Source organism: Sprattus sprattus (genome assembly GCF_963457725.1).
Source record: "Sprattus sprattus genome assembly, chromosome: 12".
NCBI classification, from domain to species: domain Eukaryota; kingdom Metazoa; phylum Chordata; class Actinopteri; order Clupeiformes; family Clupeidae; genus Sprattus; species Sprattus sprattus.
Genome location: NC_137910.1, coordinates 26,641,220 through 26,713,308, shown reverse-complemented (window position 1 = coordinate 26,713,308; position 72,089 = coordinate 26,641,220). Strand labels below are relative to the sequence as shown.

At 41.6% G+C, this 72,089-nt stretch overlaps 2 protein-coding genes across 2 annotated transcripts in view; both read right to left on the bottom strand.

The window, feature by feature from the left end:
- wdr11 (WD repeat domain 11) overlaps positions 1–8,585 on the bottom strand; it is a gene marked incomplete at its 5' end in the record, with an annotated part of 100,181 nt that extends 91,596 nt beyond the window's left edge. The window contains 2 exons of the mRNA XM_080849166.1: positions 8,115–8,227; positions 8,499–8,585. Coding sequence (XP_080705292.1) covers positions 8,115–8,227; positions 8,499–8,585 — 200 coding nt within the window. The remainder of the gene's footprint in view (positions 1–8,114; positions 8,228–8,498) is intronic.
- Positions 8,586–19,119: 10,534 nt separating this feature from the next.
- Positions 19,120–71,450, bottom strand: plpp4 (phospholipid phosphatase 4; the record flags this gene model as incomplete). Its single annotated transcript, XM_080848918.1, has 7 exons — positions 19,120–19,325; positions 21,492–21,662; positions 33,005–33,129; positions 33,212–33,275; positions 35,097–35,187; positions 43,531–43,639; positions 71,362–71,450. 7 exons carry the CDS (start codon positions 71,448–71,450, stop codon positions 19,120–19,122), a joined length of 855 nt encoding a protein of 284 aa, XP_080705044.1.
- Positions 71,451–72,089: the final 639 nt, after the last annotated feature.

Here is a 72,089-nt window from a genome sequence, read left to right as displayed (position 1 = left end):
TATAAATCAACGGCATAGTGAACTTTCCCCAAGTCTTTCAGTGTAAATGCATGTTTTTGTGCTATATGTCAAGTTAAAAGTAATGCAGTCTTGTGTTTTATTATTCTATGGCTATATCATGATAGTCCTGAAATAATTCAGTGATAATTCATTTACGGATCCCGGATACAGCATACTGGCGCATTGCGCCTGTCACCAGCCAATTGGGCACTGTTGTGTACCCTGCCACCCATACAAAGCTAATGACTAAAACTCCACATGTACCAAGCCAGCCAACATAGCTAAACATAACTCATCACAACAAAACACATACAAAATCCCCATAATCAATAAAACTGGGCTACAGACAGCATATGTTGTATCGTGAAGGAGGGCCTTTGCGGATCCCGGCTACAGTATGCGACGTGTGTTGCGGCTGTCTCCAGCCAGTTAGGTTGTGTATCCTGCCTATACTGTTGTGTATCCTGCCATCCTAACTAGACCATGTCAGCCAACCACAACTAAACATAACTAAACTAAATGCTAAATAATATTCCCAAACACCTACCCAGGAAGCCTCTCTCTCTCCCACTCCTTTTATATCACAATGCTAATGCCTTTATTAATACTGGTAAAATGGCCATATAGCCTACTGTTAATAGACTACCTAAAAAAGTATATCCTTATCTGTTTCCCAAATTGTGTCTACTAAATGTTCTCTCTCCCTTATAGCATGATCCAATTGCTGATGGAAGTGGGAACATTGCTCCTCACCACCACTACTCCTCATCTACGCATATGGACAGCCAAACTCTAACCACTCACTCTGTCTTTACTTCCTCTCCTAGTCTAGACCATCTTCACTTTGGGCCATTCTGATGCTGTAGTCTCTCCACCCAATCTACCTGTAGAAACCCCAGCCCACATGCACCCATCGCCACCGTACTGCCGTACACTTACTCTACCCCATACCCTATCCTAGCATTTATATGCAATATATATTATTGCCACCACCGACATGTTTTTATGTTCCTACTCTCCTTCTCCCTGTAACAGTAACCCTATGAGCACAGTGTATACCCACTAAGCTGTTTTTGTATGTATCATGTATATACCACCTGATGTTTGTATATATATTATGTACATCTACTAAATGCATGCTGTGTACAACAGTCGTTTCCCTTCCCCTTCTGCCACACAACCCTACCCCATCCCCCCTTCCTATCTCCTCCCGGCCGACCTCAAGCAGATGGGTCCCCCCTTATGTGCCGTGGTTCTGCTTAAGGTTCCTTTCAGATTAACAGGGAGTTTGTCCTTGCCCTGTTGCAATTGTACTTGCACTAAAAGGGTCAAGGCTCTGTAAAGCGCCTTAAGACAATTTTATTGTTCTGGCGCTATATAAATAAAATAAAATGTAATTGAAATAAATGTAGCCTCGCTTTTCCAGTGCACTGATAGTCCCTCCTTCATGCCTTTAATATTCATACAATATATATTTAGATGTTTAGATTGAGATAAATGTTATTTCATGTGATGGAACTGGAAATACTGCTATCCTGTTCACTTTGGATGTGTTCTTTGTCTGTCTCTCACTAAGGTCCAAATGCTAATGACATGTGACCCCCTTCTCACACCTCCCCCTGTAACTGTCCCCCCCCCCCCCCCCCCCAACAACTGAACTCTTGGACTATACCTACTTCCCCCCCCCCCCCCCCCCCCCCACCCTGGCTGACTGCCACTCACCCTCCTCTAGCCATTGAACATTTGCACTATACTTAACTTCACCCCTCCCCCCACCCTGGCTTGACTGCCACACACCCTCCTCCAGCCACTGATCATTTGCACTACACCTCATTCCTTCCCCCCTATACCTGGCTTGACTGCCACACACCCTCCTCCAGCCACTGAACATTTGCACCTTAATGTCTTTTTAAAACTGTATCCACTTCTGCTCCCCCCCCTCCTTCTGTTCTGTGACCTGACTGAATGTATAAAATGCCATTGCGCTCTGATATCAGGTAGGCCTTTCTTGAAGCAACAGCTGAGAGGGGTCTCCACGCTGAATTAAACCTCCAGAAACCTGACTTCGTCCTCCGGTCCATTCTTCAACTTTAGTGTGCTTATTAATATTCTATTACATGTATGAGTTTACTTATACTGATACTTTAATCTATTTTCTGTGTGTTTGTTGCATACATCAGCATTTAAAGTGTCATTATTAGTGTGGACATTATTACTGGAGGTAGGCTGGGAACTTGTGGCTAATTGCAGGGCATTCTGATTTCTCAGCAGATCTGCTGGATAGTGAGGTGAGTGGCTGTCACCTCACACCATCTGTCGGTGCCAACATTACTATACCAGTGGAATTCCACCCGTTATTAACCGCCAGCTCTAACTTTTAATTGATAACACAATTGCTATTGTGCAAATATTCTCAGACTACACACTCAACGACCAATGAAACAATAAATGCCATATGAGTCATGCTTATTTACGTTCCATTGTGTCCTGCTAATTGCTTTCAGGAGGAAAAGGACTCACTTACAAATTAATCACATATGTATTCTACCACTACATTAGAAAAGTTTATCAGTATACGAGAAAATATTTTGTATTGAGGTGACGCATAGTGTTAGGGTATGATTGCATACAAATGATGATTTTTATCAAGTTGCTTAATACATAGAGGTAAACCAAAATTTCAGTGTGCATAACAGTAGATTTCTAGGTAGTATGCTCAACTGTAACAGCGCTTATAATACATGCATGGCCTTGTCAATCATGATAGTAAGAGGGAGGATATAGCGAAGATTGCTTTCCAGATTCAATATTCTGTTTTGATGTTTAATGTACAACTATGCCACCTGTATAGAACAATTGAATAGACATTACCTGTTCATGGGAAGAACATATTTTGAGATGAAAACAATTATGAACAGAATCAGCTGCATATGATGTGACAGTTGGTCAGAGGTCATGAAAGAAAGACAGAAAAGAATATGTCTTTAGAATCTGTTTTATAGCAACAGCGGTTGAAGATATATATGTACCACCATAGAGGTCAAAACATGTCTCTGTGGAGAAACTCCTACCCATGGACAGATACATGTACAGTTACAGTTACATGTACATACAGGACCTATCACATTGTTGTACATGCTGTATATCTATTTATGTGAGAAACTACATATGGCATTTAGACTGAAAATAAGAAGAGATAACAGGTGAACATGACTCTAAGGGTATTAACTGATCTGACAGTTATGTCATGGACAGAGGTTCCCCCTCGAATCGTAGATGTCAGATTATTCTGATGGGCTTCGATTGGACTGTTCACAATGTGATATTTATCCTCCTGAAAGGGCATTTTCTGCTCTCTCTCTTTCTGTCATTCCTACCATATCTAACTCTCTTTCTCCTCTACCTCATCTCACTTTTGCCTCTATTTTCATTGACACCTAGACAAAAAAAACATGATAAGACCAGGGAGAGCTATGGCTATCTCTCAAACCATATGCAGACACAACTCATAGCGTATCTCAGAAGCTGGGGTGGTTGCACACAATTTTATACAGATGGATTTGGACAAGTTGGATGGATTCATTGCATATAGATTTGGTGTGCTGGGACAGGATTAGTACTCCCCACATAATGAGAAAAATGCTCTTTTGTAACACTCAAGCTCCTGGATCTGCTGCCTGCTGATGGCATAGTGAAGCATAAACTATTTCATTTATCAGATAGATCTGCTCCTGCTACTAACACTGTTGTCTGTGTTTCTACACTGACTGCCCTCGCATCCACTCAGGGCATGTTTACAGTAAAAGATCAGCAGCTGGCTTGCCGCTATCACAACACCATTGCAGTGACCATAATGTACTTTTTTCCCCATTATCAGGCTTTCTGTCAGGGAGAAAACAACACACTCTTTTCCTGAAGTGCCAAGAGGACATTTGTCCTGACAGCGAGTAATTACTTTTCTCCACTCAAGAGAAACTGTGTGCACGGGCAGAGCAGAACTCCATGAGGTAGGAATGCAAATTAACAGAACCCTGTAAATAAATCATAAACCATTTTCTTGCTGTTTGCAGAGACGGTTGCTTATATGAGCTTGTTTTATGATAAGGGGTTACATTATAGTTCAAGCACAATATATTGTGTTTGAAATATCTTTAAAGTCACTGAAAGAAAGCCGTTAGCATGCACCTTTCCTTGTAATGATGTGTGCACACAACATTTGAAATTACCATTTAAATAAACATTAATGTAATATGCTTGGCATGCATTAGTGCAAACATGTCAGCTGCAGATTTACTTGGAGCAACACACAAGCAGTACCTTAAATGTGTTTTTTTTTTGAGCGATTGAAGATGCAACAGTAGTAATACAGAGTATCATGCCTCAGCACCTTTTAAGGCAAGCTGGGGCTAGTTTCGGGTCTGAGTGTATTGTAGGTCTGCTAATGATTCTCTGCTACTGATAGACAGTGGCAGTTCATGGTGAGAGACGGTCCTTGTTTCAGTATGATCAGGAAAATGTGGTCAGTGGCGGATTTCCATGGTTCCCATGGTGTGCCTGTTGAACGTTATTTTTCTAATACCATATTTAAATAAAGACTTGGTAAAGAGACAGTGCTCAGTTAGGAATATGGTTTCATGCACATCAAGGGAGAGAGGAAGGTTTCACATAAAGGTTCACATACAGGTCTCTAATTAGACATGGAATCAGACCAAGTTTAAGTATCCTACCAGGCTGACAGGAAGGGCTGTTAATCATTAGTCTCAACCCAATGTAATGGTAGCCAGTGAGTATAGTGCTGTGCAGTGAGTAAAGCTCACGACAGACTCTAGCACCCATGGAATTTAGCCTCCTTACTAGTGTCGCGTCTGAACACACACCCATGTGGTCTCAGCAATCAGGAGTTGAAAGATGAAATGTGAAGTTCTCCAAGACCGATTTATTGCAGAGTTTAAACAGCAATAGAGCTAGTATCCGAAGATGATCTAACAAATAATATCCACGCCACTGTATTTAAAAGTTCACCTAACACTCTCACAACAACCCTGGTTGGCTGACCTCTTCAGCTAATAAACCCTTCGACCTCTCATCTGACCGTAACCATACAGAAGGCTCTACTGTATCTAATAACACACCCCTTAATAAGGGGCCCTTATTTCCCCTTGGATCTACTGGGGTCATTCCCCTTTTTTCAAATAATAACATTTGTCTTTTGTCTCCAAACCTAAAATCGAAACTAATTCACCTAGTACCACATAGTTTTACCTATTCACATAATAGCATTCCCACACTAGCATGCCTGCCTCCTGTGCCCGAGGTTGCGAGTTTGGTGCGGTACTGTGCTTGTCTGCACAATGCAGTTTACGCCTACATGAATATGTATGAGACGACTACTCTCAAACAGAAACTGCCACAATGTCCACACAGAAGGCAAAAAAAAATCACAGAATAATAGTGTTATTCTGACCTTGCTGCTGTCCAAACTTTAGGAAAACAAATTCCACTACCCCTATCAGCTAGACACAGACCAAACTTTTCTGTTTGAGCCTAATTATAATTATAAGACAAACGTGAATACAAGATCTATAAGAATAGTGAATAATGTCAGAATAATGGTGAATAATGAGAAACAATGCTTCTGATTCACAACTCTTTCACTGTTGAATACCTCATCTGTGTAAAGACTTTAATTTCAGTGATAACAAAACTCAGGAAATACTTAAAATGACATCTTATTGTTTCACAACCAGGGGGTTGTAAAAGGGTTAATGAAAACAGTGTGGAAAGTGAGTAACCTTCTGACCTACTCAGGTAAACACAAACATTTCTTACCCTTCAAAGGACTGATTTGCCTGGGATCTCTTTGATGTCCTTATACGGTCTCAAAAAAATAACTCAATGCATGACAGAAGACAAAAATTATTTAAATTTCTAGGACTTTCTAGGTTTGTCATTGCCTTTGGTGGATCTGTCACTACCAAACATGCGCCTACTATGAGATCACAGGATTTTTTTTTCAAACATTTTAAAATGATCAAGGACAATGTCAATGTCTCCAGCATTTATCCTTAAAAGAATAGTTCATATACCTTTCTTTTTTGATAGTTCAACTTGTTTTCAACCATGTGTATTTTTCAACATGTATCACTCTGATAGAGTTAGAATGCATAGTGCACCTAAAAATATGAGTATTTTACTGTACCTGGGGGCGTCTGCTGCTGCTGCTGCTGCAGAAGGGGGATCTATCAAGAGAGTGTGTTTTATTTTACTCAGTCATGAATGTCCAGTCACATCAGCTCCTAGAAAATGAAGATGAGCCCTGACACTTTCCTCTACACTGCAAAATCAGCAGAATTTACAGTATAATCCAGATTCAAACTTGGCAATCCACCCATGCTTTTGGAGTGCTCGCGCCCACAAGTATCTACCATTGATCAACCATGCACACACAGGACTGTGTGGAATTTCAGATGTAGATGTATATGCAAAAAAAATTCAGCAGAAATATATTTCATTTTTGTACAGGCTTTACGTCTGTAAAAAATCCTTATCATTTTGCAGATAATGCTTTACATGTCAGGAAAAATGGGTGTGTTTCTGTGTGTGTCATACTTTGAGGCACCTTTGTGACTATGTAAAGTACAACTAACATTAATTTAGCGGTGTGGTGAAACCAAATACCTAATGCCTTATGGGGTCGTCACACCATAACGTTCTGGTCAATGTTCTCTAAAGTTCTAATCATTCAATTTTCGAGCGTTCTGGGGTGTGAGCGTGTTGAGCATGTGACTAACGTGTGAATAACGACAGAATAGCGTTTTGCTGGCGTGTGGGTTTTATGGTCAAACGGGTTTAAAACGCTGGAAAATGTTAGTAAAAGGTTCGATGCACGTTCTTCAGCGTTCTCCAGCATTTAAAATTAAACGTTGAAGAACACTCGGATCAGCGTTCTCCACAGATCACCGCCGATCACAGCCAATCACAGCCGATCCTCGCCGATCACCGACGATTACCAGCGTTCACCAGCGTTCACACAACGCTCTTCTGACACTTTACCAGTGACCGTGGACGATTACCAACGTTTCCTCAAACGTCATTGTTTAGAAGATCCCTGTTTTCCCTCACACTCACAGCCACGCCTCTTTCCCAGCCTGTTTATTTCCCCACCTGGTTCAATTAGCCCAATCAGCCATGATTACCTGCCACCCCGCCTCCACCTTCAAAAGCTACACCGGTGTTCACAGCCCTTCCTTTTCACCCAGTAACTTTGAATGCTTTCACATGTGCTCCTTTGAGTTGCCATTTTTGTGTGCGTTGCTGAACCACGTAAGTTGTTTGATTATGTATTGCCTGTGTAGGCTGAGACCTTGTTTATATGTTATGATTTTTGATGCGGCACATATGCGAAACAGGAATTAGCCTCGTGACAATGAAAGCGCTACAATTTAAACACTCGCTGGAATATAATCACGGAGACAAGATCAAGCTGATAACGTTAAACATTAGACCCCAAACAATGTTTGTCAGCGTGACTAAAGCAAGTCAACAAGCATATACGAACAGTGCACATACACAGCGGCAACGCAAACAAACAAATTTAACCCACAGCTTAATGAATGGAACCAGCAGCTTACTGGTGGCGTATCTCTCCTAACAAGACGACATGCCAAAACTTAGCCCGTGCTCGTTCAACAGTGGATTCTAACATGCATTTGGGATTTTATTGGTCGACATTTCAATCCGGGTAAATCAGGTAAGTGAACCTCCCACTTATCCACCTGCATTTAATTGCTACAGCGCACCCGTGATGTAGTGAACGCAACAGTATTTGTATCTGATTTGTATATACTTCCCTTCCTCCTAGAAACCACACACCTTCCTTCCTGACATACACCTTCCGTCCTGACCACACACATCATCCTTCCACTCACCTTCCCTCCACACACCTTCCTTCACCTGCCTCCCACACACACCCACCCATCCTGCAGTCCTAAAAAAACCTTGAACTGTTACACCTTGACTGGGCTGTGTGTCTCATCCACCACCTCCTTCGGTCTCAAGCCAGCCACCCTGCACCTCCTCCACTCCTCCTTTTCATGGTCCTTCGAGCCGGAGACCTGATGACCGATGGTGTCCAGTCCTCCACCGCCTGCACCTCAACCGGAGCACCCACGCCGGCAAACTCGGCCTTCTGCTCGCTCTGTTGACCTCGTCCTACTCCATCGCGACTCTGAGGATAGATAGATAGATTATTTATTTGTCTTTGCAGAAACTTGTTCTGTGCCATTGACAGTGCATCTGATAGTTACAAAAACAGAAAAGACACAAGGACAAATACAGACAGAACACAACATGACATAGGACAGGACAATACCCTCTCATATTACAATACACAACCCCCTCAAAATACAATACAATGGAAAAGTGTGGTGATGAGTGTAGTTACATTACAGTTGGATTCTTATTTAACAGGGATGTACTGGTGTGCATAAAAGACTTACGGGCTCTATTTGTCTGTAATGAAGCCAGCCTGAACCTCCTGCCTGAAGGCAACAACTCATACGCCTGATGTAAAGGGTGTGACACATCATTACAAATACTATGTGCCTTTCTTATCACCCTTGCTTCAACAGTCATGGCCAAGCTATTTAATGAGGAGCAGCCAGAGGATGCCGAACTCCCTGTGCAGAGCAGGAGTCGGCCTTCCTCGCCTCTCCCTTCTGGGGGGGCCACGGAGCCCCCTCATGACTCTCTGGCAGCCTCAGTTCCCAATCCTCAAACTGCGCTCCTAATGCAGATATTTGAAGAAGTCAAGAATCAGGGCAGACTACTCCAGCAGTACCTAACTTAAGAGAGTACCCACTCCCCGCCTTGGTCATTTCCATTCCCTTTCAGTTATAGGCCCTCACCACACCCACCACGGCCTCATCTTCCTTCCCCTCCTGTAAGCCGGGCTCCCCCTGTCCTGAGTGGCCCTGTCCTGAGTGGCCCTGTCCTGAGTGGCCCTGTCCTGAGTGGCCCTGTCCTGAGTGGCCCTGTCCTGAGTGGCCCTGTCCTGAGCGCCCCTGTCCTGAGTGCCCCATGCGCCCCTGTCCTCGCCCTGAGCGCCCCGGTCCTCGCCCTGAGCACCCCAGTCCTCGCCCTGAGCACCCCAGTCCTCGCCCTGAGCGCCCCTGCCCAGAGCGCCCCTGCCCTGAGCGCCCCTGCCCTGAGCGCCCCAGTCCCAGACGCCTGTGCCCCTGTCTCCTTCATCCCAGGACTTCCCATAACGGTTGCTCCTGTCCCGGGTGCCACAGTCCCGGTCCCTGTCGCCGGCAGCCCCAGTGAATCTGGCAGTCCAGGCGCCGAAGCAACACCAGCCACTGACCCCGGAGCCCTAGCCACCTATTGTGATGCACCGCCGGCCTCTCCCCCTGACGACGTCTTCCGGGCCCTGGATCAAGAGCCGCGTCGGGGTCTCCTTGCCACGAACAAGGTTCCCAGTCACCCGCCAGACCATTTGCCTCACTCCGGTCGCCCATGGGGCGGCACGACGACCCAAACCCGGTGACCCCCAATCTTCTGCACATGGGGCTGCACGATGCCTCCCTACCCCAATGCAAATTTGCTCTGCAAATTTGGGGGCGGCTGTTTAGAAGATTCTCACCCTCTCCCTGTTTTCCCTCACACTCACAGCCACGCCCCTTTCCCAGCCTGTTAATTTCCCCACCTGGTTCAATTAGCCCAATCAGCCATGATTACCTGCCACCCCGCCACCACCTTCAAAAGCTACACCGGTGTTCACAGCCCTTCCTTTTCACCCAGAGACTTTGAATGCTTTCACATGTGCTCCTTTGTGTTGCTGAACCATTTTTGTGTGCGTATCTGAACAACGTAAGTTGTTTGATTATGTATTGCCTGTGTAGGCTGAGACCTTGTTTATGTTATGATTTATGATGCGGCACATTGTTTGGTTTACTACCTCCTAGTATTTTATGATTTGAGCACATGTTGTATGCTGTGGCACCCCTTTTGTTCTATGTATTTGTATCTGATTTGTATATCCTTCCCTTCCTCCTAGAAACCACACACCTTCCTTCCTGACATACACCTTCCGTCCTGACCACACACATCATCCTTCCACACACCTTCCTTCACCTGCCTCCCACCCACACCCACCCATCCTACAGTCCTAAATAAACCTTGAACTGTTACACCTTGACTGGACTGTGTGTCTCATCCACCACCTCCATTGGTCTCAAGCCAGCCACCCTGCACCTCCTCCACTTTTCAGTCATAGAACGCTGACCAGAACGTTATGGTGAGAAGGCCCCATAACCATTAAAATACATCACAACAATAAAGTTCAATAAAAAACCAAACCAAATCAAAACAGTTTTACTAAAGATAAGCAGTCCATAGCAATGCTATGTATGCCAAATTACCAGTGAATGAAAGGGAAGGGGTTCCATGATGTGCTGCTTTTTAGCTGGCTATTCCGTCGGTGGTTGATGAACCAGGCTTTGCTGGTCCAAGGCTGTTTGCAGTCAGTGCTGTGTTGTGCTCCTGTTGAAGACAACCAGTCACTCCTCTCTTCTCTTTGTAGAGTGGGCAACCTGTAAGCTCATTTACTCGGTTAGCTGTATTCAGTTCTGAGCTAATGAGAAATCTTAGGCAGGCTCTCGATGTTGCTACCATAAAGAAAGAGTTTGGTCCGGGAGTCAGTACTCCAGACATGGAGAGAGCTGGCAGGTAGAGTGGTTTAAGAGCAAGAGAGAGCAAGAGAAAGAACACAGATACTTGGGTTTTTGCTTCGGTCAGTACGGGGGGTAGTTCAGGTGATACAATTACTGTGATAACTGTGCGCATCAGTGATACAGGAAGTGATCGGAGGAGTGGTGCGACATAATGGATGACATTACACAGTAAGAGTTCCTGATTAAATTACACAATGGATGAATTCATATTTGGAGGTCTAGTTGTACCTACATCTCTGTACTGTTTCTGTGATTTTCTCAATGAACAGGAGTGTGCGGAGGCTGCTGTTGTGTAAGGCAGAGAGTAGGTCATATCAGACTAAGAATAGTCCTGTGAGAGAGAAAGGGAACATGTCAGTGATGTGGAGGCTGAAGGCCTGCAACCACTTGGAGGTCTGATTGCTGCATTGGGCCAGGGTTGCATCTTGTAGTTTCTGAGGAGATTATTACAATGAATCACACACAACTCTGATACCCAGCTTTATTCCACCAGAGCTGGGTCTGGTTTTCTTTTTTTGTGTGGTATTATGCCCTGATCTTATGTCCTAACTAGCCACATTTTCACAATTGTATATTCAACTTAACAGTGAGCATTTTTTTAAAGAATGAATAATTATTCTAACCTTCGATCTTTTTTATTTACGTGAATTTGTGCTCACTCTCCACTCTCTAATACCGAGGCCCCTTTTCCACCAAGTTGCCAGTCGCTTCTAAAATGTATCTCTTCACTATGAAAAAGTGTCAGAGAAGATTTCAAATTCAGCTTTACATCACCCTAATTTACATGCTAATTTTTTAAAATGAACAGACATTCTTATGAAATGTACTTTTTTCTTTTCAGGTCAGAGATTTCAAAAAGCACTTCCAAGCTTTTCCATCTCAGAAAGCACCAATTATCCAACCGCCATCAAATCTTTCTTCTTACTCTTGGCTCTTGTCACAGCTTATCACTTCAAAAATCCCTCTGTTTCTGCTTGATTCATATCCATTTAATCTGCCCAGGCTTGCATGGAAGATCAATCAGTATTTGGAGAATGAAACTGACGTAGCTGCTTAGACCAGAAACCTCCCATCAGACAAACCCCGGAGAGATCAGACGCCTTACTTCAAAAATCGTTGAACCCAATGGTGGGTTATATCAACCTGACCTATTGTTGACATATAACTGATCTGCACAGTTTACCCACAGATACAAAATTACATTACATTATTATCAAAGCATTTGGTAGTAAAAATGAATAATTGAAGGGATATACAGTAAAGCACATTGATAGAATCTCAGACTTCAAGAAGCATCTCTATCTTTAGATCATCTCTGAAAACAACAACCTGTTCTGGAAAACTGCATTCTCATGTCAGACAACACTGTGTGGTACAGTAAGCCCTGAAAGCAGCGCTCACACAAAGTGGCAGTGAATAACAAGGGTGATAGATTGCACCTTAACAAACAGTGCAGTGGCTGTAGAGGGACCCTTTGTGCTCGTGCTCAAGAGTGACCTCCTTTTTCATTGGCAGCCTTATTTAGTACTTTCATCCTGTCCGTGTAGGCGCACAAAAGGGCAGCATTAGGGGTATTGCACCGGAGCTTTCCCTACATCTGCGCCTGGTCAGGCTGATGGACATGTTTAGGTGCAAATAGCCGCACTGAGATTGTCTATCACAAATAGAAGATGGTACAATTTCAGCTGGTCTTTATTCTGGACACAATGTTTTTGATCAGTTTGATCATCACATAGCAAGAGAGATAGCTTTTATCGGTGCCAGTTGTGTTGCTGTTGATGTTTACTAGGCAAATCTGCTATCTGTTAGCTAAAACTATGTTTTTTTCTATTCAAGCAAAGTTAGCCCCTTAAGACCAATACAGAGTTTGTAACATACAGGTACTCCTTGGATATGTAAAGAGATTGTTTGTGCAGCCAGCCAACCTGACACAGTCTTTAAGTGTTTTATGTGTGTAATCTTGAGGAAAGAGGAATGTCCTGGAAACTTTGCATTTTGGGTTAAAATATGAGGGTAATTTACAATGGATCATTTCCATGTGATGCCAACTGAATTCTTTGTTATATAAGATTTAGTATGATTGCACCATTGTAGATGACAAATGCCTACTAGTAGATGACAATTTCTTAAAAATAAAAAATATGATGTAGTTAAAATAATTATTTCATCATTAGACATATTTCATGGGATTTTGTTCCATTTCAGAGACACAAAATATGAACTCACTTGACCCATTTTACTTTTAAAATTGAAGGATATTTTTAAGAAATAGACACTGTCCAAGTCATTGAACCATCTTGCAGAGAAGCATCAAAATCCCGAAGTTCTCTCTGAATCATATAATATTTACAAGGCAATAAATAAATAATGAAACATTCTGATGACTGTAATATTTTCCAGTTACCCACGGCTTATTTTTTATTTAGCGATCTCGAACAGCTTCAGGAAGGAAAAAAGAAATGAAAGAGAAACTTGAAATGCATGATCTTAGCCACTGTTCTATGTGAGATCAATAGAGAAATGTTTATCTTAGTGCAGATTGCCTGGGGATTGTGTCATGTTACTGAAACATCAGCATACCCAGGTGGCCAATCTGAACTTCCTTTAATGTTGTGATGACTATCAACAGAGAACCCACATTATTCATTTAACAATAGCTGCTGTTCATTTCAAGGGCTCGTGACTAGTTCTGATGCAGGCCGTACACTGAGACCTGCAGCAGTGAGTGGTATGGGAACAGCAGGTAGGAGCGATCTCAGATCATTTTCCTCATGCTCCCAGGCCAGCATGAAGGGTACTCTCAGGGGACAGGGATGCTTAACAACACATACACCTTCCTGTCAGTCACACTCTGGCCCTGCTTACATAGCTTTCCTTCCCTGAAGGAGGCGACAGTTTGAAGGACACTCGTCTCAATCCTTGAAGGAGCACTGAGGGACGTGACTCACATTTTTGGCAGCACACAGATAACAGGCTGCCTTCGTTTAGTTTTGTAGTTTTCACACTTATCAGTTTTCCTCCTCCACTTCCCAGATTGCCACTGACCCTGGACTAGAGCTGGCCTACTGCTTGCATGGAGTCAGCTGCTATCTTGTTCATGTTCCATTTCAAGTTTTATATTATCTCTAACAAAAAACCTGGATAATAATGGGCAAGCAAAACCAGTGTTATTTTTAGCACACTGCTGCACTGACATACTGCACAGAGATGCGTAAAACCTTGCAGAGCATATGACAGAATGGATCTTTTGCACAAGTACTGCATAACTCCAGTTGTGGTTATGGCAACACAGATCCCCCCTCTCGTCATAACCTTTAAGAGGTTTATAGCATCCAATCAAAGCCATCAGTCTCTGTCCTGCCCTTAATGAAGAGTAATGGATAGGTCATCGTCACAGCAACAGTCTGCATTCACTCTCATCATCATGCCTCAGGGGACAGAGCGCCCCACACAATGAATGACAGACTTCGACCGTCGGAAAGAACTAGAGGTGCATTTCGGCAAGAAAATGTGAATATGTTTGAGCCACGGCGAGTCGGTTGTTGCATACCATAACTTATGCAAAAACATGGCTGCCAACACCTTGCATTAAGGTAACACTATGCAACAATTTTACACTTTTTGCGGTATGGTTTTATAGGCAACTTATTTTGGTACCATCTTCAAATTAATTTTAAAAGCATATGGTCTTGTGAAGGACAGCTAAAGACCTGTGTCTTTCCCACTAGCCATCCAAGATACTGTATGCCCTATTATGTTGTTTTGTGTAACGGGCTGGAACACCTTCCACAAATGGAAGATAAGCTTTCACACACATGTCATTGCCAGTTTTACTGCCAAAAGACACCAGTTAGTGTGTTGGCAAGCTTCTAACAGTGTCAGCTGGGATGTTGGTGGTGTTTGCAAGGTTTTTGCATGCCTTTTAGGTAGTTAGCTTATTCGTTTTGGAACAGAACTCCGTATTGCTGCTTTAAAAACAAAAGGTTTGACTCTCCTACCACCTGTTGGATGAGTGATTAATATAATCTAACAAGGGGCAGAGCAGCGATTCTCTTACAGCGATGACCCACTGGCATTCTGGCTCACGTAGGCAGACAACACACACTCTGGTATTAAAACATTAATCAGTCAATGTTCAAAATGAGTCTCCATTCATTGTGTGCAATGCACCTTATCCAGATCTAGGAAGAACTCTACCACTTCGGACTCTGCAACACTAATCTAATCCAAGAGCTATAAGAATGTTTGGTGAAATCAACCGCGAACACACAAAAAAAATCACACTTGGTGTTTGAAGCCAAGATTTCAAAGCTCTGAACCTTGTAGACACAAGTGTTAGCTGCATAGAGTTAATTAAAGCATTCATCAGTTTCATGTAGTTTGGTTACTAAACGTCTATAACTTTGGAGTGACACATTTTCTGTCACAGGTAAGACCCATGGTCTCTCTCCCTCTCCCTCTCTCTCTCTCTCCCTCTCCCTCTCCATCTCTCTCTCTCTCTCTTTCTCCCTTTCTCTTTCTCTCCCTCTCTCCCGCTCTCTCTCCCTCTCTCTCTCTCTCTCTCTCTCTCTCTCTCTCTCTCAAAGTACACCTTGTTATGATTTTTTTCTATGGCCATATAAGATAGTTAAAGACAGTTTGTGTGTAGAAATGAGTAGCTGTGTCCTATAAAGCTGGCTGCAATATGATATACTACCGATAGCTGACAAAACTTAAACTAATCTGTAGCCTTTATGAAGTTGACCACGCCAAAATAATCCAGAGTCTACTCTAAAAAAGAGAATAAAAAAAACTCCAGCCTGTGTGAACCAATGACTCCAGTTGCTGAGCTGAAATAAATCATGGCCTAACCTATCAACTGCTTAGCAATAGCCACTATCAAAACTAGTTGCCACAACATTTGTAAATTAGTTACAATTTGGGCAATGTTTGGACTAAATTGTGTTTAGTTATGAAACTCAAAAAAGGAAAGACACACAAAATAAAAGAAAAGTAGAATTCTTAGAATGGATTGATGTGAAATTTCAAGTGCCAAAATATTTACATGGAAGACCCACACCCACAATCTCAACACTACTATAAATCAAAGTCAGACATGAATTGATATCCTCATACACTCTCTGTTTTTCCTGTCATGATGGAACGCCTCACTGACCATAAATGACATGTAATCTTCTCCAGATAACCAACTCTCATGAAGTATTTCAAACAGAGAAAGAAACTTTGATCTATTAAAATGATTAAAACTAGGGCTGTTGCGAAAGACTCTACTTTAACACTCAAGAGCCGATGGGGTTACCATGGTAGTTACGGTGCAGTTGCTGTATTTGTGTAGGTGTGTGGAAGTTAACAGAGGAAGGTGTCTAAGGTTTTTGTGATACCTCTCTCAGCTCAAATAAAAGATGAAACTCTGTACCTTACATCATGTTTATTGGAAACATCCCACATTTAAGTGCAGCTTAATGCTTAACGATAACAACACACACCTTTACTGTGAACACAGAATAACACATTAGGTTGCTTTCCAGACCTAAATCCCAAGGAACTTTTTGAGGGTTAACGTCACAGATCATGGGAAAGTACTCTTTCATTCAATTCACAAACCACGTTTACAGTCTTGGGTTCGCCATTGGGAGTTTGTATTTATGATAGTGGAGCACTGAAAGTCATATCAGAATGTCAAATATATTCCCATCAATTTTCATGTCTGTGGTTGAAACTCTCTTAGCCCCTAGCAACTTCAACATATCAAGTGCAAATGTCATTTTCATTATACAGTATATACCCCCTTAAGCACCCGTTATCTTCATTGATAGGCTATGCTCATGCGTTTAAACATCATACTTTGTACATAGACAGTATAAACAACAAATCACCATTGAAAATACTCTCAAGGCCAGACATGCTAGTCCATATAAAATGGCTTCTTTTCACAAATGGGAATAGGCATGCCATGTCCGATGATGCTTATCTAATGCTATCATTATTCTGATCCAAGAAGAGCTGAGGCATTTATTTGGTTGCTTTTGTTTTGAAAGTAATCTACTATTACATTAAAGAGTTCTGTCCACAAATGTACTGTCTGAAAAGAAACCAAAAAAAGCATAGATATCATACATATCACACTGATCAACAATCAACAGAAACAAACCACATCCGATACATGTATTTGTTTTATAGTTACTCCTGAATATAAATAGCATATATATAATACAAATCTGGATGATGAAAATGCAACTTAATAGGAATTGGAATACACTTTTAAAACAATACTGGAGTACCTAGAGGTGCCAAACCCTACTGGGCAGGAAAGAATACATGAAGGGAATGGGTCAGAACAAGGCTGAACAGCGGATGTTCCCTCCATTTAATGTTTAAAGCAGAATACTCTCTCGAACCCACTGTCCCTCCCTCCCTCCCTCCTTCTCCCCCTCAAGTGTACACACTCACACTCTCTCTCCACTCTCTCTAGGAGAAGAAACTTTCTGCTACTGTGCAATACATACGATATAAGTGCATTGAACTTCATCTAAAAATACTCTCAAATGTTATACAACCTTATGATGCATAGATACAGGGCACTCTTGACAGTACAGAATATCTACTCAAGCATCCATGGCTGTCACGCTATGCTATTTGTGGTACCTAAAGGATCTGCTCCTGCATTAAGGTAATTCCATCACCAAGGGAACCAAGTAGAGCTCTCAAGACCTTCTCTAACATCTGTCAAATAGTACAGGGCATTCCACCCCAGCATGTCTGTTCTAATCAGCCCAGGTCCAATTACAATATCTGCATCACTTCAATGGCCTCCGTATTATACAAAAAAAGTAGCAATACCTTGGCATTTACTCATTTGTCAGAAAATAATTAAATTGTAAGGATTGTTATAGGATGGGACTGAGATTAAACAATCAACCCTCTTCAATAAAGGCACACCAATCCTTCACTATCACAAACCCCACTGCGTTGCCCATTCCTCTTTCACATAAAGGGGTTCATTTCCATTACTGGAGGCAGAGTAGAGTTATGTTCAAGACTTTGTCAAATCCAAAGGACTTTTCCTGGGCTTCATCAAAAAAGACTAGGATTTTTGTATCAAAAAGAGAGACTTGTATTGAAGTTGTTTTCTTCAGGTGCTCTTTTAGAATAACAAATCATCTTTAAACATCTAAATGTTCGAATGATCTTTGGACTGCAACCTTTCACTTTTTTTTTCAATTTTACATTGCAGTAATGCCATGCTGGCCCACCTCAGATATATTAGAATTAATTGCCGATCTTATTGGGGTCTATACCTTTCTCTGCCCACTACGCTGGCTGCCCTGGCTTATCATTGATTGGCCCCAGTTAACTTTAATCTGCATTTAAATTTGAGACCTAAAATGTCAGTGTCAAATGTAAAACATTTGGAGCATATTGGTTGAGAATAACAGTAAGAAAGATGAAGGGGAAGAACATAAAATAGAAGGTAAATGATGGTGTTATGCGGGGATAAAAAGGAGCATTAGGATAGGGATGGTAGTAGTTCCACTGGCAGGATGGTATGGGAGGAGAGTGGGAGTAAGAACAAGCGGATGCATCAAATATAAAAAGAAGTGAGAAACATAAGAGGCGATGTCCAGGACACGGTCCAATGCACTGCAGACAAAATGCATCTGATCTATATTTATCATTATGTTGCCACAGAAAACGTGTAGCACCACCAAGAGAATGGAACAATGTGATGGCTGTCCCCAGTAGCTGAGATGCTTATCAGAAAAAAGCGTTTTCAAAAGGAGAACAGAAATTTGGATAAATCAGACCAGACATTTGCACTCCATTACTGCAGAGAGCAATATCTTTTGTGCCTGAAATAAAAAAGAAATGTGTTACGGGCTCAACTTGATTTTAATCCACAAAGTCAACATCCAGAATTACCGGGAGAATCGTAAATCGACGATATTGCATGAGTAAATCAAATTTTCCCAATCAACCATGACATTAAGTGTCAATAAATATGGTATCAGCACCAGTGAAAAAAATGGGTAAAAAGAATTAATGAGTGCAGTAAAATAACATTTCCCAAACATTTCTGAAGTGGCTTCTTAATCATATTTTGTCTAAATTGTTTTCTGCCTCGCCTCTCCAGAAAGTTGTCCCATATTCTCCACCGATACACACAAAAACATCTAAATATAGCACAGAGAGACTGCTGAATCAGACAGCAACAAGGAGAAAAGAAGAAAACAAAGATGCAGGGTAAGGAAAAAGAACACAGGACAGAAGTGGAGGGCACTATTCACTGGAATGTTGAAGAGCAAGTCAGTTTGTCTGCATGGTTACGCTGCAGAGGTGGGCGCTACAGGTTGCCATTGGCCTGGGTAGGACTGGAGGCTCCAGGTGGTCATACGGGCCCCTCGGTGAGGCCCTCCAGAGGCAGACTGGTGGCGTTGTCAGTGGGCTGCACGTCCTCCTGGGCAGCGGGCACCGGGTGGGCAGCAGCCAGGGTGGCATAAGGCAGGTGGCAGTCTATGTGGAGGAAAGGGGGGTAGTGCTGCCGATAGCAGATGTAGGCAAAGATCAGGCCGATTACTCCTCCCACAAAGGCATCTATGGGAGACATGACACATGTGTCAATCATCTGTTTATTATGAACATATAACCATCAGCTCACAGGGATATTTCAATTGCAGCTGTTCTTGTTCCAAAGTAGAACATATCTACAACACATTCTAATTCCACTGTAGTGAGTATGTCACTTCCAACTATCAATTCCTTCTGAAATTTAAATGAATCATTGCTTCGTGGGATAGTGGTCACTCCGCTTCATGCTGTGGCATACGACAGCCTTGACATGCATTATTCTCATCTACTCTGGAACACTGTGTTGCCCACTACCCCTTATGAATCATGCCACATGCCTTTCACACAAAGTCTCTTATCCGTAGGCTGATAAGAAATGGTCTTTTTTGACATTTGCTAATTAACAGACGATTATTAGGAAGGCTGCGCCAAGATAAGACTCTATACACAGCACTGAGAGTGGCGAAGAGGACCAATTACAGTGACTGATAGCACATGGACAGGTGGAAGTTAGGGCGGGAAACTTGGGCAAGTGAACTGAAGGCTTGCTCTTACTCTGTTAGCATGGTTCACTGAGCAGGCTAATGGAGGCACCCGGCCTGTATTTACCTACAGCCAAGGCACAGCACAGAAAGACAGCACAGAAAGAAGACCACCAGGCAACCAAAGGTGGGAGGTTGCCATTTGAATCATTCTAAAGGAAAGACTAGAGGGTATCCAGTATAGCATGGTGATGTGTTGCATATCTTTCTTGGTACACTGTAAACCTGAACAAGTTCAGAGAACACAAAACTTTTGATGTAACCGATTACATAAGAAAATGTGAGTACATATATATATATATATATTTTTAAGTAAACTTAACTAAAAAATTATACATCGCCTATTCTGATTTTTTGTGTTATCATTTTCATAATTTTTGAGTTCTCTGAACTCATATTATTCCAAAATCGTAAAGGATTTAGCCTCGTCAGATATTTGTGTTTCTCTGGGTCTTTCACAAACTAGTTATTACGCCCTTAAGTTTTTGAAAGGGTATTTTCCTTACGTTCCAACTTCTTGCGCAAGCTCTTACTGTAGAGAGAACTGTCATTAGTCGACCGCCTTCCCAGTGTTGCCACTGCATTTACATTCACATCTGTGATTTAGCAGACGCTTTTATCCAAGCGATTGACAAGGAATTTTGGAGTGGGGAATCGAACTAGCAACCTTCCAACCTCTGGATTACTAAACGGCTCCTCTACCTTAAGTCTGCTATGTCCGTCTCTCATCACAAGAGCTTTGCAATGGTGTTCTCTACGACGTTGATGACGTCAGATACTACAATTTTTTGAGTTATCAGGCAATGTTAGCTCAAACAAATACATTCCAATACAATTAAAGCGTCTGAACTTGCTCAGAAAACGTATACATTTTAAGTTGGGTCAACTAAATACCAGGTTTTAAGTACTGAATACATAATGTTAATGAGTTAGTAGAACTGTTTGGGTTTACAGTGTAGCAAGGCTCTTTCCCTAAGTGTGCATGGCTTGAAATGAGCTTACAGTTATTGAGTTATTTACAGTTATGTCTGCTGATATTTCTTCTACAATCCTGCCTCCTCCCCCATGAGAATGTTTGGTATTTAATGTTTATCTGGCAGTTTTTTTTCTGATTGAACATAAAACCACACAGCACACACTTATCAGACTCATCTAACCATGCTGATCAATGTGATAATTGACAGTCAAACACTGTTGTACAGACAGCTGTCTGTGAGAGCTCCGCTTCGGCTGACTGGTGCTCACTGATATCCTGGGCACGTGTATCCAATGTGCCCCCAATTTTTCACTTGGCTGATGCCCATGGATGATTTCCTGCAAAATCCCTGTTAGAAGACTGCTATAGGTATAAATATTTACTAATGAACCAATGATGTGCATGGAGGCCATGCTGGGAGAACAGATGCTGTGATGAAAAAAGTAAAGTAGGTTAGGTCTGTGTCGGGTGTGAAGATGTGAATAGAAAGAACGAGTCACAATGACAGAGGGGCATTTAAGATGTGATGATAATTATAGACCTCTGCCTTCGATGTGCCTCATCTTTGTGACAGAATCACCTCAACCCAGGTGGAACATCCACAAATGAATGACATAACTGTGTGTGAAGAGGCAAATAGTCTGTATATTGCAGACAGCTGTGTCGGTGAGTTACCTTGCCAGTGGTGTTTGTAGTCACAGGTGCGGGACAGTGCGATCATGATGGCACTGTAGATGGGCAGCACCATGGCACAGAGGCGCCAGCTGCGCCCACGACCCCCATCAGTGAAGCACTGCAGCTTCCCCGCCAGGTAGAAGGAGGTGAAGCCCAGGCCAGAAAATGCAACTGGGGAGACACATATGCAGAGACAGAATGAGAGACACATATGCAGAGACAGAATGAGAGACACATATGCAGAGATAGAATGGGAGACACATATGCAGAGACAGAATGAGAGACACATATGCAGAGACAGAATGAGAGACACATATGCAGAGACAGAATGAGAGACACATATGCAGAGACAGAATGAGAGACACATATGCAGAGACAGAATGGGAGACACATATGCAGAGACAGAATGAGAGACACATATGCAGAGACAGAATGAGAGACACATATGCAGAGACAGAATGAGAGACACATATGCAGAGACAGAATGAGAGACACATATGCAGAGACAGAATGAGAGACACATATGCAGAGACAGAATGAGAGACACATATGCAGAGACAGAATGGGAGACACATATGCAGAGACAGAATGAGAGACACATATGCAGAGACAGAATGGTTGACACATATGCAGAGACAGAATGGGAGACACAGAATGAGAGACACATATGCAGAGACAGAATGAGAGACACATATGCAGAGACAGAATGAGAGACACATATGCAGAGACAGAATAAGAGACACATATGCAGAGACAGAATGAGAGACACATATGCAGAGACAGAATGGGAGACACATATGCAGAGACAGAATGAGAGACACATATGCAGAGACAGAATGAGAGACACATATGCAGAGACAGAATGAGAGACACATATGCAGAGACAGAATGGGAGACACATATGCAGAGACAGAATGAGAGACACATATGCAGAGACAGAATGGTTGACACATATGCAGAGACAGAATGGGAGACACATATGCAGAGACAGAATGAGAGACACATATGCAGAGACAGAATGGGAGACACATATGCAGAGACAGAATGGGAGACACATATGCAGAGACAGAATGAGAGACACATATGCAGAGACAGAATGAGAGACACATATGCAGAGACAGAATGAGAGACACATATGCAGAGACAGAATGAGAGACACATATGCAGAGACAGAATGAGAGACACATATGCAGAGATAGAATGAGAGACACATATGCAGAGATAGAATGAGGGACACATATGCAGAGACAGAATGAGAGACACTAAGAGCATCAAGGGTGACCAGTACAGGTTTTGTTTCTCATCAAGTTTGAATTGACTGAAATTGTGATCAAATGTGTTTTTGGATTTTGCATAAGGACAGAAAAAACACCCTCAAATGCCACATTCATTCACAAAACATTTGTTTTCCATGGGAGGGCGGCATGTACTGGGTTAACATTTCTAACATTTTCTGGTAGACTCTATCACTGTAACTAGATAACGGGTACAGAGAAGTACGGTACAGCACACATTGTTGTAGGGAATATAAAGGGAAGCAGTGAGGCAGGATTTCTCCTCTACTTCATTGACGGTGTCAAATAACCCTGCTCTCTCGAAAGAGTCATAAGCCGTCTGCACAGATGTGGGTGCAGATATGCTGAGGTTGAAACTGCTTCCCTACCGGCACATAACTTGTTGCCCTGGCAACTTGATGGTAAACCCTCAGCCAAGATAAGACTTCCAATTCACATGCAATCAAGCCCAAACTGTGATAAAGCGGCAATTTAATGGAGTACTTCAGCATCCTCACATAATGGTGTTTGATGAAGATAATTACCAAACACTGTTAATGACTTTAGAATATATTTATTAAGTGCCTTGTATTAATAATTACCTTGTATGCTTATGTTAACAGGAACATGGCTTTTCTGTGTTCCTGTGCATATGTGTAACTTTGATTAACTGGCGCCACGTATTGTTTTTTTGACCCTGGGAAGATACAAGAGGCTCAGTCGAGAACTTATTTTTTGACTGTCATGTTAAACATTTATGGCGTCAGCATTAGATTAATCTCAAGTATATGAACCTTGTGGGCTGTTTGTGAAATTGCCTCACTTTCATCCTTGTGCTGGGAGTGAGCCTGGTTGCAAATGTTATTGAACAAATATACTGATCTACAACTCCGGAATCCTGAGGTAACTTTAGAGTGTATTTCAACCTAACAGTGTTTTTACCCTTAGATTGAACAATGGAAAGTGACAGGAAATTAATATCAACATCACATTAATACCCAAACCATGCATGAAAAATTCAGATAGACCTCATTCATACAATTTAATATTTCTGTAAAAGTTGCAATATGTATTAACACATGCACATTATGACATCAAAATCTCTAAATTGGCTGGGCCTTTCTTTGTTGCCCCATGAATCACTATTTTCATAAAACTCTATGAAAAAAGCCTATGCCCACATAATTTACCAGGATTGCCAATGGAATCAAGACAAACAATAAATTGTTTGCTGTTGTACTGACAGACACTATACTGTATGTCAAAATATCAATACAAGTAATGCTCATCTTTAAAGCAATCCAATTGATGCAAGCAATATGCAGAATGGTCAGGCAGATGCGCCATATTTCTTAGACAACACAATTAAATGTTTAAACAACAATAAATAAACTAATACATTTAGTTTAAAAATCATTATGTGGTCTCCCATGTACATCTAGTCTTGTCCCCTAACAGGTACTCCAAATTAATGACCATAAGGGAGGTCAGAAGAACACCGGTGGTGAATACTTTGTGGAGTTAGGGCAATATGTGGTGTAGTGTATTGTGTATCACAGTCAGCAGTCTGTCACTGATTAAACACTGAGGTGATTATGATGGACAGGTCCACTGCTCAATCACATTATTCACAGCATAGTAACTTACTAACGCGGTCACAATGTGAGCAATCTCTGTGAGTGAAAGGGTCTGTGTGAACATTGCCCAAGGACAAGTGTAGGACACGTGGAGGCAGCTGTATTGTAATTCAATGTGAATCTGAAATCAATTCACTGATGAAATTCCAGGTGCCCAGACCAAACAGGGTTGTAAGCTTGCAGTCATGCTCCAGGAGGGGCAAACACAGACCAGGGGGTAATTAACCATTCAGCCAAAACAAAAGGCAAAGTGAATCCAAATGGATCATTGGGGAACTTCAGATTTTGTTTTTGCTACAGGCAAGGAGTTTATGCTGCTTTGCAGAATACATAATAGCCTTTCAGGGCTTTGGTTCTGCTGGGTAAAACACCGCCTGGAAGATGAGAGATTTTCAGAAAAAAAAGTCTGCGCACATCTCAGAGTTGTTAATCCATAGGCATCAGTTAGGCCGAGCTTTTGCGATCACCAATGTTGTCCACACCGCTTTTGAGAAAATAAAATAAAATCTCAGTGCAATGATTAGCTTCTCAAAGTGCTTAATCATCAGTTAGAGATGGACATTTTGATACACGAAAATTAGAACTCTGTGTAACTAGTCTATGTGTTCATGTGCATGTAGCCTACATCTGCATACGTTGCAGATAGCCTGATGACCCCCAGTCCGATAATATCATCTCTGTTCCAGTGCCGGCTAGCCTACATCTGCATATGTTTATATTTAATGTCAGAGACATGTCTTTCTGGCCTTATGTGGTTTTAAATTGTGCTAACAAAGTTTGTATGTATTGCTACCGTTGTAGTTTTGGTTCCGTTCGCCAAACACAATGGAAAGAAAGTGTTGCTGCACTAAAAAGATCTAAAAAGTCTAGCATACATACAGTTTAGCCTACATTATACTTCATGAAATGATACGTGGATAACGTTTAGTGGACTACATAACGGTATGATGGTTTGCTATCAATAATCTTTGCTCAGTGCTAGGTGCATAGATGTCTGTGGCTAATGTCGTGAAATTAGAGTCTCCTAATGTTTGGCTGTCATCCTTGGGCATAAACTGGGCAGAGTATGCACAGGTACTGACTATGCAATTGTCAAATCAATAATATATTCACAATAATATTATTCTACTCAATATTAGTATTGTGCATAGACCCGCACTGAAGTCAAACCCACATCCTTGAATATTGGAGGTGGGTGTGCTAGTAATTATGCTACAATCTCTGGGTTTCTTTGATTGGCCCTAGCATGACTCTTTCAGGTTTTGGGTAATTATTATTTTTTTTTTTACCTCTGAGTTATGTATCCGCAGGCCACTTAGACATACACCTTTCTTGTTTTTTTAACTCATTTTAACATTTTAGTTTTAAAGCTCTAGAAAATCCCAGTGACCTATGATTTGTTTTGTATTTGTATTCAGGCTATTCCCATTGTAATAACAGAGGCAGAATACACCTTGGCCCGTGACAGTTATGTCCAATTAAACATCCCATCTATGTCCCCAGCACTTATCAAACCAAACTGACGTCCATGTTGTAACGAAGAGCTTAAGCCAAACCCTGGTCTCAGTGTCTGTATTGTAAAGTTAATAATGTACTGCAAAGGTTGAGGGTTTCTGACCAATCAATGTTTCTGTACAGAGAGCAGAAAAGGAGTGGTGCTCCTGTCCCTCCTGCTTCAAGTTATTGGCGTGTTTCAAAGGAAACTGACCCACACCTTTGCCAATGACATTGGCACTGGCCTTTAGATACTCATATTTTATCAATTTCAATGTCACTTGTACCACTGTGAGACAAAACAAGACCAAACTGTAAACATTGAGTTCATTTTGAACAACACATCTCTAGCTGTTCTTGCATGAGCATGTGTACAGTGCCACTGTGTTGTGTCATGTTGAACTGCTGTGATGTCGGTAATGAGTCTCATGCTGGTTTGTTTTTTCTCTGTGTTGAGGAAGAGTAGCGGGAGTCTCAGTGGAATTCCACTGGTCTGCCAATGATGTACTGCCAAGAATGCTTAATGTGCCCATGGGCCTGCCAACTGTCTGCCAACAGCACCATCGGCCACAGATTTAAACACAGGGAAGTGGCTAACTCATACATTTTGGTAAAGAGCAGGCTTTTTGTATAGAAAGTGCCAAAAGTGGTGTTAGACTTTTTTTTATGTTGGCGTCTTCAATAACCTCTGTGTGACTTTTACAAGTAATTTCTCATGAGTAAGACTCTGTGAAGAAAGTGCAAACCCAATTACTGCAGAATAAGCCATTGGGTGTCCATATGTCTGCCTCTATTTAGATGCAATAGACCGTGTCACGTAGAAGGCACTTCTGTAAGACATGTTCCCAGTCAACACAATGTTGCTTTCATCTTGTACTTCTCTTACATCATCTGTTTGCATATCATTTCAGAACTCACTTCGTACATCCACTGAATTTATACAAGTGATTCAGTGCTTGACAAGTAAATGTAGCCAAACATTCCCACAGGCTTTTAACATCTCAAGTCACCTAAGTCTCTCCAAAGCAAAAATGCTCATCATTATAAAACTCTTGAAAAATAGCAAATACTCATACATACCCAAGAAACTGCAGAATAGTGATAATGCGCTCTGGTTGGCCATTACACACACTCATCGCCCATCACATTTCAGTTCTCTTCAGATATCAGATATCTTTACTAATTTGATCACACTAAAGATGAGAACCATTTTAAAATACTGTAGCAACAGAGCAAACTGAAGGCTGCTTTTTGGCGTCTTGCCACTAGGGGTGGGAAAAACGCTAACAACAATACGCTAAGGATAATATTTTCAGCATCTACGGTAACCTACTTTAGATGGAATTTCAAACAAATTGTGCTTAACAAGTAAGTCATCTCTGTTGGTCATTCCACCCCTCCCTCATCACTTGCTCTTGTGTTTTGTAATTACAAAATCAAACCAGATTTTCATTAATTAGATGACTAAGATTAGATCAATGTTCTAATCATGGACACTACTCAGGACGTAATAAAGGCTATGAAGAGCAGAGCTCCATTCGCGCGTTACAAAGAATTATTGTGTTTTGGGTTTTGTTCTTATTCAGAGATCATATGATAGATTTTGTATTGACCATCATGTAGGCCTCCAGCAATTGCGTTTTCACCAGAGTAACTTTAATTTAAAAAGATGTCTGCTAAATTCATTGGAATTCACTAGATATTGTCCAGTCTAATTGTGTCTGACTGACAAGATCCCAGTTTAGTGGTTCCTGTGATTACAGTGTCAAAATTCAATTAAGATGAGCTCAGCATATTTACAGTTCTGGCAAAGCTGCGGCTGAAAACCAGCAAAACCATCCAACCTGCAGGCCATCATTTTCACCCCTGATCATTCACGGTTCCCCTGAACCAAATGACCCTCTGTGCCTCAATTACGAGAAGGAAAAGACAGGATGGGAAAAGGGTCTGTTAACACCAGGCTACACTGTCTTCCCACTTCCCTTTTGCTGTCGCTCATTCTAGTCAAGGAAAGGGACACCTCATTGGGCATCATTCCTGTCTGCTATGAACTCCCACTACAATTTAAGTGTCAAAAACAATCTAAGGCCAACATATATAAATATTTTTTAAATATTGTCTGAAAGGGTTGTTATGATGGATTTATGCAGTTTGCCTCAATATTTGAAGGTCAGCCTACATAATAAGCAATATCAACAACTAGCTACTAGACTCTTAGGTAGCTAGTTGTTCAACATTCATCTTCTAGAACTACAAATATCATGACAAAAAGAGATAGTATATTTAAGACATGCTTTATATTAATTTGATGATATTTGTGTGGTTTATTTGATCATGAATTTAAAATGAAATGAATTTGAAAGTAATTTTTTGGATAATTCCAGAAATGGAGGAATAACAGTGCCTAATAAATATTGAAAATGTGTTGCTTTCAGAAAAAAATGGTTGTTAAGTGCTTTTTGGACATATTTATAAAAATATTTTTAAACAATCCATTCCAATTACACACAGTGCAATTACACACAGTACATGTGTGTCTCATAGGCAAATCAAATATACTTAAGCCATGTTTAAGACGGCTCCAACAGCAAGAGGTCCTCACACTCAAAGGGGTACAGAGAAAAGAGCATTGAAAAGTACTAAGGCACACGTTCTATAATTCAATCATCACTGACAGCTATAGAAAATCATGTATGACACATGTATGACACTGTGGGATGACATCTGTCAATGTCACTATGATGACCCTCTGTGTCCCCTGCAGTCTTTGTGGCCATGCATTGACTGCGGGGAGGCCTCAGAAAGGTGTAGGTGTGGGTTATAAGGGGTTAAAGGTCAATCTCTCCCACATTCAGACATTCTGACACTAACTTATACACTTCTCTCGACACACTCACTCATCTGCTTAGCTGGCACCCATGTACTCATTAGTTCTGGCACACGTGGATTCTCTTCCATTCAAACATTCACATTACATCCATACTCCAAATTCACTCTGTTATTACTGTTTATATTATCTACATAACCAGTAGGCCATATTATCCCCTAGACTTGTAATGTTTTCTGACGGAAGTTTGAAGTTTAATGAATTATTTAGGTTAATCTTTTGGTTGCGTTCCTTCTATGTTGCAGCCCGGGCTGTTACAGTCATACCATTCTGAATGATACAATACATTCACAAGACATGGACATTCCATCTTGATGGGAATACATAATGAATCACAGTCTCACAGGATACATTTACAGAAAGCTCAAACACACACTATCACACACACACACACACACACACACACACACACACACACACACACACACACACACACACACACACACACACACACACTTCAACTCTCTTGGACAATTGACGCTATTGAAAAGAATCAGAGCTGAAAGTCTCTGATTGAATTGCCCTGTCTTACCAGACAACTCCACTGACCGATCTTCCATTCCTGTGGAGTTCCAAAATTAGCGACTAGTTATGTATTTTCCATAGCCCCCCTGATTTTGCTGCCAAGGGACGGGAATTTTGCCTGAAAGAGTACGCTCTATCTGCATATCAAACAGCACGCTGGGCACAGTGGAGCCACACTGGTGTTTACTCTGTGAAATGTGCCAGCCTTTTGAGGCTCTACAACGTAGGGTCTGCAACCAGGGAGCAACAATTTTTACTACGTGATGCTTCAAATACACCAGCAAGTATGACGCAAAGACATGCAATGCAAAATTGAAAACGTACCTCTAATAATTAAACCCAAAGAGATACTGAGGGCCAAGTGCTAGCACATGATTTGCAGGAAGTTAAAGAAATCCCCTAGACTAACTAAGGTTTTGACAGAATTAATGAGTTCCAAATCAATTTTGTGTGGAAAATAGTCTCTAGCTCTCAGAAGACGTTGATGACGTTGATAGAGGACTTAGCAGTTAAACCCCAAAGGTGATTCCATTCATTCATAAACATTTCACAGTGAGTGGATGGAGAGGGACAAATATCAAGGCAATCTCCTGGTGCCGAGGCCCACCTGAGACCCAGAGTTCTTCCCCCACAGGACTCTCAGGCCCAGGAGAAACCTCTCAGGAGTCAGGTGGAGTCAGGTCAGATTTACCTCCATTTCTCCAAAGAAAGTCCAAAGAAAGATATGTCAATGTCAGTTTGGCTGACAGGTTTCCCCGTCTGAACTATTTCCCTTAGGGTGTGTCAAAGACACTAGTTGTTCACTGTAAGAAACAACCAGGCTGTTCAAGACACATATTTTGACCTGAAGAGATACTCACGCCTGAAGGGTAGTCACAATACCTTTCAAGTGCAATGGCAAGTACTTTAGTCAATTAGCTCATCTCGTTTAGTATGGGTGGCATCTAAACCTATAAACTTAATGTATGCAAATTACACTTGCACTATCAATCTCCCCTCAAATGACAATTATACACACTTCAGCAACACACAAACATCTCACATGTGTCAACAGCAGTGCTACGGAGATCCTTTGCATATCTGCAATGCCAAGGACACCCAAATGAACATGAGGACCAAACAGCCCAGTACATGCCCAAACTACAAACAAGGAACAGTACATGCTCAAACTATAAAGGAAGAAACCTAGAGATCTTAAATACACACGGATATGGGTTAAACCTCTACTCATAAATGCCTTAAAATCAAACCAACCATAACAAAATTCTCGGTTTAGCTTTAAGGGAATTCTTTCACAGCTTTAAACAGATGTCTCAGGTATTGCTTCATGATAAAACTTTCCACCAAGGGACTTGATATCTTTTCATCCAAGGTTTCATTAAGGATGCAGGCAGGCCAAGACTCACAATGTGGTGCAATATGTTCTGTGTTTGGACGAGGTTGTTTTCTCTAAAATAACAACATGACCGAAGAGTTGGATGTACTGGTAGTTTAAAAGCCTGACTTGCTTTCCATTCTGAATAACGTATTAATTCGGTTACCAAATCAGTAACCAAAATCTCATTTAATCAGTTTATGTGGCTGTGAAAATGGTATTGTCATGTTTAGAACAGAGGGGAATTCACACTTCAATAACATCAAGGGCCTTACCATACAATATCAGTGAAACGAAGGAAAAATAATGACAGAACTTTAAACTAATTATGTCTTAGTTAGCAGCACATACGTCTAAAGCAAATCAAATTGTGTTATAAATCCTTCAGCCATAATTAAATGACAAAAAGTCTAATAAATAAAGACTCATGTTCAGTATTTCTTGACTGTGTTTCTTGATCCGTCTGTTTCCTGTAGCTCAGACAGGTTCAGTCTGAACAGCACCCAGCTGTTCACATGTGCTGGCTGGGAGCAGCAGGAGTTAGATGTAGTGAGCCTCCTTGCCTTTTAAAATTCAGACATATGACCTCCTCTCCCCGTTCTCTTAAATGTTCTTCCAATGAAATGTCATTACACAGACAAGCATCATCAAGCAATTAAGCTCAGCTCTCTCTAGACTTATCGTGAACCAGATCTCTACTATCTACACTATTTTGCCCAATCCTAGGGATTGCCTTAAAGACAGTGAAAGAGAGAAGGAGGAGGCTGAAGAGAGGTGTCTTCTCATAAAGATCCTCGGACAGAGTTGAATGTCTTGCCTTAACATGAATACAATTATTTAAAACCTCAGCCTGGCATATCCCTATTGTCACATTCCATTCTATTTCAAAATCTCAGAAAACAACAACTCTATCAACTTGCATTTAAAAGACAAATTCAATTTAAATCATTTTGACAAGACCCGTTGTCTTACTTAATCACAAGTTTAATTTCCATGTGTCACTGTGTATGCTCACTTAAATGATTTGTCTCCATTTCAGCATTCCTGCAATTGCTGGGAAACCAATAGGAGTTCACTTACAAAATGAAATGGGAGTCACTGTGTAACCAAAACAAATAGAGTCAAAGTCAAGATATGGTTGGTCATAAGCGCTCAGTTGTTGTAGGATGAAATGACACTCCATAAATTAGGCGCAAGGTTTTAAAATTAAGAGCAGATGCCGGCCTTGATCTATCTTGCTCTTAATTTAGAATCTTTGATGTGCAAAAATATCTTTGCCTTTCTATATTCTTGAAATTCAGACGGGTAAAGATAGTCATCTTTCTTTCATGACAGTCTCTGTGTTGTTTGAATATATTTCTCTCTTTCCTTATTTAGATTTCTGTTATCATAAGCACCAGCTCACGAGCACCCACACACGACAATGGAAACTGACTCACGGCTAAAATACGCCATTTATATTAAGAAACAATCTGGACCTAAAGAAGCACTGAGAACCCTGCAACTGATTATTTAAACTGTTTCATCATGGCATGGCATCTCTCTCCTGCAAGCCAGGTACTGTCTTATTCACTATGAAAGAAACTGAAACAAAAAAACCTAGTGTGTAGTTTTCACTCCGGTCATAATGCAGTAAAAATCTTAAAGACAGGGACAAATGGCAAACGACTGATGACATCCGGACACATACCCATCGCCAATTCCAGTTGTGAGCTCTAGTTGCATTTGTACTGCTGTTCTGACTACCTTCACTGATACATTGGACTAACTTGTGCTGCTTCTGTTGAGCTCAGGTTCTGTTGGGCTCAGGTTGTGCCGTGGTGTATGTGTGGCTCATCATAAGGCCCTTCAGTTTTCAGCCTTTGAATTTCTGAAATTCTCCTCTACGGCTATTCTCCAATGTTAGTTACTAAGCTTTCATGGACTGGCTGCTCCCTGCCCCTAAATCACCACCCCCAGTCGTGGAGGTGCTAATCACACATCTTATCACATCTTATCCTCCTACACACTGCACCTGTGGTTGAATATTCAGCCTCACGTGACGAAGACTTGAATTATGCCTTTTTAACATGACATCTCTCTCTAATAACTGTTTTATTTTGAATTATTTCATTTTACTTCTGATTGTTTATTTTTAACTGAGATTTTGTTAATTTGATCTTTTTTTCTGAATTGTATATGAATTTTTGGTGTAGTGACCTTGGGTGTCTTGAAAAGTGCTTTTTAATAAAATGTTTTATTATTATAATCATTATTATTATAATTGTAAAAGGAAGGCTGGCGGCTTAAACCCTGCCCCCTGGTTCCGATTGGGCACTTACATGAGGAATGGCTGCTGGGAAAACTCTTGCGGCCCTCAGCAACCAGGTCAGGCTCTCCTGTGCACAGCATCTTGGCATTCAGCTGTCCGTCAGGGAAACAGCGGTGGAAATAATCTGGTCTTGGCCTGCAAAGGGTAGACACAAATCTTTCAACGTTTTTGAACATTGCAAAATCACTGGAATCCTTGAAATTATATTATACATTACCTGCCTACTATCAGCTTGATTGTGTTAGTGAAGACTCCATTCAAAGCCAGAGCAAGTGATACTGCTGCAAAGGTAAGCACAGAAGTTTAAATAAAAACATTATGGATTATTACTTGATGCTCTGCATTGCTTAAAGTGTCTCTCTCATTGAAGTAATGAATGTAAATGAATGTATGCAGTCTGCTGAATGAATCCTGGGCATAACAGGTACGTGTGTATAAATAGGATCTTGTGAAGGCTCATCAACCTCCCCTCGCCTCACTTAACATCTATTCCCTGGGTTGAGGAGAATTATTTCCAAACCCTGTCTGAGTTGAAGTAGAACAGCAAGCAGTTATTAAGCAGCTTGTTAATTTGGAGAAGCTCTGTGCACACTGCTGAAAGGTGAAATGAGACGTGCTCCATCTGACCAATTCAATTTGCTCATGAGCGGTGGTAAAAATAGCAGATTAATTGCAATATGTTTTCTTTCCATACTACTGAAAGAAACCAAGTGAAGGACTCATTGTAGTGGCTGTGGAGAGCAAATTGAACCCTGCCTCACTCTGTAGTCATTAAAAGCCTTCCTCTCTCTCTCTCTCTCTGTGTCTTTCTCTCCTCTCTATCTCCCTCTCTTTCTCTCTCACCCCCCCTCTCTCCCTCCCTCTATCTCCCCCTCTCTCATCTTTTTTCAATCCCACCCACACAAGGCCAAAGTTACATATCAGCTTTAGCGATGTACTAAAGCAGTTGTCATGACTCTTATGTCCTGCTCTTGGTGATAATACTGTAAAGCCACGTGTCCCAGTTTTAAAACATATTGCTTTCATCTTTTCGGATTTTAGTCTTGCCTTTTCCAGCAGCTCAGACACTTAAAGATAAGGATGACCTTATTATACATCTAATTTTGTACAGGTAGGAAATTGCAGTTTATTAATCAGTGTACAGGGTAAACATACACATCCAATCATTGAATCTGTAAGATTAATTACTGGTGATGAAATTGAGTTTGTCTAGAGCAGAAGGAAAGCTTCAAGACACAGAAAATGTATTCTGACTAATGAATGTGATTACAAAATAGACACCTTTTGTATTCTCTGGTTGATAATCTGTTTCCATTCTCACCTAGTGGAATGCATGAATGTCCTCTTAATGAGCGTGCTTATGAAACACTGTGTTCAGAGAACAATTCTCAGAACTGACATCTCAGTGCAATAGCAAGCCCTCTGGGTGTCACTTTCATTCTCCCTTTTCCTTTCTTGCTCTCTTTCTATCTCTCTCTTTCCCTCTCTCTCCCTCTCTCTGTCACTGTTTGATTGGATCTGAGGTGAAATTTCTCACGTAATGGCCTCTGTGGTGCCTCTGGGCCTCCAAGCACACACTGCAAATCTGAATCTGTGTGCCCAGCTGCCTGGGTGAGCTGAAAGTATTGAAAACATAATTCCCAGCAGTTCTGCTCAAAGTCATTGAAGGGAGACTCACTAGGCGATTACAGTGGAGAAAATATGGAACAATCTGTCAGTCAATCAATCAACCAACCAACCAACCAACCAACCAATCAAACAATCAACCAATTTATCAAACAATGAACCAACTGACTAATCAATTGATTAATCATTTAACTTCCTATCTTCATCACTTTCTATCTATCTCTTTCTCTCTCTTTCAAGGTTTATGCCAGACAGAGGAAGTACTGTTTTTCAAACAGTTAAATGACACTATAGGTAACTTGGATGTGAAAGTTAAAAGGCAGGATTGCATTCAGTGAGGAATGGCAATTGGCTACTTGAACAAAACAGAGGAAAAAATGCAAAACCTGGTGCTGCTGGTGAAAAAAGCCAGTGTGGGTGAAAGACAGTTGGAGAAAGCATAGTGATGAAAAGCTTTCCATGAAGAGAAAACATACCAAGACAGGCCTCTTTGATTTCTGTTCTGTCGGTCCTCTGAATGATCTTCACCACAAAAATGACTGCCAAAGGTGTGAGGAATGAAATTGCCTGAAAAACAAACACATGTTTAAGTTACAGCCTAGCTGTGTGTCCATATTTGACTCTCACACCATGCATTCATATTTATTATCATAAATGAAAGTTAATTCATCACCTGGTAACAGCTTGTCTGATAAACAAATTGTGGCATACAGAGAGCTTTGTTATACACCTGGGGCCCTAGTTTAGTGGTGAAAATGTTTGGTAGAGTGCATACACGCTGCTGCACAGTAAAGGTGTGATCAAAGGCACTAAGTGGGTAGGGCCAGGCCGAAGTGAATCAGTGAAAGGTTCGGTTAAAGCTAACCAATAGCACTGAAGAGAAATTCCTTTAAACTGAATGCGTCAGACGAGATTACAATGTAAAAATGATTCTGGACAGATTAACAAAGAATAAAACATAGTGCTTCTTCTGTTGTTCCAAACATTTAAATTCATTGAAACACAATTGTAGCTTGACAGACATGTTTTTAAATGCCCTACCACATCCTTCGAACTGACTGTTATATTGTTAATCACGATACCTATGTGATTCTGAAACTTGTGGGTGCAGAATAGGTCAGTTTTTGATTTGCTTTCTTAGTAGGCTACTTTCACTCCTTCCACCACTAGCACAGGCAACGTACTGTGTGGTGATGCGGAATAATTATCTTAAGCTTTCAGGCTACTGCAACAGCATGTTCAGTTCATCTCAGGTAAAAATAAATTAATGTTAATTCGATTTTTTTTTTTTAATTACTGGGAACAAACTGTATAGGCTATTTAGTGCAGTCAGTGGATCCACAACCCCAACATAACCAAACAGGTGAGTGAAAGCCTGAGCACTGAGCATTGGATCAATGGGATAGAGTAGACATAAGGAATAATTATCTTAAGCTTTCAGGCTACTGCCACAGCATGTTCAGTTCATCTCAGGTAAAAATAAATTAATGTTAATTCGATTTATTTTTTAATTACTGGGAACAAACTGTAGGCTATTTAGTGCAGTCAGTGGATCCACAACCCCAACATAACCAAACAGGTGAGTGAAAGCCTGAGCACTGAGCATTGGATCAATGGGATAGAGTAGACATAAGGTATTTGCATAATACAATGCTACTTGTAACTATGTGTAGATATAATAACGAAATGGGAGATCCCATAGACAGGGATGAAACCTGATACGTAAAGCGCAAGAGCAGCAGTAATCCGTAGCCTACAGGACCTGAGAATGCATAAGATATGGAGGTAAAGGCTGCAAGCTATGTTTATGGATTTGATGAACCTCTTTCTGCATTCCGGAGTGGCAAAGAAAAGAGATCTTTTTGCGGAAAATATTGTGGAAATGTCATCTTCTGCCTTAGACTTATGAGACTACAACAGTAGGCTGTCCTCTCTTCTGCCTTAGTCTAATGAAACTACAACAGTAGGCTATCCTCTCTTTTGCCTTAGTCTAGTGAGACTACAACAGTAGGCTGTTTTTCGCTGCCAAATTAGAGCCCCTCCAACACCTCAAAGACCCCAAAAACGTTTTTATATAGAAATCCAGCTCCAATAACGAATTAAACTTCTTAACAAAATAAAGTGTCAGTTTATCAAGCAAAAAAAGAGAAAGGTATTTTTGGACACAAGCAAAATGAGATTGGGATGAAATTCTTGTCTCTGACTTTCTTATTAGGATTGCCACAGAATTGCCCTGAAACCTATCAGGGAAATTGTGACAGCGCTTTCTTCCATCATTTAACCAATTGGCCTGCCAGACAGACAGTGGCATCCCTGATGTTCACCTGCTGTCCAGGAGGCAATTCCACCCTTGCCTGGAGGAGTTTTGCAGCGCTGATGTCTTGCTTTTAGCACTGGGGTGGACCCAAGAGTGGACCTACCTTAAGCCTCCCCCTCTCAACAGATGGATATATTAATATACACAGAGCTTACACATCTGAGCTCTGTTGAAAGCATTAGTTAGGATACTGCACATGGAGTACTTACATACGATATGGTTGTATAGTATACAGCTCTGCTTGGCATGGTATTAAAAACTCTGTGTTTGACTACAGAGATGAGCCAGAGATGGTCTCATCACGACTTCCTTGAAGTGTTCAGGATTTAGGCACTTTTTGCATTTAGCTTCTAATTATCATCCAGCCATCATCCAACTCCCTAGGGGTCAGCAAGGACATTCTAACAATTTTGTACTACTCTTTCACTGAGAGCATCATGACATTCTCCTTCCACTCTTGGTTCCACTCCATCAGCCCCGAAACAGAAAATGCCTGTAGAGTACCTTCAATGTCTACTCGTTAATTAGCTGCTCACAAATCATTGGACTTCTGCCAGAGCCCTACACCTAATGTGAGCGGGAGATGCCAAGGTTAGCTAACAGGATCTTACAGGACCCTTCACACATGCTGTTCCCTGCTTTTGAGTGGCTCCTCTTAGCACACCGGCTCAGAGGAGAGGAGAGGAGAGGAGAAGAGCCACACAGAGGAGAAGAGCCACCTTTGTCCCCAAGCTTGTTCAGTTTGTCAACTCTCAACCATCCCTTACTCCCTGCCCATCCTGATGACGACCCCACCCCCCTCCCATTCATTCAGATTAATTCAGTATTGCTTTATTGGCCACACAGAAGTCATGCACTCTAACATTATTCTAAGAATGTACATTTTTCCCATTTGGGATTTGGTTGTGTCACAGTGATGATTAGAAGAAAACCTCAAATCATGGAGGAAAGTCAATGGACTTTCAGCCCAGTCTGTTGACATTCTTGCTTAATCACTGTACATTAAAAGTGTATGACTCCTGAAAACTACTGGGAGAACCATGCTTTACAGGCTGTGTAGGCTGAAAGGCACACAACTGTGCACAAAATGAGATGCCACAAAAACGCCATTTTATTATGCTATGGAGTCCCTTCTATTAAAACTGGAGTCTCACACTGGGCTCAGTGGTTGTCACTTCATGGGAGTGCTTGGACTTTCTGGTCTCCCAGGTAATCACTGGCACCCAGACGAAGTGTTAATTACTTTCGACCTTCTATTCAGACGTGGTGCCCAGTTTGCCATTTCTGACGTGAATGAGAAAGAATACCATTTTCGATTTGTGTCTGTGAGACATTGTATTCTGTGTTCTATGTAAGACTATGCTATTCATCCCTTAAGGCCTGTGTAAGGTTCTGATTGAAAGGAGTAATCTCAGAGCTCTGTGCCAAATGCAGCTATTTCTCCTTTTGCTGCTCAACCTGACTACGTTTTCAGTTCAGGCTTGTGATTCATATGGTAACTGCCTTCATCAGAACCCAGGAGACACACTCAGAGCTGGCTACAGAGAATGTGAGATGTGCCATAATCAATCAGTGCAGGAGTCATTTCACAGCTCTGCTCAGTGACTTCGGCGACATGCTAGACTGCACCAATGCAAGTCACTCTCCGTTTCAGAAATTAGTGTTTGCGTTAATACAACCCCCATTCCCTGGACATCTCAATCCATGCTCTTGCTTATGCTCTTTAAAATCTGGTCCAGACAGTAGAGAGGTGGGAGTCTGGGGAAGGAGATGACAAGGGCTTAGTGATCAGATATCGGAGTGGCCCTTCTGCCTAGAATGCCAAGCACGCTGTATGGGGTGCAGCAAGTGATTGAGCTGCAAGCCAGGAGACGTCTGCCACCGGCACTCTGCTGTCTCGGCAGCTTGTGCTGTCTCCCTTCCTGCCTTCGGCTTCAAAATATATTATTATAATTCCAATTCCATTTTCTGTGTAATGTAAGAAATGTGCCTTTAACTGTAACACGCTGTCATAACTGTAAATAAACGGGGTGTTTATGGAGCCTGAATAACATTAAGAAATTACCAAACGAATCATGATGTGATTTTCTTCCTCTAAGGCCATTGCAAAGAAAAGCAGGGCTCAAAGCCCCATTATGCGAGAATTTTTAGTTTTTGCTACTGAGCTAAAGTTGCTGAGAGCAGTGCACTTTTACACCACTGTCATGAATACAAATATCAGCTCCCCATAAAGTTACTGAGCTCCCCCTAAAGTTACTGAGCTCCCCCACAAGTAACTGAGCTCCCCCACAAGTTACTGAGCTCCCCCTAAAGTTACTGAGCTCCCCCTCAAGTAACTGAGCTCCCCCTACAGTTACTGAGCTCCCCCTCAAGTTACTGAGCTCCCCCTCAAGTTACTGAGCTCTCCCTAAAGTTACTGAGCCCCCCGCCCCATTCACTGAGCTCCCCCTAAAGTTACTGAGCTCCCCCTAAAGTTACTGAGCTCCCCCTCAAGTTACTGAGCTCCCCCTCAAGTTACTGAGCTCCCCCTAAAGTTACTGAGCTCCCCCACAAGTTACTGAGCTCCCCCTAAAGTTACTGAGCTCCCCCTCAAGTTACTGAGCTCCCCCTAAAGTTACTGAGCTCCCCCTCAAGTAACTGAGCTCCCCCTAAAGTTACTGAGCTCCCCCCCTCAAGTTACTGAGCTCCCCCTAAAGTTACTGAGCTCCCCCTCAAGTCACTGAGCTCCCCCTAAAGTTACTGAGCTCCCCCTCAAGTAACTGAGCTCTCCCTAAAGTTACTGAGCCCCCCGCCCCAGTTACTGAGCTCCCCCTCAAGTTACTGAGCTCCCCCACAAGTTACTGAGCTCCCCCTAAAATTACTGAGCTCCCCCTAAAGTTACTGAGCTCCCCCTCAAGTAACTGAGCTCCCCCTAAAGTTACTGAGCTCCCCCCTCAAGTTACTGAGCTCCCCCTAAAGTTACTGAGCTCCCCCTCAAGTTACTGAGCTCCCCCTCAAGTAACTGAGCTCCCCCTAAAGTTACTGAGCTCCCCCCCTCAAGTTACTGAGCTCTCCCTAAAGTTACTGAGCTCCCCCTCAAGTTACTGAGCTCCCCCTCAAGTTACTGAGCTCTCCCTAAAGTTACTGAGCCCCCCGCCCCAGTTACTGAGCTCTCCCTAAAGTTACTGAGCCCCCCGCCCCAGTTACTGAGCTCCCCCTAAAGTTACTGAGCTCCCCCTAAAGTTACTGAGCTCCCCCTAAAGTTACTGAGCTCCCCCTCAAGTAACTGAGCTCCCCCTAAAGTTACTGAGCTCCCCCTCAAGTAACTGAGCTCCCCCTAAAGTTACTGAGCTCCCCCCCTCAAGTTACTGAGCTCCCCCTAAAGTTACTGAGCTCCCCCTCAAGTTACTGAGCTCCCCCTCAAGTAACTGAGCTCTCCCTAAAGTTACTGAGCCCCCCGCCCCAGTTACTGAGCTCCCCCTCAAGTTACTGAGCTCCCCCACAAGTTACTGAGCTCCCCCTAAAGTTACTGAGCTCCCCCACAAGTTACTGAGCTCCCCCTAAAGTTACTGAGCTCCCCCTAAAGTTACTGAGCTCCCCCTCAAGTTACTGAGCTCCCCCACAAGTTACTGAGCTCCCCCTAAAGTTACTGAGCTCCCCCTAAAGTTACTGAGCTCCCCCTCAAGTTACTGAGCTCCCACTAAAGTTACAGAGCTCCCCTAAAGTTGCTGAGTGTAGTTTACTTTTACCCCACTGTCATGAATACAAATTGCGCTTTTAGACCCCCTAATGGACAGTGGTACAGGTGTATTTGTTGACAAGCTGAAGGATATGGAACCGGCAAAGGCAACGCCAGAAGCCAAAGAAACATGTCGACTGACAAGGAAGAATAATAAAAGATTTTACACAAATATGACTGTTCATAGTTTTATTAATTGTGACATTTGAGATAAATTCTAACAAAACAAGAATTCAAGGTTGCAAACTTCCCAGGCTTATTTGGCGTGAGATTGACAAAGACTGATCTTTTTGGCTTGAGATGAATTTATTTGGATGCTAGCATGAGAAGGGGCTGAGGTTGATGACTTTGGGCATCTGGAAAAACTACAAATCTCTGTGAGACAGGGATGACACAGATAAAATTACATTATTAATAATGATGTAGCAGTGGCTTAGACGCCATTTTCTGTTAGTGTACCACTAAAATGATTTGATTTTGAAGCAGTTTTTTAAAAGTAAAATTGTTACATAATGTTGTTTTAACAAATATTAATTACATTCTGTAGGTATCATCAATACCTACAGAACACATTCTACTCAACATTCAAGACTAGATATTGTTTTGTTAATGATTATTTTACTGGTTTGCTCAGGTCATGAATTGAATGTACCAGAGACATAATTGATAAACACAGTATTGCATTAGCTACAATACTTAAGCAATGATACACAAGTGAGAGTGGGGTTGGTAAAGGATGTCTCTATGGCTGTGATTCAGACGTAGTATAACACAGTGTTTTTATGATTATAATACAATAAAATACACTGTTGAAAATGGTCAATTTTCTATTAGCAGTGGTTACCGCACAATGCTGCAACGTTTCAAACAATTGGTCTATGAGAAGAGCTCTAGCATCTTTGGGTTGAAGTATATCACACCCGGAGTGATTACTAGCAGTGAAGAGTCTGAGCAGGGTTGGTGCAGGACTAGGTGTATGCCAGTGGAGGTGGGAAGTCGGGGATTTGCCAGCCACTCCCTGAACAAAGCCTACGGCACACTGGGCATAACAGGTGCCAACCGAAGAGGAGCCATCAGTCACAACGTAGAGGCAGCAGAGAAAGCGTCTAGATGGCTCTGGTTGAAGAGGGGAGAGCAGTTGGGGTAGCATGCCACTTGGACACAGGCCGGGGTCTGATCAGCCTCGGTCGGGTCGCCTGGAGGAGGGTGTCTGTTGCAAGACCCGAAACACCCAGTGACTCCAGGAAACAACACTAATGATGTGTCCAAGTTTGCGCATCAGTAGATGTATTGTTGACTGGTTGTGTAAATGGACATTCATGTAAAGCATCTCACAAACATTTTACTTCAAATTATTACAAGCCCAATTAATTGTATTTGTGTAAAAGGCCACTTTCCAGACCTTTGAGGAGAAACACACCTAATATAGAACACCAGGCATCATTGTAAACTGTATTGAGCACAGTGCATGTTCTTGCCTCATGACGATATTTTAGTGGTCTGTCATCTAGACAGTGATCCATTGGCACAGAAAGTACTGACACCTGCCTCTATTTTTATGAGGCACTCTGAAAGAGGAACCCATAAACTGTAGTTTATGGTCCATGGATGTATCCACTTTCTCTATGTGAGCATCTTGCGCCCAAGGTGATTGCCTCTATAGTTTAACTGTTCAGAAATATGAGCATGGCTCCCTCCTGACACCAGCTACTGAGCCCATTCAATAGTTAAGGCCAGAGATTGTCCTTTTCTGTCAAAGAACACCTTCCCCTTTAGAGGCGGTGAATGAAAAAGGACATTTAGACCAATACAAGCTCACTAAATTGGCTAAAATAAGTCAGGATATTAACCCATAGTCTGTAAAGGCTTTAATTGCAATGAGCATTTCCTGGAGAAAACTACATTATGATAATCCTCACATGGTGAGGTTTGGCAGCTGGACCACTCCCAATGAGAGAGAGTATCCTAATCCTCTTCGCAATCCCGTATTGATTCCTTCAATTTGATTATATTTAATGAGTTTTACACTCCAGTGAACACATCTGTTTGTGAAAAATATCCAGGTCACCTATCCTTCAGGAGACACACAGCAGAATATTTCTAGGGAAGATTGATCATGTGCTTTATAATAACTATTGATAAACACTTATCCTTCTGCTCCGCTGTACAACAGCAGAGGCATACTGGAGGATTTCACCATATTTCATACTGGAACTGAACAACTGGGACACAAATCTTCCTTAAAATGTTGTTGTTATACAGATTGCATGTATTGTAATACATTGTCTGAGGCAAGGGGCTGTATGAAAATGGGCGCATTGGGATAATGGAACAATGCCAAACGGGTCTTTTTCACTTCTGGACTGAGCCACAGACTGAATCAGCCATTAAGCATTTATAGTGAAGCCATTGAGGCACTAATTTATCGGGTGAATAACTGCCATTTCTCAAAATTAACAATAACATGCCACAGAGAATTTTCATTCTAAGTTAAAAAATGCTTTTTTTTGTTTACTGGTTAACCCTTCATCCTTTCCAGGATGAAATGCAAGTCAATGGATGCAGCAAGTTTTCCAGCGAATACACAAACCGCCGGGCGTTTCTAATGAAGTATTAACAGATAAATATGGTCCCTGTGATTGTAAGCATGCATATTTATTTAAGGAGAAAGCACCTCCATTGTTCATCCACTAATGCACTGAAATGAGAATTCTTTGTGATGGATACAAATACTGTGTAAGCACGCTCCTTGTCCCTTAACTCTGGGCAACAGTATTCCACATACTTTAGGCTCACATAGTGCAACAGTCTGGTACTTCCTTGTTATCTCAGGATGAAGAGCTTTGCAATAGGAGTGATGAGAGCCCATACTTACAAACATCACCCTCTTAGGGATGTGGTCTGATTCCACTAGGGGGTTCTTATAGAGCCACAGCTCCTCAGGCTGGATCACTCTTTCAAAGGGCTCCAGGAACTCTGTAAAGCTGGCGAGACAGACAGGGAGAGAATGAGAGAGAGAGAGAGAGCTGTCAATCATCAAGCAGAGTATATGAGAACTTACAATGAAAACTCAATGACAAGGGAAGTTAGAAGAGGATCTTCCTGTCTCTACCACAGCTGAGAGGTTCCGCGTGACGGTGTTGCTCCTCTCTCTGTTAAGATCACTAAATGAACAGATAGCACAGCCATTAAAACTCGAATAGCAAAAAAAACTCTCTTATTTAGAAGCCTCTCAATGGTTTATGAATGTTGCGATCACACATAAAGCCCTAATGAAGCAATGTATCGCATCTTAAGCAATCAATTTCACAACCTCATTTTATAGACATGGTTATTTGTTTGGCAGAAGAGCATTGTAATGCACAACAGTAAATGGAGAATAAGGGACTGTCACTGTAAAAGGTAAAAGTAATTGGTTTGTCAGGATAATATAATGTGACACAGCACCTCACCCCCTCATAAAAAGGACATCTTAAGATACAGAAGGTAAAATAGTGCAGACACTGATTGACATCTCTGTTCGTTTGTGAACTTAGTGGAGTCCGTAAAACACACCCCCTTGGAAGCCACAGCATTGGCCCATCTGCATCGGTCTTCCTTCTGTGTGATTTCGATCAAATAAGACCTTGTTCTCTTGGATCAAAACAGAGGCTTTCTGTCAATCCCCACAGAACTGCTTCAATCTTAGGGGGAATAGAACACAAACGATATCCATGCAGCATGTAACATGCTCATAAATTCTATTGAATTCATAGAATTTTATATTGAGGACAGAAACATTATAATACAGCGAGAACCATAGAGAATGTATTATTCAGGTGGAAATATTAAAGTAGTGAATTTTCAACTAGTTTATATCAAAAACTTCTCATTTTGAGAGTGTAGATGTATGTTATAACGCCGCATCACTGATGTAATAAGACATTTGACGTGCAATGAATCAGTGCAGGAAAACCTGCAGCTAGCAATGCGGGAGACCAATCAACACAAAGTGAGATAACAAGTCATCATTTGTTTGCTCAAAGTTTTTTTCGTTCAAATCTGCAATTGGCATTGCTGCCGCTCCGCCTTCTTCACTACCGGCATTGTAATTACTCTTCCCTCGGCAGCATTATTGCAGATCGCTGTGATTAAGGGCTCAGCACAGCACTGACGGAGAAAGAAGAGGAAAACTGATTTCATTTTATGACTCACTCCTCCTCCTCCCGCCATTCCTTCATTAATTTACAATAAGAACACCACCAAGATGCCGCTGTCACTCACCGATATCTCTGTCCAGATTGAAATGGTCCTTGTAATAGGTTTCCTCCAAAGCAATGTCATTTTGTAGCTTACCATACATAACTTGTCAAATATCAATACACCTTAGGCTGCCTATCAGAAATGGTTTATAACCACCTTCTTTGGATTACTGTTAAAGTTTTCAATTTTCCTTTTTCCTTCAAAAAAGAGACAATAAAAAACTGAACAGGCAAAATTAGTTCACACTTATTTTGATGTTTGCATTCACATTATATTGTGATGATGTCAAATGTGTGTTACCCTTCCACCCATAATGGATAATGGATCATCCAACCCTGGATTGAAATGGCTCACTTGCACTTAATTATGACATGCTGTTCAATAAGGAAGCATTCATTGAAATGACATGCGGTTCAATAAGGTAGCATTCATTGAAATGACATGCTGTTCAATAAGGTAGCATTCATTGAAATGACATGCGGTTCAATAAGGTAGCATTCGTTGAAATGACATGCTGTTCAATAAGGTAGCATTCATTGAAATGACATGCTGTTCAATAAGGTAGCATTCATTGAAATGACATGCTTTTCAATAAGGTAGCATTCATTCAAATGCATTCATTCAAATGACCGGGACTAACAATATATCTGTCACAGAAAATAGAGGCAATTATCATAACTGTATTAGTCAAGTTCATGTCAGCATTGCTGATGTGAGCAATCATGATTGGCCCAGCAGGTCGCTCTATCTGGACAAATATTGCTTTCCCCCTCTCTCTCTCTGACTGTCTATCTATTCTCCCCCTCTCTCAAAACAGCAGTGGATGCCATAGCCACTTTAGTCTTGTTTTGACCAGCCCCGTCAAATGCAATAGTTGTTAACAAGTGCTTATTAAACCATAAAAAAATGTCAAATGTCAAGTGATCGATGACTTTTTCACATGCTCATTTTAAATTAACTAGAAATATGTACAAGGTCACATGTTTGGTGTCAATTGTCACATGACCAGGGCCTCGTTTCCCGATAACGACGTATCTTAACGGCCTACGTGGATTTTGGCGACATCATAGACTCATCATTGCCGTAAGTGCGGCGTCGGGAAACCGCTCTGCAATATCCCTCTTACGACCGATTTCAAGTCCTTTTTAGCGTTCGGGAAACTGGCCTCTGAGCTGTTCCTGGTTGAGCCATGGGAAGAGTATGGCTCAAAGCTCCCAAACAAAAGATTAGTGAAGTATATTGCATACATAAATATATATGAGAAACATCTTTGGCACACAGCCTCTTTAAGGTGTCTAGTATATATTCAAATCAAGACTTAAGACATTCCTCTTTAGTGCATCCTATAGCCAAAAGTAATCGCGTCAACAAACCCATCACCTGCTGTGCCATCCACCCAGACATATCCGAACACAAATATTGTTCTAATAAAAATAAAAATTTAAATATGTGCTACAGACAGTGCATGTTGTACCGTGTAGGAAGGCCTTTACGGTTCCCGGGTACAGCATACGGCGCGTGTTGCGACTGTCACCAGCCACATGGGCACTGCTGCCCTGCAACCCTAACAAAGTTTACGACTAAAATCTCTACATATACCAAACTAAACTAAATGCTCAATGCCAACAAAACTAAAACATATCTAAACACATGCAATACCCCCCTAATCAACAAAACTGGGCTACAGACAGCGTATGTTGTACCGTGTAGGAAGGCCTTTACGGTTCCCGGGTACAGCATACGGCGCGTGTTGCGACTGTCACCAGCCAAATGGGCACTGCTGCCCTGCAACCCTAACAAAGCTTACGACTAAAATCTCCACATATACCAAACTAAACAAAATGCTCAATGCCAGCAAAACTAAAACACATCAATACCCCCCTAATCAACAAAACTGGGCTACAGACAGCGTATGTTGTACCGTGTAGGAGGGCCTTTACTAAACATATATACCCTCTCTCTTTCTCTCTCTCTCTCCTTCCATATCATATTGCTTATGCCTATAATAACACTGATAAAATAGCCATAATGCCTACTGTTAAATCCACTACCCAAATGTATCTCCCTATCTGTTTCTGAAATTGATGCCTACTAACATAAATGTTCTCTCCCCCTTATAGCACGTTCCAATTGCTGATGGAAGTGGAACTATTGCTCCTCACCCCCACCACTCCGCATCTACGCACATGGACAGCTGAACTCTACCCACTCACTTTCTTCCTTTTCTTCCCTTTTCTCTCCCTAATAATCAGGACTATCTCTGCTATGGGACGCTGCTGTAGTCCCTCCACCTGGTCTACCTGGAGAAACCCTCGGCCAATCGCACCCACCGCCACTGCATTGCCGTACACACACCCAATACCCAATGCTAGCATTTATATACAATATACATTATTGCCACCACTGAAATGTTTCTCTGTCCCTACATCCCTTAACCCTGTAACAGTAACCCTATTGGTACAGTAATCTGGTCTTGCCTGTATCATGTGTTTACCACCGGATGTCTGTATACTTACTACGTCCAGCGACGCTGGCTGTGTATAACCCCTGTTGCTTCCTTTCCCCTTCTGCCACACAACCCTCCCCCTTCCCCCCTTCCCCCCTTCCCACCTTCCTGTCTCCACCCGGCCGACCTCAAGCAGATGGGTCCCCCCTTAAGGCCGAATTATGCTCTGTTTTAGACGTAACGCGTAAGCACGTAAGATACACAACCCCCCCCTTGCGCGGTAAAATACCCCCCCTTACGTGCTTAAGTGCGTCGCCCAAAATTCCTGACTATGCGACTAAAACACTACGGCCCGACACAGCTCGCAAAGGCTGTGATTGGCCGGCTACCACAGCCTTTCACAGAGTCTCACGTTTCCGGGTTAATAGCATACAGTCTTTTTTAGACCCAGACATTTTTTTAAATCATGAATACCCTGCAGACCGTCTCACAAGCCTTTTCTTATGGACAAGGAACAAACAACAGAAGAGGTCCGAAGACATGAACTCCTTTACAAATACTCTTTAAACACTTATAAGGACGCTCAAATTACCGCGAATATCCCATTCTCACCCGCGATTGTTTGGAGAGAATGTGGTCATTCACGAACAAATAGGTACTTTCATATTCATTTTCCGCCACTTGTGAGTCATGGTGATATCTTTCATTGAGTTCATATTGACGTGAATCCATCAATTGCACCAGCGAGTTTGATAGAATGAGCCTGGTCTGCTCATACAAAAGTTAACAGTAACCTGCCGTTACCTTGTGGCCAGCACCATTGTAGTTACAAGCATTGACAACATGATGAGATTCTCTCGCCGTTTACCACCTCATCTTTGAATAATGTAACTCATAAACACATCGTTTTAAAGCCTGTCGCAGTCATTAAAAGATGTCAATAAACGAACTTTTGCGTCATGTGCTGTCTTTTTCGCCACTGGTACTGAATTGCCAACATTTGTATTTTGTGTAACACATGTATTCATAACATCAAGCCTTTCGCCCACTACACTTTCATGCTCCGGTAAGTTTTTTTCCTTTGTCCTGCTGCAATAAATAGGCTTACTTAACTCAAAATAAATCTACAGTTCTGGCGTCAATTTGCTTTGCAACACGCAACACGGCTCACAAGCCTTGTAACACGGCTCTGTGTCTAAAACGAACCTTAAATCAAAACTTGTCTAAAACAAGTTCCTTGTGTAAATTACGTGCTTACGCCTCTGCGTCTAAAACGACCCTAAATTGGCCTTTATGTGCCGTGGTTCTGCCTAAGGTTTCTTCCTGCCTAACGGGGAGTTTTTCCTTGCCCCTGTTGCCATTGTGCATGCACTAAAGGCCAATTTAGGGTTGTTTTAGACGCAGAGGCGTAAGCACGTAATTTACACAAGGAACTTGTTTTAGACAAGTTTTGATTTAAGGTTCGTTTTAGACGCAGAGCCGTGTTGCAAGGCTTGTGAGCCGTGTTGCGTGTTGCAAAGCAAATTGACGCCAGAACTGTAGATTTTTTTTTGAGTTAAGTAAGCCTATTTATTGCAGCAGGACAAAGGAAAAAAACTTACCGGAGCATGAAAGTGTAGTGGGCGAAAGGCTTGATGTTATGAATACATGTGTTACACAAAATACAAATGTTGGCAATTCAGTACCAGTGGCGAAAAAGACAGCACATGACGCAAAAGTTCGTTTATTGACATCTTTTAATGACTGCGACAGGCTTTAAAACGATGTGTTTATGAGTTACATTATTCAAAGATGAGCTGGTAAACGGCGAGAGAATCTCATCATGTTGTCAATGCTTGTAACTACAATGGTGCTGGCCACAAGGTAACGGCAGGTTACTGTTAACTTTTGTATGAGCAGACCGGGCTCATTCTATCAAACTCGCTGGTGCAATTGATGGATTCACGTCAATATGATCTCAATGAAAGATATCACCATGACTCACAAGTGGCGGAAAATGAATATGAAAGTACCTATTTGTTTGTGAATGACCACATTCTCTCCAAACAATCGCGGGTGAGAATGGGATATTCGCGGTAATTTGAGCGTCCTTATAAGTGTTTATAGAGGATTTGTAAAGGAGTTCATGTCTTCGGACCTCTTCTGTTATGTTTGTTCCTAATCCATAAGAAAAGGCTTGTGAGACGGTCTGCAGGGTATTCATGATTTTAAAAAATGTCTGGGTCTAAAAAAGACTGTATGCTATTAACCCGGAAACGTGAGACTCTGTGTGAAAGGATGTGGTAGCCGGCCAATCACAGCCTTTGCGAGCTGTGTAGGGCCGTAGTGTTTTAGTCGCATAGTCAGGAATTTTGGGCGACGCACTTAAGCACGTAAGGGGGGGTATTTTACCGCGCAAGGGGGGGTTGTGTATCTTACGTGCTTACGCGTTACGTCTAAAACAGAGCATAATTCGGCCTTAAGGGGGTTTAGGCTCTGGGCTCTGTTAAGCGCCTAGAGTCAATTGTATTGTTATGGCGCTATACAAATAAAATTGAATTGAATTGAATTGAATTGAATAGTATTGATAGATTAATTAGATACATTTGTAATTACTCAGCTTTGTTTAACGTGGTCATAGAATGAGTAAACAGCATATTTTGACAGCTACAATAGTGACGGACGGGAAACACCTAGGGGCATTAAGGCATACACACACATGCTTAGTTTATCGTTCTTCCTGATTTTTTTACTCTGTTCATTCTTTTAGTTTCACTTTGATTCAAGTTCTGGATATGCTGGATCTAGGTGACAGTCCAGACAAGGCATGTGACATTGCAGTTATCCCTTAATAAGAAAGATGTTGTCCTCAGTGACTGTGACAGCGATGGGTCAGATATGGACTATGAGGGGGATACAGGCCATTTGCCAGCCAGGCTGTTGAATACATATGCTGAACTTCTACAGACAGACTCTTCATGACAAGAGCATTTTCAATGACGATGACTTCCTCCCCCTGTGAAAGAGTTATGAAGCAGAATGTGACAAATCATTGTCGAGGCAATGATGGGGACTGCCAGTGACAGAGCTCTAAATGTGTAAATATCTGGGCAGGCATGTATAAGAGTTTTGATGATTGCGTCTAGGAGAAATAGGCCAATTATCACAATTATCACAATTATCACATTATCACGTTAACACATTATCCCACCGGTCACAATCGTGACTGCCCATAAAACACCTTTTCACCTAATTTCCCCTGAAAATAATGAAAAAAGATTAATTATTTCAAACGGTTACTAATCTATAAAAATTAAATGTCTGTAAAATGTTCATGTCCATAAAAAATTAAATGGGTTAAGTCCAGTTCACTTTTAATTTAATGAGTCTACTTAGGCATTTGAAAAAATTAGCTAGGAGGGGAGTTAATAAAACAGTTTACTGTTTCAGGGAAGGGATAAATGAGAAATAAATAAAGAAGTATTTTAATCAATAGCAGCTAAATATTAGGCCACTCTGACACAAATTCATCTCATTGATGCATGGGCTCACAACCCACACAATTTTGAATCTTCAGATGCAACTTTGAAACAAACTTATCATAATTGTTTTCCTTTAGTCTGTGGTCTATTAGCAGTATTTCCACCTAAAGGGATTTGGGCTTACCAGTGCAGCGTCTAAACTAAGTACACAGAGTCCTTCCACTTAGTGCTCCTACTGATTCTTGCTATATTACCAGCTAATGCTGAACGATCACATGATCCACACTCAGAAATCCACATGACAGAATGTGCAAACGACCGATAGAACAGATAGGCAATGTCATGTTAATGTTTCTGTTTCTTGACTTGGAACTGGCATGGTCCTCTAACTGTGATTGTGTGACAGGCAGTATTGATGTCAGGAGAGGGCTAGTAAAACTTGTATCTTATAATGATAAAATACAATTCCCTTTTATCTTCCTGCATCTACCTGCCATACCACCTCTCCTGGGGGTATCACACTGATTCGTCACCAACTATTCATGTGAGTCATAGGCTGGTACAAAAACAAAGTCTAACAACAAAACAGCCACAGCAACAGCCACAAGACGAAACTGAGTTATGTTATATTCTGATATTGCCTCACATCCTAACTACAACATATGCAAAGAAATATGAAATATTCCAAACATAATGATTCTGTCTAAGGCAGGGATTTATGAGGTACTTATACACTCAGTGTGTTATGAGAAACTGCCAAGGTAAGTAGGTATGTAAAGTGCTGCCATAACAATGTAATGCAATATCAGAGAGCATTGTCACAAAAGGCTACTTTCACTCCAGAGTGTTATGCTATGCTCTGGCTATATATATATATATACATTTGTTCATACTATGTGGGAGAAATAAGGTTTTTGTGGACAAATAGAAGGATCTTTTATTTCAGTTTATTAAACATGGAACCAAATCCCACCCAGTCATATTTGATGGACAGGCTTGTGTTTACATCCAAGGCTTATTCTCAACCTCATACAAAATCAGTGGCCCTGTATATTGACAGGGACCAAGAAACCCTTGCACTGAATTATCTTAACAAACCAAGACAAACTCAAATACAGTAACATCACAGCTCATACCACTCAAATGTTGTAGATGAACACTCAGAAAGATGAAAGGAAATAGGTGGAAGCAGAAAAAGAGAGCGTGAGAGTGCGAAAAGACAGAGGGGGAGTTCTGCCTCTGCATGTGTCTGCTTCCTGACAGGATGATATCCCCACGGAAGCTGACACACAGCCAGTCACACCAGAATATCAGCTGTCTTGGAAGCATGTCTGCTGGTGAGAGCGAAGACACTCACGGCCAGACAGATGGCTTAAAAATAGCTTTCAATCCAGGAGGTGCCAATATATGCCAGATTTATTCCGGGAGTAAGCGAGGAGGTATCACCACCATCGCCCACTGTTTGTTTACAGTCCCACATGCCGGAAATCTCTCCCTCTCTCAATATGCCTTGTACCTCATATGAAAACAACAATATTTCCCCCCGAATCACATCGGACAAAACAAAGCCAAACAGCTTTTCAAGAAAGAACAACTTTGCAGTGAACATTATCACTTCATAAACCTCCGGCAAGTAGAACTGTCTACTGTTTCACAATATGATGGATTCAACAGAAGATGCAAGCTCTGCTCCAAGTGAAGAATCGCTGTACCGAACTGTCATCCCCACTGAAGGTTTGGACATCCATTAATTCTGTGGTTCCATAATTTAATAAAACACAGCATCACAATTTGATTAAGATGTCTGCAGGGTCACCGCGGACGGAGAAGGTGAAGCAACGGATGTGGTATGATTTAATTACTGCCTTTATTTATTTATTTACTTAGCAGTTGCCACGAGGTCATCACACCTTTCTTCCTGTTTGGTGAATCAATGTGTGTCTACATAGAGGCCGTTGATAGAGTGCCTGGCTTTGGGTGAAGAGCAGAGGGATAAACGGAGAAGGATTAAGGATATCAAAAAGCAAGTTTCCTGGGCTAATTCTGCCCATTATTACAAAGTAATAGAGATTGTATGACCCACTAGGAAACCAGACAGCCACATGGCCCGGGAGAGCAACTGTACACTTGAATAATACCTCTGCGGCAGCAGTAAAACGCCCCTGTTAATGTAGTTGGATCTGCAGGAGGTCAAACATTTCCACAGCAGGGATATGGGAGGTCCTTGAAGAGTTTCAGGAAATTGATGGCCTACTATGGGTTGAGCCTGCTATCCTTTTTTATGTCTCAGTGGTCTTTGTGCCTCTGGCCATCTCCTGGCATTATCACTGCAGTCGGCCATTACCATAATTGATTAGACAAGAAGTCAGACCAGACCAGAGCCGTTAGTTTCCCCAACTGCCTTTAATGATCACCTCATTATGTGGTTCCCAATGGCAACTTCACGCATAGACTCTCACAGAAGGAAACTCTCAAGATATTTAGGGGTGGCGCATGGAGATCAATGAGAGTGTTGGCCCAATCGTTTCCTGGGAAAGACCTGGAGTGTCACCCTGTGGGGACCGAGTTACACCAAAAGAGATGAAATACCGTGTCACACAATCCCAACCTGGCAGACAGGAGCCTAGAACTGAGAGAAGGGCACAGGGGGGCGGCTCTTGAGTGATACTTTGGCAGGTGGGAGGCTTGCGGCATACCCCCCAGCGATCTCTCCTTCCAAGGTGATGGGGAGCGAGAGAGAGAGAGAGGGAAAAATGGGGTGTTGGCATCAGCCCCATGTCGCCCACAGCACTTAAGCACTATGTAGCTGCGTGTAGGATCAATTCTCATCACATTTTGTAATTACGTGGCGCTTTGCAGCCAGGGCACATATTCACCCAGTAAATTGAAGAATGGAGAAGCAGAGCAGAAATGCCATGATTTTTATTGCACGGCAATAATTGCTCTGCCTGACTGCGTCTGCCACGTGAGCGAGCGTTGAGGGGGAGCGGGGGGTGTGATTCATCTGGTTGCCTGAACAGCTGAGTGAGTCAGAGGGTTCCACCTTTGTCTCTTCCCTCAGAGCATCAGTCGATGCAATATTTCCATGGCTAATGTATCGCGCTAGTACAGGTCATCCCTTATCTCGATGAGGCACGCTGTTGTTTTGACACACTTCATGCCCAACGATGCGTGTCAGGACATTCAGACAATGATCTACATCAGTCTACATTATCTCTTGTCATTATCTCAATACTGGGTACCTCCTGTCAAAATCACAGTCATCAGATCCCATGACCATTAAATAGGACATTAAGGAGAGACATTTTTGAACACTTCCAAAGACTCTTTTACACAGAATACATTACAATCTACGTATAAAACCACAGCTATTGCGAATGCTGCAACTATTTCCTTTCCTACAACAACTTATGTTTTGACCACACCTGGCACTGGAAATGGGCTCATTCTCTCCTTGGGCTCCTCTGGCGCTGGCATTGGAGGTGAACTCGGGGCATCCAAGGCCAGGTTGGCACAGACAAATGAGAGAAGGAGAGTGGAGGAGGCTGCAAGAGCACACAGCAGCTTTAAGAATAGAGAGGGAGGGAAGCCAGGCCGACAGCAGTGCAAGAATATCCCAGAGAGCTCGACACATGGTCCAAAGGCCCCAGCTGTAGTCCAGATCATACTGGATAATTACATGATCCGCACTGCCTCACCACTCCCCCCGCCTCTGGCATAATCATTATCTCATTTATGAAACGTCTATTTATCTAAGCTCAGGCGGCTCCATGTTTATTGCCACTTTGCTCTTCTGTTCATCCACACCCACAGCAACAAACCATGAGAAGATTCTACATGCTAAATGAATGAGCTGCTGAAGAGACCCAAAAGGCTCTTTCATAGTGGAAACTGACGTCAGGGCCACTAGTCTAGAGGGGCAAGATATGCACAGTCAACAACAGTGCCTTGGAGAGATGTTTGAGATTGAAGGTTCAGTTTTCAGAGGGATAACTCCAACCAAGATTCAACAAATCATCCCCAGGTGTGTACTGTAAGGTGAAAGTGGCAGGGTCACATTTAGTTCTGCATGAGAGGGAATCTGTCCCAGTCTCCTGATGATCTGGCAGGTCCCACAGGGCTCCTGTGGAAGGCACTGAACTCTGAGCTCTGAGGACGGGTGGGCAGCTGTGAGGCAGAGAGAGAGAGAGAGAGACCGCTCACAGCACTTCTCTTATCACACACTGGTTAAGACCTGGGAACAGTCTGTGGCCATCGCGGGTTGCAGACAGTTGTGAGATATTTCTTGCAGTAACACCATGTTCCTTGTTGTGTCATGGATGTGTTGGGAACCAATTTATTCTCAGATGGTTCCTTTCATTGGTGTGAACTGGCCTCGGCATGATCATTTTTTTTTTTTACTGATTTCTCCACCTCTTCATGCTGCTGGAGATAAATGGAGTTGTCAATAATATCTAGCGCATCACACACACTTAATTGCTTGTCAACACACGCTTTAGCCTTCCAGACAGGTGTTCTTCCTGCACTGGTTACATTTTGTACTATCTTACACACGTCAGTCAGACAGGTTCTGCGAGCTCTGCCTGACATTTATCACACCTGGCATTTTTTACAGCAACGTAAATGTTAGAAAGGACAGAATGAAACCCACCACAGACAGCACCAACCACATCACACAAGAACTTTGTTTGACCCAATGGATTCTCTGCCACCTCAAATCAGTTTGGCAGGACATTCAGTGTGCCGTGGGATTTATTACCAGGCAGGATGTGTACCCTTTTTTGATAAACTCTCCAAATGTCCGATTTTTCCTAGCTCTGAATACATACATGAATAAACATTCACACATATATACATGAATAAACACATGTAGATGTATGGATTCACACATATATACACCCAAAGACCCAAAGGCTTTGAGAAAAAATAATGCAATGCATGACTTGTGCTAACTACGAGCAGCAAATCATATGCAGACATCTCGACAGGATTGCAAACCAGTGGAAATAACTGGACCATGCGGGATTTCTTGTTTACATGTTTCCTTTACCCTTGATCACTGACCCTGTGTTGAGCCAGAGGCCTTCTTTGACACAGTGAAAGGGTAATTATGCGTGTGAATATGTGGTTTTCCTGTGGTGCATCCTTTCCAGGCTGATGTAATCACTATAATTTATGCATGTTGGAAAGTCAAATCTGGTTCTTTCACTGCCTTTGCACTTGGGAATATTTGACTTGGACACGTTCCGTAGCACTTATATGGGCCATTCTACCGAATTGGTGCAAAGTCACGTCGGAAATATTTTGATTTTTTTTATGTTTTATTCCCAAAACTTTGTCCGTATGTACCAGATCTAAAGTACACATATCTAGTAAATGAACAGTCAATTTTTATATTGTATTTTCAGAATGTGTTGGAATGTTTTTCCTCTTCCAAAAATTGTCACTACCGAAACATCACATTTACTATAGTGAAAAAGTATTATAATTGACCTGTTCAGATTGTGTTTCCTTCACTTCTCTGAAGAGTATTTTTACAAATATTTCTTGAAGGTTTTCACAATGAAATCCATAAAAATGAAATTTTTACCAAATTTTTGAAGTTCAGTTTATCTGTTTCGGTAGTGACGGCACTGTTTTGGTAGTGACTGCACTGTTGGATGGATGTTCATTTCTCTCCCAAAATCATCCAAAAGGTGCTCTGGGCCGCCCTTTAGTCCACACAACACATTTATTTAAAAATTATGGGATTGAACTACTTACCATTTCATTTTGTCACTACCGAAATCATCTGGTCACTACCATATGTTTCGGTAGTGACTGTTTCGGTAGTGACAATTCTAGCTAACTTTAAGCATAAATAAAGAATTCTAGCAAGCACACGGCTTGCAAACAAATCTTTGAAGAGGTGTACACACATAAAAACATAAGATTTTGCATGAAACCCCAAAAGGTTTACTTAATTGAATAAAACATGGGTTTCGGTAGTGACAATTCTTAAGGTTACACATCGATTTTCAGACTTTGGAACACATTTATATAAAAACTATGGGATTTAGCTACTTACCATTCAACCATGAGGGACAGGGATGCAGTGTCACTGCATGGTCAAAAATGCAGGGTCGTGGCTAAAACACAGGCTCAGCCAATGGACTAAAACTGTTGTGTTTCGGTAGTGACATGAAAACTAGGGACATGATTTTTTGAGTATAGTTAATTGATTTCAAAATTAAACCCACAATAAATCTAAATATTCCAAGTTCTGTTTCAACCCAATCATAAAGATCTTTGAAATTAAATCATTGAAAAAAATCTAAAAAAATTGAAAAGTGTTATTTAAAGGCATTGAAATTTAGATGTCAGGGTTGGGACAGCTACTTCCCAATAGAAAGTACCCTATAAATGATGATTTTGTATATATTTAGCTTATCACTATCTCATTTAATGCATTGGGTTTATATAGACCATAAAATGTTCTTAGTAAATATCAATGCCTAAATACCTAATTGTTTTGTAAATAGTTTTTATTGTTGAGGGACTGCATATTACACGAATTCGGTAGGATGGCCCATGTGTTAGGTGTTCAAGCAAATGGTTTCAGATCAGTTATCCCTAGAGAGCAAGAATTGCTCCCATGCCAATACTAGATCCAAATGAGCTGTATGTAATTACAGCCATTCAAATTAATATATGTTTACAGGATCACGGCAAACGTTAACTTCCTTGTCAAATTGCCCACAATTCATTTAACCTGAGTTAGTAACTGGGTCAAAACATATTGTGAAAAATGATTCACTTTTTTTAATGAATGTATTATTTTCAATTGCCTTCTCTGCTTTTTCTGGCCCAATTTCCCCAAAACCAGTTGGCTTTTTGGTCTGTCAATGCTTCTTAATTAATCACTGAAATAATTTGGAAGACTGATGGAAATATCGCATTATTCTGATCGCAGAAGGTAATGCAAAACCTGACTTCATAATGTGTCTACTGTTGAATGCATAGTGTGGATAATACTGTAATAGAATTGTCTGAAAGTGTGAAATGTGAAATGCAAAGTCAGTGAGGTTTTTCTAATTCTCCCAAACAAACCGCCTGTGTCTCCTTATTGTCTCAATGTGGCAGAAACTCTGCTCTGACGCTGATGGTTGTAGACACTGAAAATAATCTGGTGAAACTGTACAGTTACAGAATTCTTCATTTGTTGAAAACAGGAACTACTAGAATCCATGGTCAAATTGGTCACTGGATGATTCTGAATGGATAAAGTTTGAGAGTCTTCGGAATGAAAAGACGCCTGGTGCATTGAGCACGATTCCTCCACCAGAGCCCGTGCCCTCTCAGTCTGATGAATGCAGACATGTAGTTCTGAGCCACGGAGGTTTTGGATGGGGGTAGATGCCTGTCTGGAGCCACAGATGAGAAGCAGTAGCCCTGTCCCCATCCCTCTCCATATCTCACTACCCCCCTGCTCTAACACGCACACATCCTCAGAAGCCCCCCATCTCCTCTGCACTCACACTGATAAGGACCTGGAAACAGACAGCACCACACACATAAGAACCACAGCAAGAGAAAGAGAAGAAAATGAGAGGGAAGAAAGACCGCCACATGGAGTGAAAGAAAGAAATGGAGAACAGTAGGAGGCAGTTGAACGAAAAAACAACAGTGGTGTGTGTGCATGAGAGTGAGGGGGAGAGTGAAGTGAACGAGTGAGAGTGGAATGAGGGGGGGGGGGGCTAATAAATTAGCATAGCGCTGCTGAGGAGCTGCTCTGGTTCCCCTGGAAAGCCCTGTCACCCACTGGCACATCCACTGCTGCTGATCTGACAGCTCCTTGGAGAACTTCCAGAGCCCCGCTTCATCCCCCTCACATCATAATTCAGAGGTGCATGATTAATGGTGGGCTTGACACACAATGAAAGCAAGACTTCATTCTGGAGTTTGCAACATCAGAATATGAACACAAAGTGAACTGATCTGGCGGTTTAGTAATATCCCGACTTTTTTTCTGTGGATTCCGATTTATTCATAATTTCATGGAGGCGTTTAGTTTATGAAGGCAGTATCTTTGTATCTGCATGTCAGGACTGCAGTCAAACGCAGTGATATTGCCACCACAGAAATTAACTCATTAATATGAGTATGGCATTTAAATCAATGCATAATTTTCTTTATAAAAAAGGCAAGTATGTCAGCACCAGATAGAAATATGCGTATCTAACAACTCTGACATTTAATTACATCTGCTCAAGTGATTAAGGAATGGTCATCGAAGGAAATATGAACCTGTAGCACTGCCTGCTCAAATCGTGACTGCTGCAATAATTAACCATGTCTGCCTGGATCCCATCACCCTCCGTGTCTGCAGCAGACACTGACAGGCTGAGATTTACAGCAAACAATAAACTAAGGAATTAGTTCAATTTTATACAGATTTAACAGATTATTAAAAAACTTTCAAAGGACTCAAGAAAAGAGCTTTTTACTTTTAATATATGCTTTCTAACTAGTAGTGTCATGGAATAAATAATGTTTTGCTTCTTTGAACCCAAATCCACAGCACCTTCAGTGTCAAACCCATTTCATGATTTGGCAGGGCTTACACTTTGGTCCCTTTTTTGATAGTCACAGAATGTTTTAGTATTAAAGCCAGCAGTGTTAAGAACTGCTGCTGATGTTACTGCCTTTGGGTTGCGTAGGCAATGGCATGACATGAGGAACAGATAACAGTGTCTGTCTGGCTATATTCTAACAGTGTCTGTCTGGCTATATTCTAACAGTGTCTGTCTGGCTATATTCTGCTGTGGCCCTATACCACCTCAGCACGACAATGTGAGCACAATGTGCCAAGCCAACAGGAGAAGGGGGGTGCTGATAGGGAGATGTACTGTGTCAAAACAGTGGGAAGAGGAGGTAGAAGAATGGTGAGAGCAGAAGACATGTGTGCTCCTGCTTCTCTGCCCTGAGCCTACCCGTGCTCTCCGCAGACTCTTGCCTTCTCCTCTCACTCCACTGTAATTGGTCTCTCATATGCCACTGGCTACAGGAGGATTTACCCGCTCCCTGTCTTTCCCCCTCTCTGCTGAATGTGAGAACACGTGTGTGAGTATGTGGGTGTTTATATGCGTGTGTATCACTTATTGTACGCACAAATTCACTTGTCATCTGAAATTTTAATGTTGTTGTGGTATTCGTAGGGGGCAAGGAAGGGGGGCAGTCATAAATCACTACAGCAGGCATTCTGTCCTGCCCTTTGCCTCTCTCTTGTGTGACTCAGATGCATGGGGAAGCTTGTGGCTGTGCCATTTAAGCCGACAGCAGCTTCACGTCACCAGACCATGGGCACACAAGCTGAATGCCAGACTGCGGTGCAGAAACATGTACCGAAATGCCAGGCGCCAGTTGTCATTTGTGCAAAATGTTTGGCATACGGAGGCAGTGGCCCCGACAGATGCCAATCCCTGAGGCAACATGGTGTCAGCGCAACCTGCCATGCAGAGCATTTTAAAATAATGTGCAGAGTGCCACTCCGCATCTCCGTCACAGATGAGAATCATCAACAGGCCGGGATAACAGACAGAGTTTTAGCCAGGTTATTCATGACAAACAGATCAAGCTAAGTTATCGGTGCTTGTAAAGGTAGCAGGAAACCCACATTCAAGGTCACCTCTGGCTTTGATCACAGCTCTACTCCGTGTATAAATAATTCAAAATGTGCATGTGTTCACCTCGCTCTCACATGAAGTCACACTGAGAGGTGTGTCTGACTAGCATACACACCGCAGACTCATGTTTGTTTATTGATGTAAATTAAGTTTGCAACTGAGTGAGCCTGAGCGAAGATGTGGAGGAAGATATGCCACTACCAGTCAGATCTCAGCGCTAATGTGAATAGGTGTCCAGATTAATTCAATTCAGAACACTCTAGGCGAGGCAAATGTATTCATATAGTAAAAATGCATACACGTCGGTAATTCAAAAAGAGCAGATAAAAGAACATAGAAAAGTAAGAAATTAAAAAAGGGAAAGTGCTGTTGTATAATAATAAGTAATACGACAACTAAATCTATGCCTCCAGTGGCACCGGATATTTTACATTTGGCTCAGAAGATGTCAGAATCATAAGAGAAATCAAAGTTTCACAGCATCTTCAACAGAGTGAAATCACTTACACCAAATGAGGCCATTTTAGCTTGGAGCTTCCAGAGAGATGAGAGGAAAGCTTTCGGGAGGCAGGGAAAAATGTGCTCTTGATGAAACTGCTCACGGCCTCGTTTCAAACTGAGTTTTCCAGAAGTGGAACAAGAGGCTGCATTATTCACAGCGTCAGCAAGACAAACAGCATCCACTCAAAAAAACTCAGAGACCATGTTTCCATTTACTTCGTCACATTAACTATTTATCACAAGGCACTCTCTCTTATCAAATGTCTTTTTTTTATTATTAAAACATGATAAAAATGTATTTATGACACCAAACTGGAAATAAACCTAAAAATATTGAGGCTTATCAAATCTTCTAGGATTGATTCTGTCATCTTTTTAACAACTTCCTTAATGTTTTCAGTGATAGCACGTTCTTAGTTAATTCATTCCAGTACAATACAGTGAATACACAGCAGAAAAAAGCCATTAAACACCAGATTTTATGAAATGAAATGGATTTGGCTGAGACCCTGCAGTACCTAACTGCCAATGTAAGTACTGCAGAGCCAGCATGCCTAGGGAGTCTAGCATGCCTGGCAGATATGATTCTGTGGAATTCTTGTGGTCTAGTTGCTACCTAGTTTTCTTCGCCAAATGGGTCAACATCGACTTCCATGCCTGATCAATCTTGTTTCTCAATCTCTGGCCTCAATCTCGCTCATGAGTCATTTTCTGACGTCTTGATTGTGTGAGTCCTCGGCCCGCCGAGACGGCCAATCACAAAATATACTGGAAGGGCTTTTCATTCAGGCTCTTTTTCAGCCTGGCCTTTCAATTTCTGGAATAAATGTGTCAGAACTAGAGTGACAAAACAAAATGCCCCCTCCCCCCCTTCCCTCCTCCCTCTCGGTTCATCTCCCATCATTCACAGGCCTGGCTCCGCCCCCTGCCAGGAGCAGGGTCAGTATGGGAGTGATGGGAGAACTTGTCAGGTAAAGATTACTTTCCCATCAACAAGGGTGAAACTGAGGTGTGTGGGAGCACGGCACACACTAGCCTGTGGCAGTTCATCAGCACGCTTCGCAGGCTAAGACTGATCAAAGAGTCACAGAGTCACCAGTTTCAGACACTATGGGGAAAAAAAATGAAACCATTTGAAGTTGTATAGTACATACACGTATTTGCTTGTATTTACCTGATGTCAAGACATCAACACTCTATTTCAAAGTCTCTCGCCGTCTCTAACTCTGTCTCATTAGAGCCATGAGATGAAGGGCTCTTTGCAACCGTTGTATCTGTCAGCTAGCATTGTTCAGCTCATGAAAACCTTTTCTGCCCTGGAGAAAAATTGTTTGTCAGCAAAACAATCTGTAGGTGGAAAACATTCTATATAGAAACTTCAAAAGTTCAAAAGTGGCTCTAAGGGTAAAAGCTTTTTAAAAAGGCTATACAGCTTATTTGACACAGCAACGGATTTACTAATGCAGTAGTCAGTTTTTCCATGAGATCATGCTGTGCATGGAATGGTGAAGAAATGGTCCACATTATCATTGGCATTTCAGAGTGCCACCAAACAGCGAACACCATTTATTAAGGCGCTCCATTTGTTCCTGTTTATTGGTTTATTTCTGCTTGTCTTTAAATGTCAACAGAGCATTTAGATTTAGATGAACTGTGAGCATGTCGTTCGAGTGTGAGTCTTAATGCTACACATCAGGCCCGCGACTCCCAACCCATCATTTAAACATGCTGTCTCATCTAATGCCTGCAGCTATAATTGACACCACAACCCCTGAGAGGCTAGAGAGACACACACTCCATTGCGATTGGTGTGCTTTCGTTAGTGATGCTCTAATCAGCGTGTGTGGATTTATCCTAATCCATGGCAGTGTAGGAATGCAGTGCATGTGTTTACAGTCACTTCAGTATCAACATAGGTAGTTCCAGGACTACGTGTTACTCATGGAACGCTTTTTAAATAGATCAATTTTATTGGACTCTACATCTATATGATACATAAATATGTACTCAAATTCTTCAAGTTCACACGTCTCCATGTTAAGTTGCAGTTTCAATATATTTCACAACACTTTGTGTGGCAAAAGTATTTAAGATTAGAGGGAGTGGTTACTGTGAATAGCTTACTTTGTGTTGGAGGTTTGAGTTTCAGAGTGATTAATTTAACAACAACAGATAATTCTTCGATAACTCTGATTTGGGTCATTTTTTGGATAACAAATTGATCCTTATTTTAAATTAGTATTTTGAGTTGTGACTTTTGTGAGTTGTGATTTTTATGTATGTAAGTATAGATGGATTAATCAGTCTCACTGTCAGGAAAAAATCCTAAACTCTGCTAAGTTGTTAGAATAACTTAGAATAAAATGACACCAACAAACCAGAAGTAAAGTTTTTAACAGATCTATTACGCTCCGGCCTAGAGCGGAGAGGAATTTGACGCCATCTCGCATCACCTCTGAGCTCTCGCTGGGTTCATAGCTCTTTTATTACAGAAATCAGTGTAGTGGTTACAAGATACATTGACCCCTCCCAGGTCTCTCACATGTTGCCATCTGGCCTCTGTCCTTCAAAGATAAGAAACCTTGCTTAATTAAAAACCAACAGTCACAAAGAGTTTTACGGAACACATGGCATCATCAATCACTATTGCAATCTCAAAGTAAACATCCACGACATCAGTTTCAGTTTCACAACAGTGGTTTCTCAGCGTTGGAGTCGCAGCTGTAAATACCTAACTAAACAATGCCATTCTCAGGTAAAGTGTCGTTTACATGGAGCCTAGTTTGTCAAACTGATACGGATAGCTAATACAGATAGCCCTATCATCCATACGAACACTCTCTATCCGCACCTCGTTTCTGCAACGATCGCAGTCCGGGGTAGAAAGTGAGTAGATTTGAATCGGTACGGGGGCTGGTGTTCGTCTGCACGGTTTCACGCAACCTGATGACGTCACTGCCCCTCGTGATCTTTTCCGCCATCTCCAACCAGTATATAAATAACTTGTTCTCCCTCAAAATCTCACTCATGGTGGGCCTCGAATTCACTAACATTAACCCAGTCTTCTGATTTTTGAGTAGCCCTCTATCTTGATCTAATTCTTCTTATTCAGACGTAACATAACTTTCATGACCACAAATATAAATTGGCCAGCGATTTAATTTGCTTTTTTATTCATAAATGTATGTAAAATGCTCGGAGCAATGCATCATGGGAGATGGGATGACAGACATGTCATGTTACTGTTCCAAACTCTTTATTATCAATAGAAAAAAGAATTCATTTTCGCATATCCTTTAGTCTGACCACTGATTTTATTAACCATCATAATGTAATGTTGTTAATTGGAGCTTGAATGTCTTGTGTAATTTGTTTATCCGTTTGCTGCTTCCTTTACCTTGTGCTTTTGAGTCTCTTCTTCTAGGTTTTTCACGTTTTTTCAGTTGTGTAAATAAAGCGCTAAAGCGCCACCCACAGGCGTGAGGTATGTACTACAGTCGGTTCACCGCAATCTGCTGCCTCCGTGTTTACGCAAATCTCTCGTTGCCAGCCTCCGTATGTACGAAATTAAAAGATTCGATTGGTGTGAAAAGTAAATCCGATTCGGAGGCCCTAGACTTCGTGTGCATAGCACCTAACATTAAGCAACCCCCTCTCTCAAGAGTCAGCATTCCTATTAACAGCACAGAGAAACAGGGCACATAACCAGAGCACAGAACACTTTAGAAAATAGCAGTTAAAAGAATTCCCTTTTAGTCTAACCCTTCATGTTAATATTTAATAATTTCTTTCACACTCACCAGCCTCAACTTTTTTTGGGTGATATTCCAACTAGAATTTAAAAGCATTATTTTTATTCCAATACATTTTTACTATCTTCATGTTTTCTATTGACCATGTCAACATGGCCCTGTTCTGAGTTTTGTTATTTTATTTTCAGTCTGTAATAGGCCTTTCATATGATTTCAGAAGATGTTTGTTGTCACGACTGTCCTTCAGTCCCTTGGCTTCTTTATTAAGGACATAATGTGTGGTCATTGCTTTCTTTTAACTAGGGCCTATAATGCTCATTTTCAATGTTCATAATTTTATTTTGGGGTCTATTAGAATAGATTTACATGCTTAAATGTTCCAAAAACACATTATTTTTCTATTCTATTCATCCTCTCTCTTAAACACCCCAGCTCTGTTAGAGCTCCAGTGTCTTTAAGCCCCCCCTCCATGATGCTCTGATTGGTCAGCTATGTAGGCAATTAGGATTGTGATACAAGGTTGTGTCATCTTGTCACAAAGGAAAAAGTTCTAACAAGGCTTTTCAGGCAGCTAAAAAGTGGTTTCTGTGTGAGAGAGTTACTTCCTCTGCTGTGTCCTATGGACAGAATGTAGTTCTGCCTCTGAATGACATGAGAACTTAGAAGTAGATCCAGTCAGTCTTTTTTTCAGCTCAATTTATGTTGATTTAAGCTCCCAGAATGGAATGAGCTGACATCAAACAAACCAGTGGACATGAACTACAGCAGGAAAGGAGAAAGGGCAGTCATAGATGACAGTAGAGCTTAAAATGACTTGTCTGATATTTCAAAATGGGAGAACCTTATACAAATCCACCTTAACTACCCTTTCCAGTAGAACTTTGTCGTTAAAATATGATGGCCTCACCACAGACAAAGGGGCTAGGCTCCCTGCACCTTTAAAATATTGAAAGATAGCATGTACTCACCGAATTTAAACATAAACTGCTTAATACCTTGAAACTTGCATCTGGCCCCCGAGGACTACAAAGACTCAAATGACATTTCATCACAATAACACCTCTTTGTCTGTGTCATTAAGCAAATGCAGGCATTTTTACATTTAACGCTCAGTTGAAGATTCCTTGCAAATCATCAACTGATAAAGGTATCCAAAATGAACCCACACACTGTCTAACTATGTGGAAGCACATCGCCTGTGACATTTAAAACACCGTAACAGCATAGGCAGCCTTTCCATTATGATGGGAGGGGAATAGCGTCTTCCACTACAAACAGAGCATTTCTGAATCTTGATACGGCATTCCATCCGGCATGACCCGACACACACTCACTCTGTCTCATTACATTAATTGTAATCCCAGCCAAAGATGAGCTGTGGAGTGATGGGCTGAATAAGGCAGGTTACTGGGCATTAACCTACAGTGAATATTTTGTGATCACAGACCACAGATGTAATGGATTGAATGAGATTCTTCTCGCCTTGACCAGAAGGTTACCACGGTGTCTTGCCTCGAATTAAATGACTGAATGCTACAGTTCTCTCATGGGACTGAGCGGAGTACTGTGATGAATGGAGCTCATCGAGCAGTTGTGTGGTTTTGCCATGTAGCAATTACAGCCAGCTCCTTGACAGCTACCCTTACACTGCAGCTTATAGGAGATACCGATCTAATTAGAATGAGATTGAAGATAAGAGGAATTAGACCCCACATCTTCCAAAAGTGGTTCTAGTGCTAAATCTGCAGACTCATCCCCCACCTCATCTCCTGACCTTCTGGGAGTGATAATGCTTTTGCGTTTTTTGGCAATTTCAGGGTTGCCACATCATACTGCTAAATTAATACTCTCTGTATTCACTTGAGATTGTCATGTATACACAGATAAACAACAAGACTTTGTGCCAAATTGCATAAACTGCACCGACCTTTTGGAGGTAACTATTTCATCTTTAAAAAACATTTGCACTAGTAAAAGTGCACATAGGTACATTTTGTGGTTTGTGTAGAAAAAAGTTCCTTGCCGCAAATAACACTTTTTGCAGTGATGATTGTAGTGCCCTTTAATCAACCTCGCTCCTGCATTTCCTGGAGTGGCCAATCAGCATTCAGAGAGCAAAGTGTTCTCATGTGACTGCCATCTCCATCAGAGAGCGGGGAGCTGGTACATCAGCTGGCTACAGATGCTGAGTGTTCTGCTAGCTACAGTAGCACAGAAGGAAAGGCCACAGAAACAGAGGGAAAGCATCAGGGATCGGCAAAGATGGATGTCATTTTAAGATTCTACTAATCAAAGGCGCTGGAACTACAGTAAAGATTTATGTGTTGGTTTTTTTGTGCGAGAAGGGTTGGGCAGAAAGAGAGAGAAAAGGGAGAGAGAAAGCTCACTTAATAGTAAATGTACATTTAGATCCATAGGAACAACCCTCAGGCAATTATCTCAGTACACTTATAATCATCAAATAAACACTGGAGACCGCATGCATACTACCTGACATATTTATAATCATCAAATAAACACTGGAGACCGCATACTACCTGACATATTTAAAATCATCAAATAAAAACACTGGAGACCGCATACTACCTGACATACTTATAATCATCAAACAAACACTGGAGTCCGCATACTACCTGGCATACTTATAATCATCAAACAAACACTGGAGGCAGCATACCAACTGAATACCTTAATGGTAACTTGGGGTGGCCTGTGGTATAGGTGGCATTGGTGGTTGCCTAGGGATTTTTTCGAGAGTAGTCCCTCTCATGATGACTATTGATTTGTGTCACCCTTCTACTCTTCTGCTGGGCTATAGCCAATCAAAACAGTCCATTTCTATAGCCTCTCTGCTGTATGTGCACGATACACCTTCTGAAGAAAGTTCCAGGGCTTCACCAGAGGGTTCTCAAAGTGACGGGATGTCTAATCAATCAAATCTACAATTTGCTGTTCCAGTCATGGCCTGGCCTACACCATCAGAAACAAGAAGGCTACCAACACAAGTTTCTGTCATATCAACAAGTGAGAGATATGTAGCCTAATATTTGCCGGTGTCCCCAGTTAACAGCACACAAATCAATGGGAATGGCGCATAGACTAAATGAGGATACGACTTCATGCACTACAATGCAATGAACAAGTCTTATGACACACACATATTGTGTAACATGTGTTGAATGAAGACATTTATTTCCATTATAAATTAAAATAAGCCAATTCTATAAAGGTGGTTTTGCTTACCATCAAATATATATATATTCAATAAAAGCTTGGGGAATCCCAAGTATTTTTGTTACTTTATGGTACAGGGGAAAAAATATAGGACAAATGTAGTTGATCATTTTATATATGTTTATTACTTTTCCAATAGACCCAGATAGACAAAAAAATACTTACTGTATGAACAAATATTTAGACATTATGAATATAAACTGAATTAATATGAAGACTGTCTCACACACCCATGCCCTCACTTTGGAAGGCTATTTAATAAGGGGGAGAAATTTGAAAAAGTATTATTAAAAAAACACAGCCCTTTAATATCGTTGGCTTCCTGATGAAACCTGCTATGTGCATTTATACCTTTTTTCAGGAAAGCCAAAAAACTGATTTAATAGAGAGTCAATGGAGGCAATCTTAGGCAATGGAGAAATTTGACTTGTGCCATCAATATTGTATTTCATTTAGAGATGTGTGCTGGATTTAATCAACAAATGCAACTTTTATCAAAATGTTGCATTTTGGGACAGAGTTAGGGGAGATAGCAGGTTTTCATTCTGTATATATACATATATTTTGTGGATATAGCAGGTTTTTTAAGGGCTTGTAAAATGCCAGATCTCATCATAACTTCAGTATGACCCAATCAGATCACTTTTTATAACTCTTTATAACATGACAGGCTTCAATGCGACAACTTGGGTCAAAGGTGTAACCAACATTTAACCAAATTGGGATATAGCAGTTTTCATCACAGCATATCAGAAGAAAGGATTAAGCATTTTTCTTTATTGTGTCGTTGCTACCCCACAAAATTAAGATTGACATTGCAGGTTTTATCAGGATATGCCCCATCCGATTTTGGTCCACTCTGATGTTTAATCTCATTTTGGCCAAAATGGTGGATAGCAGGTTTCATCAGGAAGCCGACGATATATTGATATTAATATAATTAATTAACTTTGCAAAGCCCATTTTCCACTGAAAACAAAATCAATAATAATATTTAACACCAGCTCCAGATAAGTGTCGTCCTTCTACTCAGCTGCTGAGCTGAAGCCAGTAAAAACAGCCCATTGCTTTACGAAACCGTAGCCTCTGCTGCGCGTGCACACTACTCCTAAATATTTTTTTGAAGAGTTCGCAGAGTGAAAGGAGAGTGACAGGACGAGAGGAATCTATGATCTGCTGTGTGGGGGTATGGTCTGGAGGGCTGTAGCCCAAGCAATGGCTTACACCTTCCTAAACAAGTAGGCTACTAACAAAATGTGTGAGACACTGAGTTGCCAACTTTCAAGGCTTACTTGCCTTGTGAATAGGTGAAATTTACCAAAACAGGTGTATTTCTTGGCGAGAGACGCATTGAAGTCAATGGACTTTTTTTCATGCTAGCGTGAGACAGGACATAAAAGCGTGAGATTTGGCAACCCTGGAGATAACTCCATGTGGTTAGAGAGGTTCTGTTACATCAACAATGAAAGGTTTGTATATTAGGCTGTGTCCTCAGTTTACAGATAAATTATGACACAGCTTAGGCTCTAAAGTCTGTTGCAGCTTAAGAAACTACAATGAGCTGATTTCTGTAACATTACCAGTCCTGTTGAATGTTAGATGATTACGGCGCATAGACTAACTGAATATTTGACTTAATCCAAAATACTGCACTTCGCAGTTCACTGGCGTGGCTACAGTAGGCTACATGTCAGTGATCAGTAGCCTATCTAACGGTGGTGTACAAATTTGCAATAGTAATAATGTTACCAAAACATTGTTGCACACACCAACTGAAGTTAAAGCTTAATGCCTATATTTCACTATCTAAGATAATTGTGATGTGTTTTATTTGACATAATGTGCATAATTATTATTATGTTGTATTATTATTGTTGTTGGGCGCCACCAATGTAAAGTCTCGCAGGCCCCAACTCAGTCCGGTCCTGATGATAACAGAAATGTGTGTGAGGGGCAACTGCATCTCGAAGGGGACATGGGGACCCTACAAAACACGAATGCAGGAGAGCTACATTTTGAATAATCAGGATATTGAATGACCTGTTGTAAATCCTTTCATGTGCATTGCCATGGCTCAACCTCAGGTAGGAGGTCCAGGCTTTCGTTGCGAAGTTGGTAAGGTGGACTATCCAGCCTCAATTTGGTTTTTCAGGTCTCCATCACTCAATAATTGTAGTTTTGTGCAAGAATGTACTCTCACTGGCACTAAGCCTGATAATTTGGTCTTGTATCTCGAAAACAAGCAGACTCTTACGAGATTCAAGCAGAGGTTTCTGGGGTATTGTAGTCCTATTCTGAGATAAAATAAGATGTTTGAGCCTCCACGCACTATGCCTTTAATAGGCACTATGATTTTGAACAGCATTTATACATGAAATGGGAATCTCAAGCAGGTGTATAGGGACACAGGAACATTAATCCTCATGGACACATTGGCAGTCTGACTCTTGAACGCAAAATTATCACCCAGTTTGTCCACCTCAGCTTTCCCAGGTTTACTTACAAATATAGGATACGTCTGAGCCCCAGCATAAACTAAATGTAGCCTACTATTGAAAGAATGAGTATAGGTACACTACGTACATTCATTAAAACAAATAATGGATCAAGCATAAATACCCGCCCCGAAGATGGAGATTAATGATAGCGCAATCTGCCGAGGCTATTGCTTCTGCTGAAACATAAAAACACTATGATGGGAATACATTTCTACTTACTTACACCATGCAAGAGGGAAGAGGCGCATCCGATGAGATATTTACTTTTGGTATGCATTTATACTGACAGCCATTTAAACGGCTCATGTACATAGACACAAACAAACACATGTCCGCGCTGGAAGAGAAGAGCACGATAGTCACCTAATGCATTAATGCATGCGGTTCCTTTCTTTGTGGTCGTCACCTTGAAATAGCGCTGTCCACTGTTAAGAATTCATGAATGAACTTGTTGATGCAACCTGTTTGAGTTAAGCGTGAGCTTCAGCAAATGTGAGGATGAATTATCAGGACCTGACCAACTAGGAAATGTGATGCTATCCTTTCAGCACCACGCATCTAAAACATTTGAAACACTGAATGTGCTTATACAGCACAGACGCCTACAATAATGGCTTCAGTCACGATTTAGCTGGCTCAAACATTCCGGGGACAGCTTCGTCCTGGTAACTTCATTTGCGTACAAACCCCAAAATATCCCCGAAAAAGCGCGAACAGAAGAGAACAGGGTCGTGCATATTCGACACGGTTTAGAGAGCACGAGGAAATAAAAGTACCAGCAGCCTGTGGTTTCCAGAAGCATAACGATGTGATTTTCGAAAAGGAAACACAATGCATCTAAGGCGGAAACAGATACAGACTAAGCACTAGTTCAAAGCATGTTAATAGTAATTTCACAGGTACTTACACAAAAACTCCAAAGAGCAAAACTCGTATTCCAATTTCCAACGCCAGGGCGCGCATATTTTTCCTTCGATCTGGGGGTGACATTTTCATATTTTGGGGGAGTCTGAGCGTAGTCCAAACAACAGTTCGACTGTCAAATTAGACGGTATAGATCTGTTCTCCCACTTTTAATCCCACTCAATAATCACTTCATGCGAGATGATACGGGGAACATTCCTTTTCACCGTCCGAGTTTACCCAGTCTGGCTGGTGTCAGAGAATTCTGAAACATTGTTTCAATTGGTTTCACTGAGGTGCTCAATCCCCCACTTAATTATCCTCTTACCGGCAAATATATTTCTCCGTTCAGAAATGTTGGGTTAGGGAAAGCGAAAAACCGAGCTGTATCTGTGTAACAGTCCCAAGGCGTTTGCAGTGAAGAAAGAGCAAGTCTGAGAGTGAGGATGCAGTGAAGCCCAAAGTAAATGTGGAGTTTTGCGTGAACCTGCCGTTTTGCTTCCTCTCTCAACCCCCTCGCTCCTCCGCCTCCTGTCTTTCAAGGGGAATAGAGAAAGACAGAGGGACACTGTAACAGATGGAACAGATGTAGAAATTCGAGATATGTTATCAATATAAAAAGGTGGCCATTTGAGTTCTCAAGCACCCAACTCCCCCCTTCCCACTATAATTCCTTAATACATAGGCTATAGGCTATTCTTGGAGAATCACCAGAACGTTTTCACCACAATA